Here is a 72,089-nt window from a genome sequence, read left to right as displayed (position 1 = left end):
GAGGACAAGCATTTGCATAGTGGGGGTAGATTATGGGGCATATTAATGTCTCAAATTTGATATAGTTTTTATATAGTTTGAACTCACTCTTTGACCCTTGTGAAAAACATTTCCAACACATTTGTTTTAAATATTATGTGAACTTATGTCGGGTGTGGCTAGAACTTATTGAACCAATGGATAGTGGCCATGACATACTATGCTTAATATTATATATAGAATGCAGTATTTCATATAAATATTTTTAAGCTATGTTCTAATATTTGAGTAAGAGTAGGAATTTTTTCATGCATATGTGTTTTGGATGTTTCTAATTTTCAATAAATGGAGAAGTGATGCAAAGAGTGGTGATTACCGTATTAAAGGAAGAAGTGATGAAAACTGTCCATGGAAAAAGAAGTGTAGATTAGTTTTGAATGATAAGCCGCATCTTCGAGGAGAGTTATTGTTCTAGAAAAACTAGGAAGACCCGACTTACTATATTACTTGCAAGCTATTATTCTGTTGCTTAATCAATGTTTTATGTCATGATTGACTTTTTGCCTTCTTTTTTGTTGATGTTTGTTCATAGTTTTTATGTTATGTTTGTAATAAGTATCCAATCCTCTGTATATAATGAAGAAGGGATCATCTTGGAGAGGGGAGAAAAACATAAAAAATGAATTACTAGTTTGAGATTCGAAAGTTTCTCTTTTCTGTTCTTCATGAATTATTCAGTCATGTAATCAAAGAAGAATTTTAATGAGTAATTTTGGAATACCTGTTGTGTTCTTAGTTAGTTGAAGCTAACCAAGGGGGCCTACTTGGGAGGTGGAATAGATTTAAGTAGAGTAGATTCATTCCTTGCAATTTCCTATTTTAAGGTAGATTTACTATATTAGTCCTACAACATTGTTACTATGAAAGTTCCTAAACACTTGTGGAAAATGATCATGGTGGATGTCTGAATTGTTAACTAGTTTAGAATTCCATTTTTGAAGTTTTCTGCAGTTATTTATTGTTAGTCCAAGCGTGTTTACTATTTTGTATTAGTAGTATAGATTCCTTTCATGCATTTTACTTTCCTGCAACATGGGTATTAAGACTCTTAAAGGAACTTAGTACACATACTGTGCTGACCCATTTCAAGTCCTACATCCCTGGGTTGACAATTCAAGTGTATTTCTTGATGGAATGGATAATTTTCAAAATAGACATAGTATCCTTGAGAGGAATAATAGTGTGATTATCCTCATCTATTATGGAACCTATACAACCTCCATAAATGGGATGAAATCACCTTCCTTCAGCATGTACCACACTAGCAGGTTCCTAGCATTCTCCTCTATCATGGAAGGCTCAATTCACAAAAGGTCTCCTCCCATCTCTACAATTTTCCCTAAAACTCTCTTCTTCTTCCAAACCCAGAGGCAATTCCTAAGAATGAAGTCACACTTAAGCATAAAAATAATAGCCCTTAAGCGGACATAAAGGCCTTTATTATTAATAATAGTAGCATCCCTTCTAGACATAAATGTCAAATGTCGACCGCCTCTATCTCTTGTCCATTCTTTTCCATCATTCCCAATACAAAAAACCATTTAAAATTTGAACTTTTACTTATCCCAGTGTATGAGGACACACATAGATAAATCATTAAAAAACCTTTCATCTCAAACTTCAAAATTCTTTCTTTTTCAGGGCATGCAAATTTATTATCACAAGTACCTTTTCCACAACTCCTTGCCATCTGTCCATCATGACTCTGTCCTATCTTCCTACTCAACAACAGGTCAGTAAAATTTAAAATGATCCTCCAGCTAGATTTCATCATGCTTGATCTCTTTATTCACTAAATCTCTTACCAAATTTGGCAAGGCATTAAATTCCCTCCAATATGTTAGTCCCTTCACATTTAGGCTTGAATCCACCATTCTATCAGCCACCTCATTTCCCTCCTGAAAAATATGACTCAATTCAAATCTATTTAAAATATGTCTAGAGCACATGTTATTTGAAAGAAAGTCGACACAATGTTTCTCAAAATAAAATTTCCTATTGACCATTTTTTTTTCTAAAAGCTTTAATCATCAATTTGTTTTCTATTTTTTCACTATAGATTTCTTTTAAGTAGCTTTTTTTATTGCATATTATTAGTTCCTGCCTGTGGTAGGATACATACGCATTCATTAAGCTCCAAATTTCACAATTTGACTATTCAACCAACCAATCAACTCAAAGTATTAAAATTTATAATACAAAAACATTATAGTTAAATATTAATTCTTATTTTTGATAATTTTTAAATATGAATTTTTTGAATTCTTATTGGCTGAGGTAAGCAAAAAATTCAATTTTCATTAAAGAAATCTATTAAAAAATTAGATATCATTTGATAATCTCACTGCCATAATAAATTTAAAGTGTTCATTACTTTTATAGAAGGTTTGAGAGTTACTTTTCTAAAAACATTGTTTGGTTGCTTCTAGAAAGCTCTTAGCTTTCTCCCACCATAGCTCTTTCCCTCCCCCACCATAACTCTTTTCCCCAGCTAGCTTTCTACAATGGTCTTGGGAAAATGGTGTCAATTGGTGAGGATGATATTGGATAGAGCACATTAAGTCATATATTGTTGAACTTAAAGCCACCACACTTGGCATCAACTATGAAGGTTTTGTTTTAATTTGGTATGCTAGACACTTCTATTGAATCGATTCAGTAACCTTGACTATGAAAATTAACACTATTGCAGCCACTAATTATTAATCTCCTATCATAAACAATTATTAAACTGCTAAAAAAAAATTCATAGCTAATATTGAAAAATAACACTACTACAACTTCACCAATAAAATGCGCAAAGAAATTCACAACACAAAGAACACAATATTTTCAGAAAAATCGTCCCTGGAAAAACCCCTAAGGGAAAACTAGTTCTACAGATAGAAACTATATTAACTTCAGCAAATCAAGAGATACAAAATTCATTGCCTCTCATTGGCATAATTCAGACAACCTCCTGATTTCTCCTATTGATATTCCCCATTGCTATCCCCAACGCTATCACTGCACCCTTGCTAACATTGCAAGACTATTTGCTATCACTGCAAACTCATTTGCTAACACTGCAAATGTTTCTACAACTCTTGTTGTGTTCCTTGATTATGTTCTCCAAATATCTCCCTTGACCCCCTTTTATATTATCTAATCAAGAGGTTTCTAGTTGCTTCCTAACCAAGAAGTTTCTAGTTGCTTCTAGATTAAAACAACCTAACCAATAGGTTACTAGTGGCTTCTAGAAGGAGACAATCAATTAACAAATATTTGTCATAACTCTAACAATTATTTGCCAATTAATCACATATGGATGAACAACTATCCAAGCTAACTAAAACTAACATTGATGACATTCAATAAGCTTTGGGTTGAAATCCATTTCCAATTTGGAAGCACGAGTCAAAAGGTTTTTAGTTCTTAGGCTCAGAGATCCAATTCTCCAATTTTTGTTTTATTTGTAAACTATCTTTGTGCATTTCTTTCATTATAAAAAATCTTAGATTTTCAGCTAGAGCTTTATTTTAATAGTGTTTGCAAAGCCCAAAAACATTGGGTTCTTTAATTTCTAGTAAAAGTGATATAGTGAATGTATAATCTTTAATATATTATTTCCTTAAAGCATATGTTTTCCACCAAAAAAAATTACATCCTTCTTCTAATATTTCCATTCATTGCACTTTTCAATAACATAAGACAACATCTAGTTCCTCAACAAAATGCTTCAGTTTGATAAGCTTGTGTTCCTAGCATGAATCCACAACCTCTTCCCCTGGTGAATTATAGCACTCCACGAGGGTTTTAACAACACTAGATGAAAAATATCATCATTGTGACAATTTGTCAAATCTTTTGGAATTATAAGTAGTTGGGATTTATAAGGGTTTCTGCATCAAAAGCTCTGCAGGAAAGGAAAGGTTTATTTGAAACACCAAATCAAACAAGAGGCAAAGCCCTCACATTAGGCATATTTTCTCACACAAAGCAAACCAAACAAGGGATCTTGGAGATTCATTTATGTGGAAGAGTTGTTGTTGCCTTCGATTGGCCGAGTCTCGAACCCTTGACCTCGACCTCCTCCTCCTCCTCCCCTGCAACACAATAATAAGCAAAGCCCCCAATGGTGCTTAAATGTACTTAATTATTGTGGGGAATTGTTAAACCTAGGTAGCCTCTGTAGAGATAAGAAACTTACAGTAATTATGACTTGTAAAATGTCAAAAAAATATTATGAAAAACACCAGCTATTTTCCTTTTCTCAAATCTTATAAAAGATTTTCCTTAGACTATGCACAGATTTTGTAGTGATGACCTCGATGTAGCGATGATTGATGTACAAGCCTGTTTATCTTCACATTTTGGCAACCTCTACAAAAAAAATGGCAGCTACATCATTTCAAAAGCCTTTGTTTGGACAAAGAGAAAACCTTCCACTTGCTATAGAGAGGACGTGGAATTGAACTTATGAAGTAACAACAACAACATAAATGTATGTCGCAAGCATCCAACATGGTATCTCATCTACCATACCTTCCTCTATTCTAATTTTAATTTCCCATTCATTTTCCAGTGCCTAAATTTGCTTTAAATTTTCCAACTATTTAGGTGGTTTCTTCCTATAAATTCCTGCCAAATTCTGGACTAATTAAATTAGGCTTCCATGCCATTCTATTGCTATAAGAATTCTAGATTCATAGGCCTATGGCTTCTAGAGTGACTATGCCAGTTGTGCCATAAAAATATTCTCTTAGGGAGACAAATTCTTGCCAAAAGTTACATTCAAAAGATTTGTGATTCTCTTTTCATTTGCTTCTCTCCTAAATCAAAGTTTTAGCATTAATAAAATCACTAAATCAAGGTTTCTCATTCATATAAGGCTGAGGATAGAAGACCTTTATAGCCTAAGAGATGTTCATGTTGAAGAGAGCCTTAAGTGTAGAAAATTAATATGGAATTGCAAAATTAGAATCTTTATCATTTAGCTCCTTAAAACAAAGATGCATACACCAACCTTTAGAGACTTGCATCTACTTTGAGCACCATGCATCTTCTTCTTGTATTGCTAATCTACACTTCAGTTGTATGAACAAAATAAAATTGATTCAACAATATGAGAAATATACATGCATAAAGCCTTTGCTAAAGTATAAGCTACTATGTTGTAAAGACTCCACCTATGTAAAGATTACACAAATAGGGAAGTGAAAGGAAGTACGTCACATATTATTTGGTGCATGCAAGACACACAGAAACAAACATATCCGATTTGGTGCCATATATGTTTAATGTATAAATAACTTGATTTTCTTTATATTGTTAATTTTTCTATGCAAATGGAGTCTTTAGAGCTCACAAATTCTTTTAGACACAATTAACTACATTTCATTTTTTTTTAGACTCCATTGCAAATCAAGTAATCTAAAAAAAATGCATATAATGTTGGGCATTGTAAAGTTTATCTTAATAGAACATATCTGTCATACTATCAATTGAAGGAATCAAAAACTTTTATTTTGCACTATCTTATTGGCACCATAAGTGCTCATTTAAAACTCTAAGTCTATATTTTTAATTTCTTTTTATGACATTAATTTATTTTAAATTATTCAAACATATTATTTATCTGATTTTCTATTAGTATAGTAAGTACAAAAGTCAAAATTTCACCAAAATTTTACTAAAACTCCACAGATTTAGGTACTCAAATTATATCGATATTTTGAATTGATAAATGACCATAAGTTGTATAAGCTCTGCTAATCATATCAATTTATAATGGTTGGACAATCTAAAGGCAAAACTATTGTTTGTCTACCTAAACTTTCATTCCATTGTTTTATGAGAATTGAAATAATAATTAGAAAATTAATCAGCATCTACTAAACATTAACCACAATACTTTAGTTTATAAATTATAACTTTTATTAATTATCATTCTTAATTGATTTTAATATTGCCTAATTTATTAATTTTGTTTTTAATTTGTATCTAAATAACAAATTAACTAAATCTAATAATGAGATTTATATTCGCCTATTAATTCTTATATTTAGATATCACATTTAACAAATTTAACAATTAGATTTAAATTCACTTAATTTATTTTTATTTAATAAACTTTTTATTTTATTACTAATTATTTTAAACTACTTTTCTTTTTACTATTTAAATTTTATATATGTTTACTTTCCACTTATCTACTTTGTTAAATATAAATATAAATAATTAATAATTTTCATATAATTTATTTTAATCTTAAATATTTTATTGGAACTAAAATTAAAATTGTAATAACTTTTAATCTATTTGTTTTTTAATATAAAAAACTTTACTAACTATTTTACTTATGCTTGAAATGCAATTAAAATATTGATTCATATAAATTAATCTATTCTTAAATTAATTTGTCAAATATAAATATTTATTTATTTTCTATAAATTTTAAAAGCTTAACAATTTTTTTTTTCATTTATAAGAGATTCAACTTTCTCTTAATTTTATTGTCTTGCCTGTATAGATAATCAAACTTTAACTTGTGTTGTGGCTATGGTCATTGTAGTTGAATTACAATGCAAACTATAGTTTATCAATTGACAAGACAAATATGTGATGTTCAATTATTAATAGATGCATAAGATTCATTAAGGTTATGACTGGGCTAATGCTTTATTTTCTAATTGTGCAGTCTTACTGACTGGATTCTAATCACTTATTTAGACATGTACCACTATGCACAAATATTGGTGAATGAGTAAGATTAAAGATTACTATGCACAAATATTGGAAAACATCTTACTCATTCACCAATATTTGTGCAAAGATTAAAGATTACTATTGGAACACATTCACAATACAAACAATGGTAATTTACAAGCATTTTTAAAAATATTATTTCTTATTCACCTCATCTTAACTTTGTATTTATCCACTCTATCACAACCTTACAACAATTATGCCTTAACCGCAATATTTTAATATCCAAAAAGAGTAAAAAATATTTAATGTTTCTGTAAATTAACTCATAGGGTAAATCGAATATTATTTTTAAAACCAATATGATAATAAATGACCTTTAATTTAGCCTTATTAAAATCAATAAAATATTAACAACCTTTAATTTTAGCCTTATTGATACATTGACTTCTAAAGTTGCCTTCATACTTTGCCTTTTATTTATTGTTTTCTCACATTGAGGATTTGTTGAAAGGTGACTTGATTTTATAGTTTTTGTAATTATTTAGGTCATTTGGTTTATAGATACAATGAGAATAATTAAAATTCCTATCAAATAACTCTAATATAATTTTTAATTATTATTTCATCTAATAAAATTTATTAAAACTATTTATTTAATATATCATTTTTATGTACTTTTTTACTATTTAAATAATTATATTTTTCATAAAGTAATAGAACTATGAAGTCTAATTCAAACTTCACTATAACAATTAGAAAAAAATAAAATTGAAAAACTAAGATTGTTATGTTGAATTAACTTTGGACCAACTTTGAGAGTTTTAGATGGTTTGTGCAAGTATGTCGCTTGTATCCACATCTGTGCCCTTGTCCATAACTATGCCTACTCATGCATCTACTTCTGCCTCTACGACGGCCTTTGCTCTGCAGGTTGGGGGCGGTGTTGTTGTTGGGTCTGGCTCGGTTTCCCCCTCGGATGCCCCAATCTCTAACTTCCGCAACTTTTCCCTAGTTGGGATTCATTTCGCCCTCCCTCACTCGTCCAATGGGGTTGGTTTTCGGCCAGTTGGTGGCCTCTCTACGGTTGTTCCTACTGGAGTGGCTTCTCCACCTCATGGTGCTGCTGGCAGATCCACAATCTCTTACGTTGATATTGCCACTTATGAGGCCAACATTGGAGGTCAGACTGTGTGCATTTGGGGCTCCAAGATGCTGCACCAAATGTTGTTAGTAACCTGATAATGATTGATTTAGAGCCCGATATTGTTGATGAGATCTCTACTTATGTGGATGATTTCTCCTCCACTGCTACTATCTTTTGTTTTAAGGATTTCTGGCCCTCTGTCAGAGCTACACGCTTGGATCACCCGTGTTTGGGAGCCCTTCATTTCGGATACAACTTAGATATACCCTATGGAAAGGGGTTTTTTCATTGCAAATTTTGAAACTATTGAAGATAGAAATGTCATCCTATGCCATGGTTTCTCATGGGGAGAGAAGTTTCCCTTGATGGCTAAACCTTGGTATAAGGATTTTGACCCATTGACAAAATCTTTTAATAAGATTCCTCTGTGGGTCAGGTTGCCAAATCTCCCCCTTCACCTTTGGGTGGATACTGTCTTAGAGGCGGTGGGGGATGCCCTCGGGGACTTCTTGCTAGTTGATACGACATCTTCCAATGTGTTTAGGACAATGTATGCTCGCATCCTGGTTGAGATCGATGTCTCCAAGGGACTTCCTAAAATGATTAAGTTGAACTCTCTGCTTGGTTCTTGGATCTAGCTTCTTTATTATGAGGGCATCCCCTTCCAATGCAGGAAATGCCACAAGACTAGCTACCTTGCTGCCTACTGCTCCTCTAAAAAATCTAGACCGAAGAAGTCTCCTTCTTGGTGGAAGGGGGTTTTAGATGATCACTACACAGTTTAGAAAGCCCCCTCTATTGGGAATGGTGACTCTTCTCAGGACACTTTGGTGGTGGACTCAACTATTGTTTCTGATGGTACGATTGTCCCTATGGTGGTGACCTCTTCTGTTCACCCTCTTTCAGATTTTGTCTCTAACGATTCAACTATTGCCCCTCCTGTGGCTCTATCTTTGGATATTGTTGCCCCATCTTTGGATGATGTTGTCCCTTCTTTTGTTGCGGTTCATTCCCAGGCTACGAGGGTTTTAGAAGCTGGTTGTGATGTTGCTAACTTTGCATGGTAGAAGGCTACTAGTATGGTGGAGGAAGGATGGATCACAGTAAAAGGTAAAAAGATCAAGCCCTCCACTCCTTTTGATATGGCATTATGTTCTCAAAAGATGGGACATAAAGGGAAAGCTTGAGTTGTGGTTGTCCCTTTTTTGGTTCTCTTGGATCTTTTGGCATGTTGTTCTTTGTAGTTTGACATGGTAAAGGACTTATTGTCTATTCCTCTTTTTACCATGAGGTTTTAGGTGCCTGTTCAAAACCTGTTTGTGTGGCTGATGAGTACTGTGTTATCTATGATGCCACCTTGGTCACTTTGTCTTGGTTGGTGACCTGTTTCACCTTTGGGATGTTGTTTTGTTTGGTTTGGGCTCCATTGAAATTTTTATGATTTGTAAAGAGTTTTAGGCTCCCTTCAAAACTTATTTTCCTTAATCAAAAACTTTGGACCAACTTAAAAGAAGTCATCCTTCTCACATACGCTATATTGTTCTTTGAAAATAGGACAAATAAATTTCATATATTTTAGTTGAAAAGATATTAAATATTTTTAAATGTAAAATACAAGTTGGGGCTTCTTCGCTCAATATCTTAGTGTTTTAAAAGAAAGTGCATTAACATGAGAGATAAATTAAAGCATAAAACAAATAATCTCATTCTTAATCATGTTTAATCTTATTTGAGATGTCCAACTAAAAAAAAAAAAAAGTGATAAACTTTGAATTACTCAATGCTTACCTAATCTAGAGGTGGCTTGAAAATGTACCCAACAACTACGTGCATGTGCTATTTGCCACCCTTCTCTACTGCACTTGAAATTGACTCCTCTATTTTGCAATGCTCTTAGAAACAAGTGGAGAGGGACCAATAGTTGAGAGGCATCATATTGTTTGTCTTAATCATGTTCAATCATATTTGAGATGTCCAACTAAAATAAAAAAAAGTAATAAACTTTGAACTACTCAATGCTTCCCTAATCTAGATGTGGCTTGAAAATGTACCAACAACTACGTGCATGTGATATTGGTCACCCTTCTCTACCACACTTGAAATTGACTCCTCTATTTTGCAATGGTCTTAGAAACTAGTGGAGAGGGGTCAATAATTGAGAGGCATCATATTGTTCAAATAGTACTTGCGATTATATGATTTAGTCTTTGTTATATCTATATTATATATTATCAATAATTAGTCTACATATAGATGAACAAATTACCTAATGTTTGATGGACATTGTTTCTAGCTTCAATTGTGTATTAATTATTGCCTCAACATCTCATATCATACACTATGATCTATCATCAAAATGAAAGAAAAGAGTGAAAATGCATAGATAGATCATAGAATATGATCAAAAGGACTATAAAATTAGTGCACAATTGAAGTTACAAACAATCTCCATCCTTCGTGGATTGTGGAAAAACTAATGCATTTACTAATATTTGTCAAGGTGGACTCTTTCATGAAACACATTCATTAAAAAGTTCAGTAAAAATATTTTCTTCATATAAATTTGCAAAGCTACCCAATAAAAGTGTGTCATTTATAAAAGAAGACACTTAACTAAGTAAGCATCATTGTATTTTGTAAAAAAACACAATGTTAAGTGATTAATTTTTTGATTAACAAAAGGTATTGAAGTCATTTGGCTTTCTGAAAATTTATATTTTAATTAAAAATATGATATTATTCAAACGTTAAGTGATTAATTTTGTTCAACTATTAGGTATTTCACGGTTGCACGATAAATACCTTGTGTTTTATCATGAAATATAAAAGGTTATAAGTAGGAGATAAATTAAATATTCACAAGGTTGATACCACCTAAATTTTGACATATAAGTCTTATAGTATTTTTTTGTTGGGTAGAATAGTTGATGGTTGTAGTTAAATTAGTGGAGATATAGAATATTCATGTACATAGTTAGTCATCTAGTTGATTGCTCTTTACAATGTTATATCACATGGCTTATAAGTACCTGTTGTTGATGATATAGTAAATGACTTTCTCTATATGTTCCACTTCCATTTTTTAAATATATCTTAGAAAGAAAAATGTGTGCTGCAATAAGGAACAATATTTCTTTCAATATTATTTTCAATTAATTTAGTCTACTTGAATACATTTCTTTAAATATTTTTGGATAGGTTATGAGTTGCAATCAAGTTGGGTTTAGAAAATGGATGGTCAAAGATTATTTGTATGTTCTTGTACTCTTCTTAAAAATTCAAAATCATGAATTTCAAGAAGTAGCTCACTCATCTTATATATGAAACATCTGTAACATAAAAAAAAAATCACTAAAGTAAACACAATATTTTGTAAATTACATAATCTGAAATATTTTTAAAGTTTTGTATATAGATAGATATGAAGTTAAAATCAATAACATGAACATTTACTATTATGATAATCCTGACCATCTCAAAACCAGATCACAAGGACAACATAAATTACAAAAACTTAACATTTATAGTTTTTTCGAAGCAAAAATTGACATTGAAGCCCACAAACCCGCTCAAGTTACACCATGCTCATTCATTCCTAATTGTATTTAAAATTCTCCATTTAACAAGATTTTCCACAATTAGACTTCCAGTCTACCCTAGCCTGACCTTTGAACAAACCATTTTGTATCAAAGCTTCAACAAAATTGGCATTTTCTACCATGAAGACAAGTCTCTCAAAAAATATACCTTCTTACTACTAACTTGAAGAGTGGCACTAACATTGCCAGAAGTAAACAAGAGAAGTAGAGATATACACAACTTTTTCCAAGGTCTATTGTAACAAAAATGTAAACAAATTGACCTCATTCTTCCTATTCTATTAGTCCTCACCTCACAATTTGCATTATTAAAATAAATAGGAGTTTTTACTAATTAGTTCTTGATCATTGGGGTGTTCAGTTGCCCCAATTTCCCAATTACAAAGCAAAAATGGTAGTTCCAACTACTTCCCTAAGAGTGAAAATTCACAAAAGTAACCAAAATAAACATTCTTTCCCTCTCAAACAACCTAGACTTTAAAAGTTTGTGTAAAAAGAAGATAACAAACATCATAGAGAAACTAACAACCCACCTAAAATCAACACAAAGCGAAAGGGGAGAAGTGAAGAAAAACATTGCTTCATCTGAGAACACATCTGGTTTGGCTTATGGCCAATCTTCCTCCTCCTTATTTGATTCTTGTCAAGCTCTCCACAATTCAACCACTCATATCTCATTAATAGTTGTCCACCTAGCCCAAGAATTCATTTGATTTATGTTCTTATCAATAATTTGTTGCATGACAAATAGCTTGAGTTTGTACTAGACCTTTCTTGCTTCTTCAAAACTTTTGTGTTTCATATTTTCACCAAATCTCCACACAAAGGGGGTGCATTTTGTACTTGGAATTATTTCAAATCATGTTTTCTTCTCACCCAAATTTATTCCAATTATAGGGATTGATGTCGCTAAAATATCCTCTAAACAAAAGCATCCTTAAGAATCAATTGGAGCATCATGAACCTAATGATGTCCTTACCTTCTCCAAGTTGCAATGCCCATACCATAATCATTTAGTAGATATATGTGTTGATGTAGCGTCTATTTTTCTAGCTGGTAGAACATTTCACCAAGTAACCAATCTACAAAATCCACCAATATGGGGTGAGTGGAATTGATCATTTGTGTCCACCTTCATTTTCCTATAAAGACCTTCAAATGGGTTCTGCTACTTTTGATATTAGAGGGTGAAGATTGATTGTATTTTCTTAGCACCAAAAAAAATCTATGTTGAATCTCTACAAATGAAGAAACTTGTGATCAAGAGGGCATACACTAAATTTTTTTAGGGTGGTGTATGATGACATACAATCAAAGCATGTCACATCCAATGGTTTACTTAGAGGGAATAAAATCCTCTAAGTACCCCCCAATTACATGCCACATTTATGAGTTTGAGAGGTGCCTTGATGAGGGAAAGAGAGTAATTTTTAAGTTGGTCTAATCTTCTCACTTAACACTAGAATAATTTTCCATGACAATTTCAAAAATGTTGAAATTTAAAGCCTAGTTTAACATTGTGTCTTTTTCTTTATTCCTTAATCTTTTAATGTGTGTGATCTTGGAATCCTCCTTTGACGATAACTCATTTTGTTATTTTGAAGATGTAATTTTGAAGGTTCCAAGCCTCCATGTCACCTTTGATTATAGAATTAATAATAATTAGTGAATCGCCTTCAACATGAAGCTTTGTCACCCCTAATTTCTTTGAAGCTCTAATACCCAAAAGAGTCACTTCAGCTTAAGCAACAATGTTTATTCCATCTCAAAGATGCTTACCACCACAAGAAATGACGTCTCCACTAGCATATTTGATTATGAATAATGCCCCATAGGGTCTCAAATTCCCTTTAAAAGCACCATCAAAGTTGCATTTCCACTACCCTTCTTGGGGTCTTTCTCATTGGATTGGCTTCGAAGTTGAGAGGGGAGAAGGATGAACCCCTAAAAGCCCATGTATGGATGTTTCTCTATATTAATTCATATGTAGAATAATTATTGAAAAAATAAAATAGTTCTTTATCTTTTTAATAAAAAATTATCAACTTAAAAATGATTATTATACAATATTATCATAATAATAAATGTTCATGTTATTGATTTTAACTTCATATCTATCTATATACAAAATTTTAAAAATATTAGAGTTTATGTAATTTAAAAAATATTGTGTTTACTTTAGTGATTTTTTTAATGTTAAAAATGTTTCATTGGGGCATTACTAAATGCCCAATTCTATGAGCATTGTATGAGTTTACTTTGTAAAACTCTTTGTAATGGTAGTGGTAGATCTCAATGGAACAAGACTAAACTATAAGTTCAGGGGTTGGATTTTTGTGATGGACGATTCATGGTCGTGACTCCAAGTTCAAAGCCAATATAGATAAGTTTTTCTACTTTATGTAATGCTACTCTATCATTTAATAAAATAGAAATTATTACTAATAAAAAAATTGGTATAGAGAAAGATAAATGACATTTTTAAATTAATAAATAAAATATAAATCATAAAAATAGATATATTAAAAATATTTTTTAATAAAAATTATCTATAATTTTAATATGGATATTTTGTATAGCACAATGTCTCTTTTGCTAAATAAGGGACTAGATCTGAAAGCTTTGTATTAAAGCATGTTAGAAACAACATAGTTTGTATAGCCATAATATTTGAAAGTAGTCCAAGAAGAAATATTGTCATGCCCAATCTTATAGGGCCAAAAACACAACTAATTTTTTTTTTTGACAACATTTAAATTATACATCAGAGTTTTCAAATGACATGATGATCAATTTAGAAAGTTATACTAGAATTAGGTTAAGATCATCTTAAAGGTATAAATGATATGACTTAGTGTGCAAGTATCAAATTTACTATTTTCCACTTATAACTACAACCTAGTAATGATAGGTTAATCATTTGCTCTCCCATGCTTGTTAGTTGGTGCTTGTATCCACAATTGTACCTTATAGTTGGAATTGGGAAACATTATAGGTGACTTAAAATCTATAACTTATGGCAAGATATATCTAGTTACATATTTAAACCTTATCAAGTCTATTAATCACATAGTTAATGTATATGTGCAAACCCGACATCCTTGGCTTATATACATTTTTCATTATATGATGTGAAATGTTATGCCTATTCACAAAAGCTTCATTCATAATATCTCAATATGAAGAGCCTAAGTACGATTCCTACATAGAAATGACTAGACACCACTAGTATTTGGACTTATTGCAAGTGTCATGGTAGACTTTATACTGTCTATTTCTAAGATTTCTCATGATAACCTTCACTCGACACTTCACAGAACACCTGACGTATCTTCTAGTCTATCGACCAATAACAATAGTAACTTAAATTAGTGAATCCTTTGGTTAATTAACTAAATGATAAAACTATAACACATTTCTTGCATAATTTTATTAACTACATAATACCTCTACCCTTTATATACAATCTTAAATATGAGCACTTCCTAACAAACTTGTAATCCCTTAACCATATCTAATACTACCTCTCTACTTGAAGTCGATTACCAATAATCCTTTACTAACTTATGAAATTTGTATAATTCAACTTATAATATAATTAAATTCCATTCCACAAATCTCCCTACTCAATCAGGTTCTTCTACTATTATAAACTATGATGAAATTAGTATTATCTTTCCCTAAGCACTACTCGACAACTCCAAAACAATCTACCCTTATTTCCATTAATCATAACCTAGCATTTTAATTACAATTAATTCTTAATCCAAACTATCACTTCCATTTATCACTAACCTTACCCGATAATAACTAGGCTCTTATAATATCCTTACCCTTTCTTTATCCCCTATCACTTAACAACTTATTAATACCTCTAAACCCTATGTCCTCACCCCAACAATATCCACTAAACCCATTCCTAACACTCCAATAATTACTAGCCCTTGATTAACTAATAGTCCTAATACATAATATTTTTGTCAATTTAAGTTTGTTATTACTCCCTTTATTATCCTAAACTCTAATGCATCTTAAACTAGCTACTAACATTAACTAACCTACACCCTAACTAACTAAAGTAATACTTACAAATATTAAATCTACCCCATTTAAAATTTCCTCTAAGTCCCTTCTTAAACCATGCTCAACTTTTTACCCATTTTCTACTTACTTTTTAAACAACCTATTAACATCTACAATGCTAACATCCAACTAGCTAATATCTACTAACCTATACTTAACTCCCTTAGCCCCTACCCCTTGGCATACATTCAAATACATGTCTTTGACCTTTATTTTAAAATCCCCTTACCAAGTGCTCATAACCTTGTCATGACCTTTTTAAAACACTTTTCTTACCTTTATGTACGTGCCCCCCCCCCCCCCCCCCCACAAGATATGGCCACCGCTTTATTCCAACTGACCAAGGCCCTTTCCTAAGGTGGGTGGCTTTTAAAGTGCAATGGAGGAAAAGTACTACTGACTTATGTCAGGTTTGGGCAGCACTAAAAGCGCTCATGAGCTTGGAAAGGCATGGGAGGGGGAGATGGGAAGGTGGGACCCCTACCCTCCCTCTTCCCCATACAAATTTTCTTGTGTTTTGCACAAGTAATGGTCACATAGACTTTACAGGTCAGCAAACTTCTTTATTTTTTTATTTTTGTTTTAATATTTTATTGTTTTATGTCTCATTCAACTACCTGGTCGACCCTTACTTGGGGATTGCCTCCTTAATCTTTTCTAACTACCTGTTTAAAGTGATAGTGAATTGTGCTTAAGGTGATTTTCTTGGAGCATTTTATTATGCTATGTCATCCTTGTTACCTAAATATTCTATTATTTCTTTTTCATTTAGAAGATACCTTGGCATATTCCCTTATTATTATATTGGTCTATATTGCCTGGGTATTATTTCCACTTTCTCCATATAAATTCCAGTGAATAAAATGTGCACCTACAACAAGTTTACATATTAAATCTTATATATTCTATGTCATCTATTTGTTGTTCTATTTCTATAGTCCAAGGTATTCATAATATGTTATTGCAATGATATATTAGGAGTTACTCATTATGTTATGTATAGTCTAGATTGATGAATTCATTCAACATTTGAACATTAGACTCAATGCAAATATATATACATTTAATGACAAGATTATATATAATATTATTTGATTGCTCTTATCTATGACTTATGAAGTTTGGAACCATTTACTCGAGAACTAATAATGCATTCTCTTGAGAAGGATTAAATTTGAATATGTATATACAACTATTATACAATAGAACTAAAATGATAATAAAGTTCAATGAGGATAATCTTCCTACCATTTCAGTTCTTCATGATATTAAATCCTTTTGGCAAACCTACATAAACATGGAGAAGATCAAGAACTTTAAAATAAGACATCATATCTAACAACAACATCGCACACTTCTTACAATAACTTCCAAGATACATAGAAAGGTGGTGAATCACCATAATAGAATTACACAAATGGGTAGACCTTATACAACACACAGATGTTTCACAATCCCTCTATTGTCAACTAAATAAGAACAACACAATACTCTTACACAACACAAATAGAAACACATAACAAAATGAAGTTTGTATCTCCATCATCAACTCATTTGCAACAATATTTTCTCCCCTTATGCAATGAAATCTTCATGACTTCCAAGTATCCAAGAGCATCAAATAACCTGCAATTTCAAAGAAAAATAGAGAACCATGGAGGCTTACCTCCCAACATAGGCCTCAAGGAGCCCACCCACTAAGCTAGGGGAAACAAGGCTCAAATAGGATACATTCAATCAAGCATCACAACAAGAACCAACATGAATACAATATTTTCACAACTCATTTATAACCCCAACCAAGGATTGCACAATGCTTCACCAATGGAATCATAAATATTGGGTGAAGATGGGCTCTCCAAAGAGGAGAATGCCATATCCTTATGCATTAACTATCTTGCAATTGCAATATACCCAACAAAGCTTCCAAGAAACACATGTCATCCAAGACTATCAATAATCACATGCCTCAACAAGGCTATCCATACATGCTCCTTTCACATATCCTCACTTATACCTCCCATAGAACAATAGAAAGGCATATGGCTTTCAATGAAGCCCATACTCCATGAAAACTATCCCCTCACCAAGAGAGGGATTTCTCAACTTCAATGCAAAGCCCAACTAACCCCTACACCCCAAGGCTTATCTTCCCTCCCAAGGGTGAGTGAAGCCTTCACACCCAACACAACATTCAATCCACCACAAAATTCAAGAAACAAAACCAAAGGCAAAAAGATTCAACAAACACACTCACATACACTAACATGTAGAACATGCACCATAAACAACACATAAATCCTACAAGAACACTCTTACAATTTCCATCCTTCAACTTTCATGAGATGAGAGAAAACATGGCATGAAGCACTAACCTCCTTCCAAGCTAATGGTTATGAAAATGGTGATGAAGAGCTTTCCTTCCTTGGCTTCCAAGTTTCTTCCTCCAACCCTAAGTGTCTCTACCATTAGAGAGTGGGTGAACAACCACTAATTTGGCACAAACTCCCTAAAAAGACCTCCACTTCATCCCCGCCTACCCCTTTTACACCCTTGTACCTTTCTACCAATAGGAACTTAGCCAAGTGGAGGGATGAGGAAAGAAGTCATGTAACATTCTAATTTTCGAATGGGCTTGAAAATGACTAATTTAGAGGATCTCCTAAGTCCCCTAGACCAACTTATGGTTATATTTAGACCCCCAACCTATACTATTACCATGTGGGTGACTTATTTTCACAAAAATGACACTTGGGAATTACTTTTAGGCTCTCTAAAGTTCCTACCAAGTTGAATTAGGATTCCGAAAGATGGTGACTCCTCCTAACACTCTCCAAGGTGGGTTGACTTAATTTCATAATAGGATTAAGTTTAGGTTAAGTGACTTCATGCCCAAAAACCCTATATGACATGTCATTTACACATAGACAACACAAGTGTCAAATGAAACACCCATTAAAATACTTTACACATCACAATGACATATCTCTAATTGATCATGGTCTTTAAATTTATTACACCCATACACAAACACATTACGAAATAAACACAATACAACGAGGTTTTGAATCTTCCAAAGATTCACCTTGGCTTTACCGTGTTCACATAGGTTTGAACCTTGTTTCCCTGAATAATTCCCATGGTTCAACTTTCCTGCATGCTCAACTTAATGTCAGAAGCCCAATGAAATAATATAGAAATACATGCAGATAAGTGCAGAATAATCCAATATCACTTAATTCACATTAACATATTCAGTTAAATCCATCTAATTATTTCCATAAAATATTCAAAATATTGCAATATCAAAATATGTGTATCAACATTTATCTTTCTTGTCATAACGAAATTACCATTCTAAACACTATCACAATACTTGTCTATCATAACCATGAAACACTGAAGTCATATCTATTAAATCATTTAAGCAATTAAATGGATCCTACTATATGTCTTAAGTGGAAATCACTAATATGTGAACATGTAACTAGTATCCTTTCAATCAAGTTAAACATAATGACATTCCTAGCAATACCCTTTTAATACATTACGAGGGGTGTGTGTGTTTTCATAATTATGTCGTCATAATTTAAAACCAATCTATGAATGCAACCATTTATGTTTTTCCTCAAGCCATTGGAATGTTTTCATAATTATGTCGTCATGATTTAAAACCAATCTATGAATGCAACCATTTATGTTTTTCTTTCATTATAATGTATAATCGTTGTTATTTCTCACGAGAGTAAATGTTACTTCATCTTTCCTAATTGCTTTGTAGATCATATCTTGAATTCCTTGACCAAATTCCCAGCTAGAACATCTTGAGTTTTGTTTTCATGTGATCTTATCTAGTCAACCTAATGTTATTGAATGGATATTAAACTTATAATAACCAAAATCTGCATCAGTCTCTAATAGGATCTCATAAATCATTATTAGTAACGAAAATGTCAATCATGACCTAATTTAACCCCTAATCACATTCATTCCTTATGATTTATAATAGGGTACGAGTGTGGGCCTTACAAATATAAAGGAAACATACTCTAACTGGAAAAATATCGCTTAAGTTTCAAATTGATTCCACTAGCTTGAAATTTGATCTTGATCCATTACTAGATCAAACAATAGAAGCTACAAAATTACTTTTTCAAAAAACTAGACAAACGAGAGTATGAAGATTTTAATTTGTTACTCCTTAGTTTGAGGAAGTCAAAGATCCTTTTTTTTCCTCGTCCTATTGTGTGTTTAGCCCCTGAGAGTCATCTCGCTCTTCCTCTACTTCCTTATCACCGTTTAACTTCACCTTTGTATCCTCCTCATATGCCACTATTTACTTCTTCCTATTTGACTCTTCCTTCTCGTTGTTTTTCCCCACCTCTTCTAGCAGTTTGTCTTCTTCCTCATTTTCCTTTAGAGATTCCTTGCTTTCCAGACCCTCAATGTCTCATCATATTTACATTGATAATTCCAACCCAAACTCTCTTGAGTTTTTGTTGTCTAAACCTTTATTTAGCAATAGAGTACTATGAGGAAATGTGTTCTTTTGACCATCTCAATCTTGTTGAACTTTCAAAACTTCTAACCTTCCTTTCTTCCTTCAAATGTTTGTTTTAGAGGATTGCCCACTGCACTCATCTTGGATAAATCATCTACTAAACAATTCCCTTCTTTGTAGATGTGGTTAATTATAACATGCTCAAATTTGTTAATCAAAGATAACATAACTTTCAAAAGAGAATGTAATCTCCAAATTGGGGCAGCCTTGGATCTTGCCACATTTATCTCATATAACATTATGTAATTCCAAATTTTTAATTCTACACATAGGCGAAGTGCACCAATATCCACCCAACCTAGCTTTATGCTCTTATATCTACTCAATGGTCTATCAAAACTTCAACAATTTTTTCCTATTTGTCTTTGTATGCAACTTAACTACTTAAAGCTAAGGTTTCAACTTCTTATTATTAACGCAACTCCTTGCAGAGATCATCACGCATCGAAGGGTAAAAATTGGTCATTTCAAAGTGTCACATGGTACCCACTTAAAGATGCATCAATAGTTATTTACTTGAAAAAAGAGTCGTGCACTAAAAAATGCCAGTACTTGTGAACAAATCTCCAAATAATTATACACAAATGCCCCAACAATGGTGCATAAATGAGCCAATTACTAACCAAAAAAGCTAAAAATGATCAGTTATTGTAAATGTTTGATAATTTTGGGGTAGTCATTAGACCACTTATTTTTCTTCCCCTATTTGATTGAACAATTAAAATAGTTATATACAATGAATACAATAATATTCCACTACAAACAACAACTAATTAGCTAAGGGAAGAGTACCAACGATCGAATTTATTCCAAAAATCACACACTTGACCCTCCAATTACTAATTTTAAAGGAGCCTAAGAAATGCTAGCATATGTACCAATGGGGGACGATCATTTTTCAACTTTTTTAATTGGTAATTGGCCCAATTGTGCACCACTAATGAGACATTTGTGTATCACAACCAATACATTTGTTCGCCAAATACTACATTTTTTGTGGACAACTATTAATGAGGTGATACTATCAAATGACCACTCTTTGACAATTGACATCTATATAAGGAGTTTCAAGATAGCAATTATTCAAAGCCACTACGTAATTGTCGAATTTTAATATATAGTCTTAAGGCTCTACAGTAAGATGTGGAAATAAGCTACACATCTTAACTCGTTTCCCAATAAAAAGCCGCACAACTATAGACCCTCTCTGAGAAAGGTGAGGTCCTATGATCCATAGAACCACGCGAACCACCAAAGAGTATATGCACAAGGAGTGTCAAGCCTCCTCTCTACCATTCAGCGACTTCAGGACGACATATCTGGATAAGAGATAGGCAAACGGAGGGAACAGAAACACTCCAATATGGCCACTGCAATGGCAATACACCTTCCTCCTGGATTTAGTGGTGTTAGCAGAGGAAAGGACACCAGCATTCGCATGCCGCAGAAATTCTCTTTCACTCCCAAGGTACTACACACTAATTCACGAGCACTCTATATCGTAGCAAATTTTGAATGCCCTTTTCATACCTTGACGACGAGCTGTTTATACGGAATTACGAAGACAGTTATCTTTTGGGGATGCTGCTTGTGTTTATTTTTAAAAGCACCCATTTTATATCATATCGAATTCTTAATACCCTTTTCATACTTCCACGATGCACTTTTATATGGATATACGACTGCATTTTCCTTTGGTGGATGGTGTCTGTGTTTTGGGAGTTTCTCAGGGTTATTTGTTAACAGTTTACAGGGTTGAACATACGGTGTGCTCGTATTGGAGGAGTGGAAATCCCCAACCACAAAAGAATAGAGTATTCTCTGCAGTACATTCATGGTATAGGCCGTACCACAGCCAGGCAGGTACTGCATGATTTGGGTATGGAGAACAAGATCACTCGTGAGCTGGCTGAGGAGGAGCTGACTAAAATTCGAGGCGAGATCAGCAAATACATGATTGAAGGAGACCTGGTAATCATTTCAATAATCTATTTTGAACTTTAAATGTCCAAATTGTTGCTTTTATGTCTTGAATTCAGTAAATTGCCTCCTGGGGTAATTTTAGGTAGAGTTGCTTTTAGGGTAGACTCCTCCACAAATTTGCCAATTGGGTATGGTACTTCATTCAATTTCGAGATTTTTAATGTTGTCTTAAGATGATTTCAAATCTCACGTCCATCACAAAATTTGATTATTTTTCGTGCAACATGAAATTTGGTAGTATTTACCAACACTTTTCTTGATAAAATAGAAGGTTGTGATAATGCTATCAAGATTCAACTGTGTAGTTTTTTTGAGTCAAACTCATTGATCCATGTTTCATGAATAGTGGTTCACGTGAACTCGTCTCTCATAAGAATGAATGGAACACTTAGCACTCATTGCATCTAGGTGATGCTCACACATCGGGACTTTCTAGGAGATCACCCATCTTAGTACTACTCTAGATTGAGCACGCTTAACTACAAATAGGTTATTAATTGAGTCATTGTTGTCGCCTCTAACAGGCACATACTAGTTTCCGCTAAAAAGAACTTCATACGGAACCGAGGCTTTGACTCTGATATTGCTAGTGATTAAGCGTTTATGTATCCTCTCTAATTGTCTCCACCCACACTTTGTCATGCTGACCCCCCCAAACCTCACACTCGTAAAGGACAATAGGTGTCACCAACAGGCTAAAGAGAGTTTCCATGGTCTTTCAATCCCAAAGCTTAGCATTTCTACATCTGTTTCACAGAAGATAGGATGCTTTCTACCCTCCTTGAATCCTTTTCGCTCTACAAGTCTCCCAATTGAGCATATATTGGAAGTCAATACCCAAATATTAGTATTCCTTCACAATTTCTTATGGGCTGCCTTTGGAAAGAAATTCCAAATGCTTCTCCATCCTTTTCAAAGGAAAAATCATGATCTTTGTCTTGGTAATAGTCACACGCATCCCCACTTCCTAAAAAATGTGCTCCAAAGCCTTTAATTGATCTTTTAATCCCTCAGTTCTTTTTCATATTAAGATTAGATCATCAACATAAAGAAGAAGTTTCACCACATATTCAGCTAATTCATCACCCTCACCATTGATTTCGTCTAGCCACAATTCTAGTTTATCAACATACAAGCCAAACAACATGAGGGACAATTGACACCCTTGCTTCGCACCAATGTCATTGCCAAAACACTCTGACATTCCCTCTTTGTTTCATATTTTGGCTCTAACCTGTTCGCAAAGTCTATGCACTGCTGCCCTATACACATTCGGAATGCCTAATTCTTCCATTCTTTTCCAAATCTTATCTCTGGGCATTGTATCAAATGCTTTCTTGAAGTCCACAAAACAACAATAAGCTACTCCCCCTTGGTTGTCCCAAATTTTCTCTATCAAATGGTTAAGAGTGACACAGTGATCAATAGTAGAGCGTCTAGGTCTAGAAGCGGCTTGCCCTTTTACTCTTTTTCCTTCCCCTTCCACCCAATTGTTGATTCTATGTTCAACCATGCTTCCAAGAAGTTTGCCAAAAAGGGGGTTAATCATAAAAGTGTGATAATTAGATGGGTTGTTAATATCTCCACTCTTAAATAAAGGTATAACCACATTGGTAGTCCAGCCCTATGGAAAACCATTTTGAATGACCTTGTTAAAGACCCCTTTTATTTGAGGAGCAAGGAGATCCACTCGTCACTTCAGAAATTCAGTTGAGGCTCAAAGATATTAACTCCTCCTGCGTCGCATTCACATACTCCCTTTTTGTTATTGAACCAACTTTGTATATTTCTATGTTACCCCAAGTTTCCAGAATGGGGGGATAGGGGGACGGGGAAACGGGTTTCCGAGACGGTTATTTTTCGGCTGAAATAGGAGACGGCAGGGGACAGCTATATATATATATATATATATTCATGAATTTCAAAATTACATAACATTGTCACATTCATCATAGCAACATTGTTTAGAATTATCAATTTCATTCATCATATCAGCATAGAACATAGCATCAAATCGAATCATCATCTAAGAATTGCAACATAGGATGACATCAAATGAGAGAATCAATTTGCCATAGATTAGAGTTTAGAGCCCTTTCTTGTGGGTTTTGGAGGAAAACCGATTTTTTTGTGCCAGATCTTCCTAAACGGGTAGCAGCCATCTTGTTTGGGCAGTAATCAGCTACAACAATTTATTTCTGGGCAATTATTGCTGCTATCAGAGCATTATCAAAGCTGAAAACAATTTGAGTATTCCTCAACCCAGCAGCAATCATTTCCAGGTTTGTAATATGAATATCAAATAGAAGTCTAATTTACAATCATTTTCAGGTCTGGTTTGTTGAACAAAAGTTGAAGTTTTAATTTTCAGTCATAGTTAGATGCTAAGTTTGTAATGGCTTCCAAAAAAAAAATTCTTTCAACATGGCTTATATTAACATATTTTATTATTTTAATGTGGGGCCAGCGAATGGGCAAAAAATCACCATTTATTAATGTTTTTTTTAAAGTTGAATTTTATTTTAAAATCGAAAACTTCAAGCAGTCCCTAGGACGGATGGGAAACAGCTACGGAGTCCCCGGAACGGTCAACACCATTTGGAAACACGTTGAGCATTTCTAAAGTTTCGGGGACGGGTATCCAATTTTCTTGCTTGGGTGGGGACGGCTTGGAAACGTTTCCGACCTTCCCCAAGTCCCCAAAACAGGGACGGTTTCCGAAACTCGAGGCTTAGGGCTGGAAACGCGTCCCCGAGTAACATAGGTATATTTCTTTTTGTCTTCTATACTTGTATTTTTCCCTTTTTTAAGTCTCTTGACCGCCTTGCACTCTTCATCATGCCAAGGATTAAAGGTATTTGCAATGCTCTTTTTACTGCGAGATCTTTTACATATCTTTAATGCCTTATGCATAATAGGGATGAGCAAGCTTCTGTGAGCGAGCCCAATATCATTATTGGTCCAGTTTGCAACTCCGTTATTGTTTATCTTAAGGAGTTACTGTTTGAGAGCAGCACTGAAAATTTCCCCGTTTTCCTGGCTTATAAGTATTATTCCATTGCCAATTGCTTTCCTTCCCTGTAAAGATCACATTTGTCATGCTGATTAGTTGGGACCGAGTTCAACCTGATATAGAGAGGCGTGTGATCCAACTTCATCTCAATAGGAGCTTCTCCGATGTTTAACTCTAATACTCTAAAAGTCAGATTTTGAGAGCAAATCATATAATCTACCACACTTTGCCCATTGTAAGTTTTGCATGTGATATCCCTAGAAGTTGACTAGCTGTCCATACCCTTGCAAATAACCATGCCAAATAGACTACACATCTCCAATAGCTCTGCTCCAAAATAAGAAATGCCTCTTTGCTTTCCTAAGAGGTTCTTTTCCAAGAATGGTCTTCATTTTCTTTGACCCATAAGGGATTATCCTCCCCTTCTTCCATGTTGTTCAATTGCTTCTAGTGATTATTGGCAGTTCTAGTATTAAAGACTCTAACAAGCATAATTGCCCTTGAATTGTTGAATAAAGATATATCATTTTTTAATGAAGCAATTGGGTATCCGTTGTCTAAGTTTTGCCTCCTGTAGAATTTACAGTTTTTTGGAGCAAAGTAGCAAGCAACCAAACTGAAAATTGTTTCACTTACTGTGACCTGCAGCCATATGTATTGTTTGTTTGGGTCTTCTTTTACCACTTTTACAAATCCGTACCACTTCTCCTTGATAAATAGTGTGATTCATCCTCAACCTTTGCCAAATTCATTCCATTTGTTCCAAATTGAAAATTCTTGTAACCATCAAAGTGTTAATGTTGTAGCTTCAGTCGGATTGAATTGATGTAGATTTAAACATTATTGCAATTGATTAACCATAAATTAGACATATATATATTGCTGTTAAAAATGTATAATGGAAATTACCTTGCAATAACCAATATGATTTTAGAGACATGTTTTATGATTTTAGAGACATGTTTCTTTTACTCATATATATGCATTTGGATCTGCACTTGGAACACACATAAAAACATATAGTGCCACTACATTTGCAGAGATCCTTTTCCTCCAACACAAAACTTGGAACCATGCATCCTTCATGCTCATGTGTTTCCACAAGGATAATAATATCCTCCCCCTCTGCTATGGGCTCCAACCCAAGACCTCTTCTCCATGGATAACCTTTGCAATTCCAGATTACAAGACTGAAGTGATCCCGTGGGGCCCCTATTTACTATTTCTTATTTGAGAGATGATCAGGTGAAAGAGTACAACTATAAGAAACTCGGGAATTGCTATTGGAGTCATCCTCTATAAAGTTGGGATTGTTCATACCTTAAGCATTGCTCAAGAGAATGATGTTGAGCACTATTTGTTGTGCCAGAATTCTAGCATCCAAAGATAATGCATCTTCTCTTCAAGGTATTCTTCATTGGTAATAGTCCATTCAAACTGTTCATCTGATCATTCATTCTATTTGAGATTTCTCTACAGTCCCCTTCGATCTATAGATTTAGGTTGTCAATTTGCATTCTCCAAGAGGTTTGTAATCACAGGGAAGTGCTAAAGATACATCCTCTCAATATGTATTTGTTTAAGTTCTTAGACATATCTGTAAACAAAGGTCAACAAGTTCTTAAGAATTGGCACAATAGCATTGAGAGAAATTCGGGACAACTTATTTTGGGTCCTCAAAGATGTGGAGAAGGGAGAATGAATTATAATCTCTCAAGAAAAATTCTTTGAAGTTCACTTTTTTGCTTAGCACAACCTCATCATTAGTAACCTTTTGTTTCCCCTTTGAGGATGAGTATATTGCCTAGTTATTGGATTCGTACCATGGAGGCCAGATTCAGATCCGTGCCCGAATTGATCAAGTTTTTTTTTTTTTTTTTTGTAATTTTATTTTCTTTATAATCGTAGTGACTTTGATTCATAGATTCATACTATGAAATGATGTAGTTTTAGAATTGTGTATATTTCTCTTTGTTTTATATATATATATATATATATATATATATATATATATTCACATACACAAATCCTTACAAATCATAATAGAAAAAAAAAATCAGGAATCCACGGATCAGATATGCATGCCCGAATCAGATTCGTATCCCAAATTGACAACTAAGGTATATTGGCTTGTTCGTAGCTTCATCCTCCAAGTTATCACCATGAATTGTTTTTTCTCTAAAAGTAGAATGCCTTAGATGAACCATCTGATTCGATCCATAATCCTTAGTTTCTTGCTCCCATCCATTGGCATTGGAGTAAGAAGGAATATCACTAATCATATGAAACTATAAACTTGACAAGGGTTGTGATCAATTAGCTAGGCCTGTAGAAATTTCTACTATCTCAATGCCTTCTTGAAGTCTATGGGACAAGAAGTCTATAGAGATTACAATGAGTAAAGGAAGGTATGCCCACAAGAGGTGCCAAAAACATAAAGAAGTTCCACCATTTTCCACTGAATAACCAAAAAGACAAACCACAACAAATACGAAGGGACAAGACAGTCCAAAAGGAAATGCAAAAAACATACTACATGTCACCAAAGCCAGGCATGGATGCTAAAAACAGTTAAGTAGCTAGTAAGAAAGATAAAGCTAGTGAACACAAAGGAATGAAATAGATTTGGAGGAATGGGCAAGACAGCAAGACACCAAGAAAGAAGGATGGCCTAATGGAGAAAACAAAATGAGAAAGTTGCAAATCCAAAAAATAGTCCCTCTCCAAGAAACAAACATCCATGTAAAGATTTAGAAGATTAGTCAAAAACAATCCCAAACAGTGCCTCCAAGGATAACTTTTGAGGCAATTTTAAAAACTCTGTAAGAATCATTATCGTTCTTAATGTCCACATTAATGATAACAGATCAAAGGCTTTTTGAGACCATGCTATCATATCTAGCAAGTAAAACGGAAATAAAGTGATCCTTTAGATTGAGATTAGCCAACTAGTCTGCCACTTCATCCCTTCCTTGAAGAGATTGCATAATTGGGAACCATCAAACACTTCTTAGAAGTCTTTTAGCCTGCCCTTATGGTCCATCCTTTAGGAACATCATTATTCTTAATAAAGAGGATTGGATTATTACCAACAAGTATTTGTCTTTCAAGATAGTTATCTATGAAGTCTCTATATCAGAAATAAAGTGCCAAACAAGTTTTTATAGAAAGGCTTGATTGAACATAAGTGTATCCTTGATACCTAGACCACCATCATTTTTGGCTTTACAAACCTCCTTCCAAACGACTATTACAAAGTAATTGGTAAATATTTACTTGATAGAAATAGAGACCAAGAGGTCAATATATACAAAAAAATGAAACGATGTTTCCTTAGGAAATGATTGTAAAGAATAAAAATTTTCTATTCTAGCTTATAGAAAATAAATAGTTATCTATAGCCTAACTAAATATTAGGAACATTCTAATATTTACAGTAGATTACAAATAGATAATTGTTAACTAATAATAGAAGCTAGCTATTATCCTAATACCCTCCCTTAATGGTTAAGTTATCCACAACACCAAGATGTCCTTTGAATTTGACAAACTTATCAAGACCAAGAGGCTTGATGAGAATGTCTGCAGTCTAATCCGTTGTAGGAACATACTGCAAGTCTATTGTCTCGTCTTCAACTAGTTGTCGTTACTGTTCGTATGTAGTGACAATGAACATCCACATGCTTGGTTCGTTCATGAAAGACTGAACTCCATGCTAATTTAATAACGCCTTTGTTATCAACAAACAAAATGGTCAGTCCTGCTGGTTACATCTGCATATCCCCAAGTATCTGACAAAGTCAAACATCTTCACAATCCGCCTTAACTGTCCCTTTGGATTCTTGCTTTGTAGAGGAGAGAGAAACTGTTTGTTGCTTCTTACTGCTCCATGTGACGACTCCAATTCCAAAACTGAACACATCCAAAAGTTGACTTTTTATCGTCAACAGAGCCTGCCCAATTTGAATCCGTGAACCTACTAAGTCGAGGATTTGAACTCCGAGAGTAAAGAAGTCCATAATCTGAAGTGCCCTTCACATAATGAAGCACGCACTTTGTTGCCATCCAATGATCAGCCTTTGGAGCTGTCATAAAGTGGGAGATGTAGCTGATTGTGAAGCTGATATCAGGCTTAGTAGCAGAGAGGTAGATGAGGATGTCTACAAGTTGCCTGTATGTAGTATCATCAACAAGAGGAGAATCAGATTTTGCTGATAACTTGAGATTTTTCTCCATGGGTGTAGATACAGGCTTGTAATCCTACATACAGAATTTGTCTAACAAAGCCTTGGCATATTTGGACTGAGAAATAAATATACCAAAAGATTGTTGCCAAACCTCAACACCTAGGCAATAATGCATGAGCTCAAGGTTGGTCATATCAAAAGACTGGCATAAATTCTGTTTGATTCTCTGACTCAAAGATGTCTTACTGTTAGTAATGATCAAATCATCCACATAAATAACTAGAAGGATGATGTCACTATTAGTAGTCTTGATGTAAAAATTTGAGTCTAAAAAACTCTTGAAGCCTTGATTATTGAAGTACTTATCAATTTTCATGCACCATGCCCGAGGGGCCTGCCTCAAGTCATAGAGAGCTTTCACTAATCTAAGAACCTGGTGTTCTTTACCAGCAACTCTGAAACCAAGAGGTTGCATCATGTAGACCTCTTCTTGTAGGTCGCCATTTAGGAAAGCACTTTTGACGTCCATCTAATGGAACTTCCAATCAAATTGGGCTGCCATGGCTAGGACTAATATGATTGTGCTCATCTTTACAGTAGGAGCAAAGGTCTCCTCATAATCAATGCCCTAATACTAAGAAAAGCTCTTTGCAACTAGATGAGCTTTGTACTTATCCAAAGTACCATTAGATTTGTATTTGATTTTGTAAGCTCATTTGCAGCTAGTGGGTTTCTTCCCTGGTGGAAGATTAGAAAGGACCCGAGTATTATTCTTTAGCAGGCTCTAGTGTTTAGATCTCATGGCATGTTCCCACTCTGGAATTCCTTTAGCCTCATAATATGTTTGAGGTTCAAACACACTGTGAATGTTGGCCATAAGAGCAAAATTAACTGACTCTGTAGGTTCTCTTTTTCTGAGTTGTTCTCCCATCAATGAGCTCATCATCATCACGGAGATCAACAAGTGTCGTAGTCCACCACTTAGGTTGGAGAGGAGAATGACCAACATTACTATTAGGAGATGCTCTATTATCATGTACCTCATCAGAAGAATATGGATCAAACTCAAGTAAAGCATCTACAAATTTGGGTGATCCTGCAGGAGAAGCTGGAGGTGTTTGTACAGGGATCATTGATATAACTGGGACCTAATGAAAGCCTAACTCCCAAATCATGAGCTCTCATAGGTTGCTCTACTGGATCAGGAACAGGAGAAACATGCATGAATGGCCCTCACTGCTCATCAAAGACTACATCATGATTGTACAGGAGACGAGATGTCTCAGTGTCAATCAAGCGGTAGGCTTTGTGAAGACTACTGTATCCAGTAAGCATAAGTTTTTGACTCTTGGCATCCAACTTGGTTTGTGATGCATTAGGGATCCAAACAAAAACAAGAGAGACAAAAACCTTGAGGGGATTGATTCTGAGCTTGTGACTCGACCAGGGCTCTTTCAGAGTCTTACCTTTGACTGCCACTATGGGTGACCGGTTCAAAAGATAGTCTACAGTGTCAACTGCTTATGCCCAAACTTCTTTGGAACATGTCTGTGTTCGAGCATGGATTGAGCCATCTTGGTGATTATCTAACCTAAGAGTAATAATAGATTTCTTGGACTCTTTTTAAACTAAAGGTTTAAGCTTTTGAAATATAGGAAATGTATCTGATTTCTTTTTAAGAAACTATACCCACATTTTTCTACTAAAATCATCAACAAACAACAGAAAATACCTAGACCCAAGAACATAAGGAGTGGCCATAACAAGCTGAAGTACCTGAGAAGCTCCCCACGAATCGCTACTTGTGAAAGGTGTTGGATGTTGCTTCCCAACCTGGCATGCATCACAAACTCCAAGTTGTTGAGTTTGAATCTCTGGCAATTCTAGGACAAGTTCTTCTTAAGCATGCTAAGAGAGATAATGCACATTTAAGTGCCTATACTGTTGATGCTAAAGTGTGCTGACAGAAGACCGTCGAGCAGGCATAGCTAAGTCCCAAGAATCACCAGAATCAGTAACTTTTAAAAGACCATGATTCTCAAGACCCACTGCAACGATAGACTGAGTCGCCCTATCAGTGATGGTACACTGATGTGAATTGAAGGTGACATCCAACTGTGGAGAATGTTGCAGCAACTGACTCACTGACTAAGAGTAGATTAAGTTCCATCCCTAAAATGTAGTACACATCGAGGAAAATGAGATTCCTTGCAGCATACTGAATGTAAATGTTGCCTTTACTGACAACAGTGTACTCTTCTTTGCCACCAAAAATAACAGAATTTGAATAAGACTGGTAGTCAATGAACCAGTCTTTGTAGTGGGTGAAATAATGAGAAACACCTGAATCAATGTACCAAGCAGACGACTTCACATGATTTGCAAGTCTTTTAGCCATGAAGGCATAAAAGGTAGATTCGTTCTGCTCAGTGTGCCCTGCACTATTCACTTTGGGCTATGAACCAAATTGCTTAGATTGTGCAGCTAAGCGTTTTTTACATTCAACCTTCATGTGGTCAAACTTGTGGCAATAATTGCATTGAATATTCTTTTTCCTAGAGCCTTCTAAAGCTGGAACAGAGGACTTCTACTGAGAAGACTTCTGAGACTTGCCTTTATCCTTCTAAAAGGATTTAGCAGCAAAGGCTTGCTCTGTGGAGGTGGAGCCGGAATTGCTACCGAACTTTTGTTTCCACCAATCTTGCTGAAGCAGAAAAAGTGTGTAAAGATCCCTGAACTTCAAATCAACACTAGTAGAAGTGATGTTGAGAGTCTCGATAAAATGCTCGTAGGACTTAAGCAAACTTTTGAGGGTTATGATCACAATGCCCTCTTCCTCCATCTTGCGTCCAATGGCAAGTAACTGATCACGAATTTTCTGAATCCTATTTACTTGTTTGTGGAGCGATTTCCGCTCATTCATGACAATAGAAAACATAGTATTCTTGAGAAAGAAGGCTTTGCTTTTGTCTAATGTCTCATGAAGTTTCTTCAAATGCTCCCATATTTTGGCAAATGTTTTGCTGGATGGAATCTAAGGGAGTTGATCATCAGCTACAGATAATTTGAAAAGCATCACTGCCTCCCAATTTTTTAGATCACATGTATCTTGATCAGTACCAACTGCAATCGGACGTGTGTAACACACAAAATAATCTGATCGGTATTCCAATATTCAAAGATTGCTAGTATCCGCTGCTTCGATGTGCTATAATTCTGACTGTTGAATTGAATTACCTTCAAGCAGAATATTTGTCAATGATATCATAGCATGTTTTAAGCACGTACTTCAAGGCAAAAAATTGAAAGACTTAGAAAAATTGAAGGGGTACCCAGAAGAGAGCTTGAAAAATTCACAAAGAATATGTTGGTTTCTACATCTGTTGGCTCAAAAATCGAGGCACCCAAAAAAAATCTAACGACAACCTAGTTGAGCTCTAAAAAAATTCACTAAGAATATGTAAAATTATTTTGAATTTGGTACAGAAAATTAGGGTTTTGATCAAAACCCTAGCTGGCTGCAAAAAAGCTCCAAATATTGGCAGATTTGGGCAAAATAGTTATAGAACTGGAGTAGAAGTTGGTGGATTGTAGAGGCATCAAGGGTTGTGTGGAGGTTGCGACAATTTTGGTAGAGAAAACATAGAAAAAATCTGGTAGTATTGCTTTAAATCTAAGAAAAAAAGAAGCCTGACACGAGCTCATACACAAGAAATACAACACGATTAGAGGTTATGCAAATTGAGGGAAAAAATAAGTAGATTGTGGTGGTCAGTCAAGCCCAAAACAATAGAGAAAAGCCATGATTTTGCAAAGAGACGGTGGGATTTTTGCCAGTCGCAAGCAAAAAAAACGACCATGGAAAAAACGACCTTTGTTTGTACATGGGCGTGATTTTTTTTCCAAAAAAACATGAATATTAATGGGGCAGTATTTTTCAGACAAACCCTAGTTCGAAGCAAATGTCTTAGGAAAATTATTTCAAAAATAGGGTCTGATAACTTCAAAAAAGAAATTATGATTTTCGAAAAAATAGAAAAATTGCTTTGATACCATATGACGAAGTAATTGTTAAATATTTGCTTGATATAAAAAGAGACTGAGAGGTCAATGTATACAAAAGAATGAAACAATGTTTCCCTAGGAAACAATCATAAATAATAGGAACTTTCTATTCTAGCTGATAGAAAACAAACAGTTGTCTACAGCCTAACTGAATATTAGAAACATTCTAATGTTTGCAATAGATTACAAATAGATAACCATTAACTAATAATAGAAGCTGTGTATTATCATAATAGCAACAAGGGGGTATTAGAAATGAAATCCAGTGCCTTTCTTAAAGAAGTTACCTCATGGTAGTGGTAATATTACAGATGATGCTTTTCGGAGCTAACAAAGATGAAGCACTTCTAAATAAGAATGATCTAGATAACTGCTTTGAGAAGCACTACCCTTATAGAAGATAGCCATCTTCCTTTCAATCTCACAATTATCTGACTATGCCCATCCAAGATCAGAGTACAAAAATGCTTCCTTTGCCAACCTCTAACTTGAGGAAATCTAAGGTAGGCATCAAGAAGGGTTCCTCTCTTGAAAACCAAATTTCTACATATAAATTCTTGTTCCTGATCCTTAAAATTCATATAAAAGACTTCAGATTTCTCCTTATTAATTTTCTGACCTGAAGACAGTTCATAATTTCTGAGGGGGTCTTCAATAATTTTGCATTTGATTATTGACAGAGAGAAAAGAGCATTATGTTACCCACAATTAAGAATGAGAGGTCTTTTCCCATTAAGAAGGCCTGCGATCCTTTAAGAAGTCCTTTTTCTTGAGGACACCAATTCACCGACTTAATGATTCCACCATGATTATGAACAGAGAAAAGGATTCTCCTTGTGGAGGTCTCCATGAAGCTTGGTACTGAAATTTGACAAAGTCATTGGTAGGATGAAAAGCTTGGTAAAGAGTAGCAACTTTTGAAACAAGTTCTCCAATCATTGTTAGCCCAAATTCCTTTAAATTCTATCCAAGAAAATTCCAATTAACTTTGTCATAAGCCATCAAGACATCCAATTAAAGGAAAGTGCTCTTTCCTAATGCTAAGAAAATTCTGCTCTTCTTCACATTCCAGCTCACAATTTGGCTTTATCTCATGCACAAGTGCAGTCAACAAATTTAAACTTGCATTTGAAAAATTAGGTATGGATTTTTCTTTTTAGTTTATAAAAAAATATTTTTGAAATTTCCCTCTTTAAAGATTAAGATTAATTTTCTCAAGCACAGGTGCACTGCAAAGATTTGTGATTGTATTCGAAAAGTTGGGCATGATTTTGAGAAGTAGATTAACAATAGTTACTGTCCCTATGGTCTCAATGCCCAAATCTTTGAAGGGTTTGAAGCATGGTTAAGAGCTATTAACTTATAAAAAAATAGGATGTGCCACAAAGGTCCCTGTTGTTGATGTTTTAGCATCAGTAGAAGTAAAACATTAATTGTTTGATATACTAATCTGTGTTTATGTATTTCAGATAAATTGTTATTGGTGATTCTTATATATATAATATATATTATATATGTAATATATATATATGATATATGTAATATAATATGTATTATATATATTATGCATTATATATTATTATCTATATGTTAAAGATAAGTTATGCATATAGTTATTTATAAACTAAATGGTGATTAACTATAGAGACATGTCTCCTCTCATATTATACATAAATGAGATCTAGATCTGCATTTGGAAATCATCAATTACAATGGCAATGAAAATAGATTTGCAGATACGATCTAAGTTATTTCAACACCTGTTATCTTGGAGCCTTCAATAATGGGTTTGGTGGCAGGGTAGTACCCTCTATTAAGCATGCAGATTAAGATTTATTTTCTCAAGCACAGGTGCACTCCATAGATTTGTGATTGTATTCGAAAAGTTGGGCATGATTTTAAGGAAATTAACAATAGTTACTGTCCCTATGGTCTCAATGCCGACATCTTTGAAGGGCTTGAAGCATGGTTAAAAGCTATTGACTTATAAAAAAAAATTCATGTGCCACAAAGGTCCCTGTTACCTTGGAGGCTTCAATTTGGGTTCCGTGACGGGTTAGTACCCCTCAACACTGCCCTATATCACAATAGAGAAGGTGCCTACAGTGCTGCTCCTCCACACTGTCAGGGGCTGCCACAGGCATATCCTTGCTTTACTTTTAATAAGTAAGAAAATAAAAGAATGTTTTAGGTTGGCACATAAGCAGCATTTTTTTCCTTCATTTGGTTTAAAATAACAAAACAACATTTGACCCCTATTTTTATTATGTTTCAGCATGTTAGAGTTGCTCAAAATTTTCCAGAGTAATTGAATTCTATCTATATTTTTGGTTTTACAAGTCTACAGCGATTCCGAATAATGCTACTATGCTCCATATAATTACAGAGGTTAATCACTTTGACCAAATCTGATGCAGTTAGGGAAAATTACAAGAACTCGAACTCTGAAACCACATTCATCTTATACTCACTGATCACTATCATATATGTAAAGACAAGAGGTACTATACTACTATTAGATTTTTCAAGTGTTTTCATGGGTATGATTCCAGATTGTATATTTGGAAATATTTAGATTATGTGCTTTATCCATTTATATTCCAGAATATTACACTGTTGACATATGTAATTTGCAATAAATATTTCAATGTTTTCTCCTCTTACAACAGAGTCCATAAATTGGGAGAGTTAAATTTTGCATAATTGTGACATACAAACAGTCCAACACAAATGCAATCAAATGAGAACAAGGATGCACTCATCAGTTCCCCGAGAAACCATGTGAATTGTGACACTCCCTAAAGTAAATACTACATACACACAATTGGGTGACTTGGGGCTCACACAACTAATCACATAAAACTATTTGCCCAAACAACATAAGGGAGAGTGGGCCTCACCATGCTACTTCAGTGAAAATTGGTCTCACTGAACCAGTACAAAAGTGTGACCATCAATGGAAGCTAAGCCTCATTTAAAACAACACTTTGTTAGCTCTATTAGGAAAAATCTATGAATTCAACAAACATGTGCATCCTCACCATGCTCATGGGAAAGGTATTCATCACGTCAAAATAACCATATTCTTCATTGTTGTTATCACCGATGAGCGAAGCCACGATCTTTTAACTATCCATCTATCTAGTCATTGCTCTGTGTAGAGAGTTGATCAATATATTACCCTGTTGCTTGCAGTAGAATCACATAAACTGATTCTTTGATGTCAATCTTGTACTTCGAGAGCGAAGAGATCTGACCTGAAATTTCAGGCTTGTTTGTTACAACCAACACAATTTATCGTTTAAATGAGTCATCATTACTCTTAGGTCAAGTCTCTTCATGAATCAAGGATGAGATTTTGTTTTTAAACTTCCTCTAGTTTTTCTTTAACACATACAAGAAAGAAATAGCTGGCAGGAATTCTATTTAACCAGATGACTTTTGCATAAACATCTATTTTAACTTTTATTCAAGTAATTTTGTAAGAACAAAAATTACTTATATGTTGAACAATGTTGTCTTTATCTTCAACACAAATCTGCTTCGAAGTCATCTTTGCAAGAGTAGCTTGTGATCTGAACATACAACTAAAGTCTAAGACCATCCCAGCCTCCCTTGGAAGACTTCTAGAGCTCCATGTGATGGAATTTATCTTGAAAAATCTTGGGGGATCTATTAGATGCAAATATGCATCAGACATAGCCAAACCTATTTCAATCATATCATTTTGTTATTTTATGTTCTAGAATCTACTTTGTAGTCTCATCAGCACTCTGCACTTTCAGTGTCTTTCAATAAACAAATCTCATTTGAATTTTTTTATTATGCAAGTTGTACCTCAACTTTCCAAATGTGGAAACTCTGGCCTTCAAACTTGTTAATGGCACTTGTCTTCTCCACATACGAATTACCTCTTTCAACCTAAAGGTTCACAAGGATGTTGGATACTTTGAAAATGTATCCCTTTTACGATGAATTCAGAAAGATGACCTCTAGAAAAGCACATTAGTGAACAACAAAATAATAATTAAACCTAACCTTTTATACAGGTTGGTTTTGGATGCTTTACAACATTGTTTTGCCCATACTGAATTTTTTTTTCGAGAATATGCACAATTGATCAAATGTTAATTAACTTAATCTACAGCCAAATATCCAGAAAATATTAAATTCAGCGAAACATTTTCTGTTATCAAAAGCAAGGTTTACTTCTATAAGAAAAAGAAAAGAAAAAATTGTGCCCCTGCTGTTCAATTTCTTCCCATGCCATTTGCCACACACTTAACTTTAAACAGCTTTCTCATTCACTAAGGGCTTCACTTTCTTCTCAGACTGCTGCAATTTTTTTAGGTGCTGTTTTAAGCAACTCAAAGTAGTGTCTTAAGTCCCTTCCAACACTGCCTTTCTTTATGTATATTTTATCATGTTCTTATACAAACTCGATATTGTTTTTTTTGTTCTCGGACTGCACTATTCTCTATGCAAGATAACTTCAATGTTGCAGTGAATCAGGGTTTGCTCTAATAGCATATGTTGTCAAATCAAGATCCATGTCAATTATGCAAAGTTCAGGAATATTATATGGGGGAGTGGGGGTGCTGTAATATACTATACATATAGCACTTGAAATGCTAGTTATGAAATGATGTATTATAATATAAGAACTAATAAATTATAATATCAAATACTTGAACATAGTAAAAATGCAACATGAATATCATAAAGATGATAACAATGAGTAGCATGACATAAAAACAAGTACAAAATCATGTGCCCTCATTTATAAGTGCACATATGTGTGTGTAAAAGTGACCTTTATGGTAGCCACTAAATCCCCTTTCTATCACAAGGGTTGTAGCTGCAACTTTTTCTTGCAAAACCCACTTTCAGCGAGATGGTGACGTGAAGGTGGTGGTGGGAGGACTTGGAAATGCCAATTCCAAAACGATCGGACATCACCGAACCATGTGCATGGGGTTTTTGGGTGGACAGGACAAGTCTTTGTGTGACACATAACACCATTAACCTATACGGTTATAAAAACTCGAGCATTTCCAATGTTTCCAGTGAGCTGTCTCACTGAGTTCACTCAAAACATAGGACAAAAACTTCAAACACTTGCTGAAGGTTTTGCAGCTAGGGTTGCAAGCAGAGTGGGTTAAACCATGGAGAAAACTGCTAAAGAAACTTGAAAACATGAATAGCCAACATTGGCCCAAAATCAATGAAATAGGGCTTGGCAAGTAGGAAGAAGACTTGGATGAAACATTACATAAAGTGGTTGAGTGCAATGTAGAAATAAAGAAGTTTGTCATGGGAAAATTTCAAACTACCATGTGGTCTCATAACATGGGGCAGAAAAGACACATTATATTGAAGTGTTCAACCTTACTAGAGAGCATGGGGATCAAGCTTATCTTGGGTCTTCTATTAATGGTAAGGCTAGGGTGTTAGCAGCTCAACTGAGGACATGTTCACATCACCTTAGATGCAAGATGGGTAGATGGAAAAGACCTAAAGAGGAATGGGAGGAGAGGATCTGCAGGTATTGTGAAAAAGAAGTTGTTGAAACTGAACAACACCTCTCATTGAATGTACGGCATATGCGGACATCCGGGCCCACTATGGGTTCATCTTGGAGGCAGGCATAAGCATGCATAGTTTATTTGATGAAGATAAGATGAGGCAGACTGCCAGTTTGATTATCAGAAGTCATAGCAGGAGATCGGATCTGGAAAGTAATATGGAGTTACTTAAGGAGCTTTTCGTGCGTGGTCGTCATAGCAGGAGATCGGATCTCATATATGGACGTCATTAAAATCCTTCATTCTTTCATCTGATAACTTTGTATCTATCCTCTAGCCTCTTTCCAATATGAATTTTTTTTTAATTCATCAAAAAAATTATAAATATGAAAAAGAGCAAAAATCGAAAAAAGATGTCTTGAACAAAGAATAAATATGTTTTATTTGCTTGCAATCTTTGAACAAGAGCTCTGAAAGAGCGAGAGTCCCTGCCTTTTGGGAGAAGATTACATAAAAGCTTTAAAGTCATTTATGAATATATCAATGCATTCGATTGTGTAATAGTGAGGTTAACATATTTTTTATATGAATAGGAGCTTTCATTGGTAGGTATTATTGCGGATAATATAAATATGAATTGGATGAAAAGATTATTCATATTCTAATTAGAGAAACACATTTAGGAAGACTGCATCTCACAAATTTGTGAGTATAATTTTATAATAAAAGTATAGTTTTTACTTAGTATGAAAACATTTTAAGTTAAACATTTTATTTGTAAAAGTTTAATACTAATTGAAATCTTGTAATGATTTCCATAAAAAATAGAATATAAAAAGATTATTAAATTAAATAATACTTAAAATAAAAGACAAAAATATAATATTGACAACATTACTTTTAGTATCATGAATAAGTATTACTTTATTTTTCATATCCCATTTCAATGTTGAATTTTTTTACTAGTGCTATGAGGCGTAGATGCTTCTCAAACAAGTAAAACTTAGTTAAGTGTTAATTATTTTATTGTCATATCCCACAAAATGTTATATTATATTTTTTTTAATTTTAATTTCAGAATGTTTTTTTGATAAAATACTCAATGATGCAGGACCCCATTAAAAATCTCTCCAATAATTACAAGTGACAATAATTTTTTTAAACAATGAAACTTGCTGAAAATAAATAGGTAGCAATGATATTAAAAATATGTCTGGTACAATAGGTAGCAATGATATTAAAAATATGTCTGGTACTGTAGGTAGCAGATAGAATGGAGACATAAGTCTATCTATTAACCTAGTCTCATGGAAGATTGTAGCTTGTGAATTACGAAACAGAAAAGGAGCATTTAATTATTTTTTGGAACTGAAAGGTTGCTCGTACCTCCCAGATACAGCAGACGACACAAAAATAGTCCCTGCATTTACAATATTTTGGGCAGCAGCTGGTGAGGGAGATTTGAAGGAAGGAGGAGTTGATGTATATGATGGATCCATTCCAATGGGTGCTTCTCCTTGTGCAGGATAAGTACCTACAGTCCCTGATGCTATACCATGCCACACTCTTTTTGTCAATTTGCCACTAGTCTCAAAATAGTATTATAATTATGGTAGTAAAAAGTCTCTACACGACCACTAAGTTTTTTGAACAAAGGCAAAATGATTCTATAAGACAACTAATATACTCGAGCATCTAAGGCGTTAAAGTGAAGTTAATGGTGATGCAGCGACAGAAGTAGCCAGTGACACAAGTGTTGATGTGGCCACAGATAAAACTGGAGACATTGCTATTGGTTTTGCAAATTTTCTGGAGACATATAAGTCGGTGATTTTGTTGGACAATTGCCGCAAAACAAAATTCAAAAAGCATCATACTAAATTTATATATCTCAAATTGGATGACAGCATCGAATTCCGCTGCCGACACTCATATATCATATAATAAATTGCCATATAACTATCACAGTAAATTTTCCTGGCCAGAGGACCAGTAACAGCCCTAAGTAGTCAGATTTGGAGACTTGCAATTACCGGATGACGCCTGCACCAACAGAACTGGAGAACCGGGGGGTTTAGCATTTTAGCGTAAGAAGCCTGGGTTCTTCAATGCAAAAAAAGAATGTGGGGAAATTTCCAGAAACTAATATATTGTATTTTTGGTGTTAATAAATTGATATTATCCCCTGCCTATATATAGGCAGGGACTAATAAATCCCAATTTACTAATTTATTGGCAACGTGAAACATTTCCATTAACATTAAATATTAAAATGTGAACCCAAGGTCATCCTGATCCCAACTGAATCTAAAAATCGGCAATCGATCGTATTGCCATCCAGATTTATTTGCGAATTTTTATAAACTGTGATTTTCTTATTGATTAAATTACCAATCTACTGGGCATTAGGAAATATTGCCATGAAGATGGAAAAATGTTGGTGACCCAGTTCAGATTAGATTTTCAACTTTCCCTGGTTAACTGCAGAATCTTTATCTTGCATCTGTATCTCCAATCAAAGTAGTTTTTTGATCCTCGAAACATGCATCATAATCTGAAAATAGTATATCTCCTAGTCCAATATGTCCAGACTCAAGATCATATTGTTTGTATATGCAAAGACACTTTTTATCTCTTCCAAACATGTTTGTTATATCCTTGCCCAAAAAGGGTTCTGCTCTATTTGACATAATCTTTCTTATTAATTTACTAAAATCAATTATCAATGCCTTTTGGTACTAACATGGGTGTTTTTATGTTGTGATTGTGATCAAATTCATGAACTTGCAGCGTCGATTCAACATGCTTGCCATCAGGAGATTAATTGAAATTCGATGCTATAGAGGACGGCGGCATCAAGCTGGTTTGCCTTGCAGAGGGCAACGAACTAAAAACAATTGCCGGACATTGAAAGGGAAGAGATTTGCAGTAGCAGGAAAGAAAAAGGCTCCAGGCCCCAAATAAGCCTTGATGAATTACCACCTATGGTGGAGTTTGTCAATTGGAGATTTCCTCGAGTTCATTTCAACTATTATAGTAGAGCAATCTCGTTTAAATGACAACTATTTTCACTGGTTTTGCTTGAAACCCTGAATTTTTCTGAATGTTACCTGATAATGGAGCGGAGATATGAGCTATGATATGAAATTCTTCGTCTGAATGTGTGAGATTGAGAAAAAGCTGTAGAATTTGGTGAGTATAATTAGTTTACATATCTTAAATACAGGTCAAACAAAAATACAAATTTATATTTTATTTTACTATATAACGTGAATACAAATTTCTATTTTATTTAACAATTATTTTATTTTATAGAGTAAATCATATCGAAACACCAAGAAGGTAAGATAGTAAGTAGGCCTGGAAATTGATGGCCGTATTGGCCGTTTTTCTATTTTTAAGTGAATATGATAGGCTAAATTTTTTTAAAACCCCTAAAATTTTATAAAATTGTAAGTTTGACAATTAAATATTCTAATAAACTGTCAAAATATATAATATAATACTTTACTTAGTAATGTATGTATCATTATATAAAATGTATGCAATATGTATTATAAAATATAGGATATTTCAATACTTATAAAAATATATAACATATGTTTATACATATATATTTATATTTTATTAATATTAATATATGTTTGTGTATATTAGTAATAAATAAAAAAATTTAGGGAAACATTATATCTATACTAATAATAAATTAAAATATAATATGTATGAATTTTGGAAACTTAATTTACTAATAAATAATATTATTATGTAATCGTTAATACTTATTTTATATTATTTATTATTTATTTATATTTATTTTTTTATCATTATTCATTGTAATTTAGTTGATAGGCTATTTGTGGGAACTTTGTTTCGAGGAATTGATTTTTTGATGGAAAAATTGTCAGTTGTTTGGTAAAGTTGTCAGTTGACTGGAAGAGTTTGTCAGTTTGGCCGGAAAATTGTAAATCCTTCTTGTTATCTCAACTTTTAACTATTGTTTTTTTTTTTTTAAATTACTTTGATTTCCACATTAGCTCATATTGTGATCTTTATTTATTTAATTTTTTATTTTTAAAATTGATTTAGATTTTAGTTTTTAAATTATTTTTATGTTAGTTTAATTTTTTCTTTAAATATTATTTTTTAGTTTCTATAAATTATTTAATCAATAGAATATATATTTGTTAGAGACGTTGCTATTTTTTCATATTATTATTTTATGTATTTTTTATATATATTTTTTTCTTTTTGATCAGTAAACGACCGAAGCTTTTATAATATATAAAAATAGAAAAAGTTACATTGTTCTCCGTGCAAATGGGCACAGGTAAGAAAGAATGGAGAAATAAAACTTCTAGTCTTGCTTGAGACCGAAGTCTTATATTATATTGACTTAAAAGGGGCATACCCTAGTATGCATGAATCTCTTGCATTCATAGTTTTACATAATTAGATGATACATCTACAAAGATACTTATGTTGTAAAGAAAACTAGGTACTAAAATGGCAAGATTCCAACTTTTAATCTTCGAGGGTCCTACTAAGCATTTGCACGACAAAATACAACTTCCTACGAATTGGAGGTTAGTAATCAAAATGAAAGTGGTAAGAAGAAAAATGTTAGGATAAAGTCTGAACAACCTACTAATAGTCTTTGTGAAACAAAGTTATAGGAGGTAGTTCCATTTCATTCCTACTCAAGATTACCCAACTTCAAATTTTAATATTCATAAATTCATTAATTCATAAATTTACTCTAGCTAATGTTGGACATTAATCATATGTGTATTAAACATTGATACATTAACAGTATCCTAATTTGTACTAATGAGATTTATAAATAGAATTATGTAATACTTATGATTGTCTACTAAATATGAACCTCAATCTGCACTCTGTTCAGTTTACCATTAATTCTTAGAGTGACATGTATTTTCATAATCCCCTCTAAGCTAAACAAAAGGCATTCTACTACTAACATTTAACTAATACAAAAGCTAATGTTAATAAGAAAATACTAGCTTCCTACTGGAAAATTTTCAACATGATGAACTCCTTTACTAAACAGAAGCATAGTCAAGAAATAAACAAAGAAGGGAAACATAGTTCTCAGATTTGCTATCCAAACATTGGTATGAAACCCAAATAAGTATATAAAACATTATTTCTTTAAGACCAAAATTATTGGTGCTAAATAGGTCTGATTTTTATATCAAGAACTAAATTATATATTCATTAGTGAATCCTTTATACATAATATATCATTTGTTCAAAAAACTATCTATATTATCCCTACTAGCAGGTTCTGGGTTGTGCCCAAAATTCCATATAATGTTACTAAATCCATACCAGTTTCAAACAAACATTATATTAACTATAAAACTTAGCCAACAATAGCTATAAAAACAAATACAATAGAGTCTATAACTAGGCAAGGAGTCGAAGAACAAACCAAAAGAGGCCACACCTAGGGCCATATCTAACATATATTACTAAACTGAAAGAACCTAAACTTGCAAGGATTATCCTTAACATATCAAACCCCATAAAAACTAGACCATCACATAGCTTTTAATGATGAACCTCCTCTTTCTTCCAACATACCATGACTATGTCCCTAGCCTTTTCCACATCATCAGCAGTCGACCCTGGTGGGAATACATACGTCATTAATTCTCTGTTGGACTTGATAAAATTTGGTAGTGAAAATTCCAATCTAGCTAGGTCATTAAAATTGATATTCGGCTTGACATAGGCTTCAAATGCTTGAAGATAATTGATCAACCAATCCTTGCTAGGGTCTTCATGCACTCCCCTCCATCTAAGCAAAAAATTAATGTTGGCCTCCATTTTCAGCCATGCATTGAAGAATTTAATGTTGCCTCTGATGATCATGGATGGTCTCCTAGCGACATTGACAAGCTGCAACTCCTCTAGTTCATATGCCATGTATACCTCAAGAGTCGGAATACACAATTTTTCATCCATGCTAAAGACAACATTTTTCAAACCTACTAGCCAGGTGATATCAAAGATGTTATAACATAACCTGACAATTTCCCCTTTCTCGACACTAGCCCTAGCTAGACATCCTATGAAGGTACCTATTACAGAGTTGTTGGTTTGCTAAGTAAAATCCTAATTGAATGCCCTCTCCCCAATAGCCCAAGTGATAGCGAACCTAGTAATATCATCTACTGGATTAAGAATTCTATTCCACCTTTTCTGCTTCACTGACCCTCTAAATGCCATTGTCGTTACTTCCAGAGCATGAAAGAGGGCGATAGAATACTCCAAGCTTAACCTATCTTCTACAAGGATGGCTAAAAAAATCGTGAAAAGTTTTAGAAAGTCGTGCTATAAATAATAGATGGCGGTCACTTGTATAAAATTCGACACATGTATGAAATAAATCATTGAAGGACACTACTAAACTTGAGCCTAATATTAATGATAATTTCCTAGATGCCTCATGAGTGTCAGTCTTGCTTATCGCTATATATGTATTTTAATAATTACTACTTGAAGTGATGCAAGTATGGTCCTTTAAACTTATGTTTTATTCTAAACCTAATTATCTAAACACAATTTATCCTACTTTATGTATAAAGTCTTCTCCCTCTACTCCTTAATTTGCCAATTTATCTGCGTCGGTGTTGCCTTCACAGAAAATATGTTGAATTCTAACCTCCTCAAATTGATCTATAAGACTTAATACATTTTCCAATTTAGCGTTTAAAATCCAATTTGGTGTCTATTGCTTTCTGACTGCATTTAATATTATTTGGGAATCTCCTTCAATGATTAAATTTTTTAATTTTCATTTTAATACTTAATTTTAAGCCTTATTTTAATGCTTCTAGTTCAGCTATGTTACTAGTAGTACTACCTAAAGGTTTAGCTCGTTTGAACAACCATTCTCCATTTTCTGATCTTATTATGCATCCCAATCTTGCTTTCCTAAGGTTCCCTCTAGATGTTCCATCAAAATTTAGTTTCTTCCACCCTATCGAAGGTGCTTCCCATGTGAATGCTTTTTTGGCTACAGAATCCTTTTTTGGATACACTAAGGGAGGATTAATCAGATGTGTCCAATTTTTCCTTATATTCCCATCCCATTCTGAGAATGTCCCTTCTTTTTTAGTTGTATTCCTAAGGTGACAATTCATAACTTCTATGATAGTTGCCTCAACTTTATTGAGAAATGAGATCTTACTAAGCTCTATATTATGAAATATTCGTCTATTTTTTCCTTCCATGTTTCCCACATAATGATAGATGGTATTATATTCTGAAGTTTGTTATAAATACTTATCATGTTTTTGATTGGCCATCCCCTTAGAAGACCCTAAATATTTTGTGGGAGAGGAGCAATCCACAACAACTTATTTTTAACCCAATACCAACAATCTTGAGCAAAGGGACACTCAAATAGTATATGATTTGAGTTTTCATAGTTGCATTTGCATAGAGTGCATCTAGAAGGTCCTTCGAATCCCATTTTAGTAAATATGTTAGTTGTTAGAATCCTATTTTGAATTGTTGCCCAAAGGAAGATGCTTGCCTTAAGTAAACAAGTTGTATCCCAACATAGATTTGGGGGGTCTCAATATTATCTCACCTTTGCGAATTAATTATAAGATTGTAGCCTAGCTTGACTTTGTATATTCCATCTTGAGATGCTCCCCATGTAAGTTTTTCTTCACTATTATTATGGATCACCATTCTTTCCTTGAAGATGTTCTCAAGGATGGTTTTATCTATTAGTGGTATATTGACATCATCTAAAGATTTCCAAGCCCAAATCTTTGAATCATCAATGTTTACCAAAGTTTTGGCATCTAAAACCTTGGGTCCCCATAGTTTAGTTAATTCAATAATGTTGTTTCTAGATATTCCCGAGTTAATGATCGGAGGCAGACCATCCCAGGAGTCTTCCCAAAACAATGCCTCTTCTCCTCTGCCTAAATCCTAGGTTAGATATTTGTTGACCAAAGGCCTACATTTCATCATAAAATTTCAATTTTCTAATCCACCTGGAGGTTCCCTAATTCTGAAGAGCGGTGAGGGATCTAGTAGATTAAGATATTTGTTATATAGAATTTTTGCCCATTTTTTATCTCTTTCCTTGTATAAACGCCATACTAGTTTAGCTCCTAAAGCCTTATTTTGCCAACATAGGTTTTTTATGCCCAAACCTCCTTGGTTCTTTGGTCATCATATATTATCCCATTTAATCAATGCTTGTTTCTTTTTCTCATATGTTCCACTCCAGAAGAAACTTCTAAGCTTCCCTTCCATTTTTTATTGACAGAGGCAGGTAGAGGGAGACAAGATAAAGGGTAAGTAGGGATAGTCGATAAGATGGATTTAATTTTAGTTACTCTACCTGCCTTAGTCAACCATTTTCCTTTCCATGATTCAGTCTGTTTTTCAATTTTTTCTAGGATGTTATCCCATCCTATTTTGTCCCCGACTCCTTTTTCCAGATATATCCCTAGATATTTACATGGAAAGTTACTCTTTTTATAGCCCATTTGTCTGCATATATATTCTTCCATGTCTCTTAGGGTATTTAAAAAGTAAATTTCTGATTTTTTTGTATTCACCTTTTGTCTGATGCAGCCGTATAATCCATTATAAATTTTTTTAAAGCTTTGGTTTCTTCCTTGGTACTAATTCCTGGAAAAATGGTATCATCAACAAACTGCTGATGGGTAGTATTTGGAACATTTTATGTTACAGTGACACCCTTTATTAGACCATCACTTTGTGCTTTTTGGATTGCTCTACCAAAGGCTTATGTCATAGTTATAAAAAGAAAAGGTGATAAGGGATCTCCTTGCCAAATGCCCTTAGAAGTCTTGAAAAATCCTTCAGGAGTGCCATTAATTAGTAATGATATTTTTGGAGTAGATATGCAGTTAATGATTACATTTATTCATTGTTTGGAGAAACCAAACTTTTCTAGGCATTTACATAGAAACCTCCAATCTACTACATCATAAGCTTTTTGTATATCTAACTTCATAAACATACAAGTTTCTTTGTTTTTAATAGCCGAATGTATGGTTTCCTATATGGTGGATATTCCATCAATGATTGATCTTCCTGGTACAAATCCAATTTGCTCCTCTGAGATAATCCTTGGAAGCAATGCTTTAATCCTATTTGCTATTGCTTTAGAGTAGATTTTATATATAGTATTGCAAAGAGCTATGAGACAAAATTTTGACGGTAACATAGCTGTAGATTTTTTGGGTATTAGTGCTAGGAAGGTATGGTTAATTTTAGCAAGAATTGATCCTCCATTCCTGGCTGCCTCAATAGCTTTCCATAATTCTTCTCCTAAAATTTTCCAACACTTTTGAAAGAAAAAAGCTTGGAAACCATCTGGCCCGAGGATTTATCAGGACTAAGATTGAAGAGAGCTATTTTAATTTCTTCTTTTGTAAAAGGTTTGCTAAGTTTCCTATTATCCTCCTCTATTATTACTTTGGGTATATTTTTTAACATTATTTCTTGTTTGGTCAAATTAGATGAATCATGGTTGTTTAATAGATTCTCATATATGTTACAAAAGTACTTGCTATTTCTACTAGATTATCAATTATACTACCATTGTTGTCTTGAATTTGATTAATAGTTTTAGTAGCTCTATTATGTATGGTACTATTATGAAAGAATTTTGTATTTCTATCCCTTTCTACAAGCCATTTTCCCTTCTTTTTTTTTTTTTGTCTCAAGAGGACTTCTTTTGCTTGAATGTCATCTTGTTTAGTTGGTAGTTCTTTTTCTTTAGTGAATTTTTCGTTATCCATACCATTTTTAATAATTTCATTATTAAGTTTTTTAAGATCTTCTCTATTCTTTAATTTATCTTGGAAAATATTATTGAATAGTGTTTTGTTTCACTTTTGTATGTTTTATTTGAGCATTTTAAGTTTTGATACAAAGCAGTACATTTTTTTATCCGATAAAGTTACATTCATTCCACCATTGTGTAATGTCTTCCATGAATGTTTTGTCTAAGAACCACATTTTTTCACATTTGAATGGGTTCCTATTGGGTTTCTTAGGTTATGTTAATTCAATTTTAACTGGATAATGATCTGATCCTGCTATTGCCTGTATAGATGTTGTTGTGGAAAAATCCAATTCTGCTAATTCTCCTTTGAAAAAGAATCTATCTAATTTTTCTACAATATAACTGAAATCTTTTCTTTTATTGTTCCATGTGAATACTCCATTGCTGGTAGGTATTTCTAATAGATTATTAGTTCTAACCCATTCTCTAAAGTTTATGGTGGCTCTTGACACATTCTGAGTGCTACGAAATTTCTCTTTGAGGTCAAGGATGGCATTGAAGTCACCTCCTATAACCATGTTTATATCAGGGTTAAGTTTTATGAATGCAATTATTTCGTCCCATACTTTTCGCTTATCTGTATTCTAAATAGGTCCATATACATTGATGAGAATGAACTGGAGATTATTCTTATTACTCGCTACCTCACTCATCCAGTTATTGTTTGATACTGTAATCTTAATATTAACTGCTCTATTATTCCAAATGATTCTCATTCCCCCTAATGCTCCATCTGATTCCTTCATTTATGTATTCCATCTTCTTAATTTTTTCTTTAGTTTCTCCCTTTCTTCTTTGTTGAGCTTAGTTTCTTAATTCATAATTATATTTGATTCAAATAATGCTATATTTCATTTTAACATTCTTTGTTTACTAGGGGCATTTAGGCCCCTAGCATTCCATGTAATAATCCTCATTGTTCTTCGAGAAGGCTCTTCCCCTTCCTAGACTTCAGTACCTCAAATATCTTTTTTTGCTCTTTGGCCTAGCCATCTACTTCTCTTAGCTCTTTTAGTGATTTTCTGCCTCTTTTTGTTTTAGATTTGCCACATTTAGGAATACCGAATCCTTCCTGATTAATTAAGATACCCAAGTCTTCTTTTTTTATTCTTCCATATCTACATCCTTGTCTATTAAATCTCTTATTATTTGTTCTGTTGTATTCTTCCCATTTTTGTAGCTCACCGTTTTGACCTGTCTCTGTATTATCATCTTCTATAGTATTATCTTCGTTGTCCTTTAAAAAGGCTTCTATTTCTATAGGGATCAAACATTCCTATGCTTTTTCTGTATCCTTTGGAGATTTTATACCAAAGATATCTTTTCCAGCTACTAGTGTCTGCCAAAATTTGTAGGTTTTTTTCTTTGCTTTCTTTTTTATCGTTATGTTGCTCCATTGTTCTAAATTTGTTGTTGGAATTGTGTATTCTTCTTCCCTGCCTTCTACATTTGTCTCTTTACTATTTTCCATTGTCAAATTGACTTATTGATTCATATTTTTATTATTTACTATGCTATTTTCATCCTCATTTTTCTAACTGTTGTTTTCCTATATTTTGTCTTCCTTTGATTTATTTGCTCTACCGTTGTCCGTGTTGATTTATGTCTTTGTATTGTTCCTTTCCTTCTCTTTATCAAATTCTATATATTATTCTCTTGACTCATGTTCCTAGTGATATTGTTCCCCTACCATAGTATGATCTTCTATATCCGCCTGTAATAGCTTAATCTCATGATTCATTTTATACCATTCTTTAATGCTTTCTTTATGTTTCTTGCATGATGAATTAACTAGAAAAAATTAGAAATTTGTTGTAAATATGAGATTTTTTCATTTCTTACTAATTTATACTTATTTCAATTTGTATCTATATAAACAATCATATCACCAAAAAAATTATTTATTATCAAACAATTGCTTTTATTTTTTGTGTATTTTAAATATTTAATATATTTCAAATTATATTGTCAAGTTATTTAAATTTTAAAAATAATTATTAAATTATTCATATAAAAAAAAATTGACAATCAATATTTTTTAAAGACGTAAAATATAAAGGCACTAAAATGATCCAACCGTCATAAAAAATTCATGACAAACAAAGGTGACAGTCAAATTCCAGGCTTAATAGTAAATATATTTTTATGAGCTAAACAAAAATCTAGCTGATTTCAAATGATTTATATTCTTTTTAGAAGACTAGTTGTTTTGGATTATAATAAATAAGTATATATAGTTAAAAATCTATCATGAGATAATAAAACAAAATTCACTTAACAAGTCGATACCCTCAAAGATATAATATATTAATTAAAGATAGGAAGATGGTATGATATTGTTGTTCAAGTTATAAAGAGAAAAGCATTTTTTATTAATGAAATGTTTAAAAATATATATGCTTAATCTTAATGTAAGAGGCATCTTACTTAAATCTTGATTTTTTGAACACTTGTATTTTGCATCTAAAATATATATATTGAAATTGAAATAGGAGTGTTAAAATATTATGTGCAAATCAATCATCAAGATTATTTTTGTTGGACAATAATTGGAGGGTTCATGAATATATTGATTTTGTGCAAATTGCAAAGATCATTTTTTGTTAGGCAATAATAGGAAGGTTCATCAATACTATAATTATGTGTAAATTGTTGAGATTATTTTTGTTGGACAATGATTTGATCTTCTAAAGCTATAATAAATGTCATGTTATTACATTTATTTACTTTTAAAATATAAATAGGTGGAGTGTGTTATTATTTCACATTAATATGGTTGTTGTCTAATACTTTTTTTGGGTACAACTTGTCATAAGAAACATTATTGTTTTTAATCATTCACTAAGAACAACTATAATATGTGATAGCAAGGCCTCTTTTATTTACTCTTTGATAGCAAGGCCTCTCTTGGAATATGTGATTGTTACTTATGGCTCACATAAATTTTTATTTGATCAAGTAATGAATATCCAAATATAATTATCGGCTATATGAAGATTAGAGTACTAGTTGTATATTAAAATTTTCCTATAGCAAAAAGATAACTATTTGATGCAAACAAATTCTTAAGTGATCTCAGACAAAGAAATATCTACTTATAATTGAAATAAGAGATTTGCATGATAGAAATGAAGAAAATATTAAAAACTAAAATTAAAACTTGGTTTGAGCTAGACCTATAAAACAAATTAAGAAAATCTTAACCTACCAAAATACAAGACATGGTTGAAGTTTAAGTAAATTTTGAAACAAAACTACAATTGTAGAAAAAACTAAGAGTAGACTTTGGAGCTCTTTACTGGGACGTCCTCAAGTAACATTGTCATTCTTTACCAATCATTTCAAAACTTCCCAATTTGCTCGACGTAAGTGCTAGAATCTTTTAAACATGCACACATAGAGATGGAAAAATTGTTGGGATTGTTTAGGGGTTTACCTCATTCAAACCTTTGGTTTGGTCTTTTAACCTCCAACTTTTAAATACCATTTACATTAAGGATTAAAAATAACTAATAAATAATATATTAGATTATAGTGTTAATTATGGTTTGTGAGAAGAACAACCATTACATATAAATAAAATTGAAAATAATGATAAATTAAATAAGTTTTTCATAAATTATATCATGCAATAAGTTTCAAGTTAGGAGAGCACAATAAGAGTGTTACCAACAACTAAGATTTATCCCAATAAATGTGATCAATATAGAAGTGAAAACCCTTATTTGAGGAGCTCTAGTTGTTGTGGAAGTGGAAGTAAATGGTAGTAAAATACTTTGATAGATTGTTGTGATAGATTAAAAAAATTGGAGAAGAGAGAAGAATAGACAAGTCTTGAAAACTCTGTTCTAAAAGTTCCTCAAAAATGGTAAAAAAATGTTTGCTAGACATTGATAGGGAAGAGGTTTGTAGTAGCAGGAAAGAAAAAGGCTCCAGGCCCCAAATAAACCTTGATGAATTACCACCTTTGGTGAAGTTCATAAATTTAAGATTTCCCAGAGTTATTTCAAATATAATAGTAGAGCAATCTCATTTAAATAACAACTATTTTCACTAGAACCTTGATATGTGAGACTTGCATATCATTGCTTACGAGTTGAACATGCAACTTTTTATATGAAGTTGGAAAGATAGTCTTCTGAATTGTTCTGAATATTACCTGATAATGGAGCGGAGTTATGAGCTATGATATGAAATTCTTTGTTTGAATGTGTGAGGTTGAGAAAAACTTTAGAATTTGGTGAGTATAATTAGTTTAGATATCTTAAATACTTGTCAAATAAAAATACAAATTTTTATTTTATTTTACTACATATAATATAAACACAAATTTCTATTTTTTTAACAATTATTTTTATACAGTAAATCATATCGAAACACCAAGAAGGTAATATAGTAAATATATTTTAATGGGAACAGAAAAATCTAGTCGATTTCAAATGAATTTTTTAGAATACATGATTGTTTTAAATTATAATAAATAAGTATATATAATTAAAAATAATAACATCCATCATCATCTAGGCAAGAGCTTACAACACAACAGTAACTTGTGAGCCTCCTATATGGGAGGTCTTGGGTTTGAATTCACATAACACATAAAAATGATTAATTACAATAAATAACAATAATTAATCTAGGCTTTGACCGTTTACTAAATGCATCTAAACTTAACAAAACATGTTTGATTATTTTTTGTCATATTTGTAAGCATAACCTTAATGTTATATTTAATAACATTTTTTGAGCATGCATCTAAACTTAAGCTACTTGTGTTGGCACAACTTTATAAGATGTCTCTTCTTGCTTTGAGATCATCTTTGTTTAAGGGTCCCAAGCTTTGTACATCACCTCTCTTTTAAGATTCTTGTGGCTATCAAACAAGTTAGCAAATTTGCGATTTTGTTGATCATAACTTTTTATTTGATAAAAAATGAATATCCAAATATTATTATCGTAAACTAGGTTGGCCATATGAAGATTAGAATGCTAGTTGAATTATTCAAATTTTGTTATAGAAAAAAGATAACTATTTGATGCAAACAAATTCTAATGCAACCTCAAACAAACAAATATCTACTTACTTATCATAGAAATAAAATAAGAGATCTACATGATAGAAATAACAAAAAATGTTTAAAATTAAAATTAAAACTTGATTTGAGCTAGACTTATAAAACAAATTAAGAAAATATTAACCTACAAAAAATACAAGGAATGGTTGAAGTTTAATTTAATTTTGAAACAACACTACAATTGTAGAAAAATCTAATGCTAGACTTTGGAGCTCTTTACTCTGACGTCCTCATGTAACATTGTCATTCTTAACCAAACACTTCAAAATTTCCCAATTTGCTAGACATAAGTGCTAGAATCCTTTAAACATGCACGCATAGAGATGGAAAATTTATTAGGGTTGTTTAGGGGTTTGCCACAATCAAACCTTTGGTTTGGTCTTTTAACCTAAAGCTTTTAAATACCATCTACATTAAGGATTAAAAGTAACTAATACATAATATTAGATAATAGTGTTAATTATGGTTTGTGAGAAGAACAACCATTGCATATAAATAAAATTTAAAGCAATCATAAATTGAAGAAGTTTCTCATAAATTATATCATGCAATAAGTAGAGAGTTAGGAGAGCACAATAAGAGTGTTACCAACAACTAAGATTTATCCCAATAAATGTGGTCAATATAGAAGTGACAACCCTTATTTGAGGAGCTCTAGTTGTTGTGGAAGTAGAAGTAAACAATAGAAAAGTACTTTGAGAGATTGTTGTGATAGATACAAAAAAATTAGAGAAGGTTCCTTAAGAGAGGGGAATAGACAATTGTCTTGAAAACTTTGTTAATGTGTTTTGCCTATAAATTTGGGCATGATATTTTGGTATCAGAGCCAGGTTTTGCAATGTTGGGCATTAATGGGCCCATGAACAAATGTACAATTTGAACGTTACCTTAAGAAAAGTAGAACTTCAATGAACCTATCTTTCAAGCTAGTGACCTCTATGAGTGATTCAAGTGAAAACCTAACACCCTTATGGTAAACGGCTCAGGGCTAAGTGATCTTAAATAATTAATGATAATAAATGACCTTGTAATAATGACACAAAGATATAATAATATGGAAAAGAAAAATAATATACTATTGTGAAGGAGAGGATACTCTCCTAAGAGAATCAAGCCATAATAGCTATTGTCTTCTTAAAATGAGAAGTAAGTTGTAGACCTTAAACAGGTAATATTACTTAGTAATAATGCTAAATTTTGAAACTTTTGAGGGTTAAAGTACAAAGCGAGAGAAGTATTAATGTAGAAGGTGTTAAAAAAAAAAACCTTAAATAACATGAGAATGAGGAAACTTGCGTAACATCCCTGGATATTCTTAAAATCTAAGTGGACCACGATCATGTCACACATACATAAAGAAATTTTGGGACATACCAAGATTTGAGAGGACCCAGTGGATGTATGACTTACAAGATAGATTATACTTAAGTAAAATCCATGAATCTCTACAAAGCTATGTAGACACAATGCTCTTAATCAAAATTGATAAGAATGACAAATAGAAGAAAACCATAAGAACACAGATAGCACAACATGGTTCACTGAAAACTTGGGCTATGTCCACCTACACAACCATCCAACCTTCTTATTATCTAGTGATTATAGTACAAACCCTTACAACTCAATACCACTGCAAGAACAACCTATCTCATTATATATTACATTTTCACACAACCCCTAACCCCAAGCTATCTTATGTAATATATATTCTCGCTTTAGGGTTACAATATGCCTATCTAAATAAGGCGCAATAAAATAAGAGTGAATTTTTTTAATACTTCTTTGATTAATCGCCACAAAACTAACATACCTATCACAAATTCTTAGTGAAACCTATTCCTCGGAGAATTCATCATTACATCTCGAATTGTGCTTGTTACGAAAATGTGCTAGATTAATATAGAGGCACCTCATGGGTCCTTCTAGTCAAGACCCTTTAGTATCATATTCTAGGTGGTGTGACACAAACCTTGATCCCTTTTTGTATAACCAATGGGCCATTTGTATAATTAGTGTAGAATCCCTGCCTCTGAACAACTTCATGTGGTTATTGATAATAATAGGTAGAAAGATAAGCAACCATAGTCAATTGAAGAACGAGCTCGTAGGCTCAAGAACCCCATCAACAATAAAAGTTGGATCACACTCCTATCTATTACGGGAAACAACTAAAAAATACAAGAGAGTTTTTATCGCATACCATTGATTTCTAATGTATCTATAAGACAACTTTTCTCTTCCTTTCATCAGGAAACCTTGGTATGACTACATCATCCTTGAAATTCCAATTTGATGTGAATTATTTTTTGTATGTTTGTCAACTATATGGGGTATTTATTTCATTGATTTCTTATTATGTTATCACTGCCTCGGGGACATCCCTTGTTTTAATTGAAGATTTATCATTATGGCCACACTTGTGTTTGTTTTCTTTTAATTGGTTTTTCCTTTTTAAATCTTGGATTTAAGTTATTTACAAGGTATTTTCTTGTTGATAAGTGTGTTTTACTATGCTTTATGAAATGGCCATACCAAGAGGTATTCCTGATTATCTGTGCAAGAAATTGGGATACCATAAGATCATCTTGTTATAAGATACAAAGCTTTTAGATAGGGTCCCCAGAACACCACCCCTTCTTATATCGTAGATATGAACCCATTCAAATCGTAGATAGCATAGAAATAGTTTGTTCATTGACCAGTTACGGTGTGAATAGACACCATGTTAAGGACCTTAAGTGAGGGTGTTAAAATTCATAAAAATGTGTAATGGGCACTTGAACAGTTAGACCTAGTCAAGGTTTTGTAATCATTACAATAATGGAAAAGATGAAATGATCCAAATAAGACTAGGGAATTTGGAGTAGAATCTACGTGATGTCAACATTGACCAAACATAGGTGAAACACATGTTCATTGTTTTGATCCTAAAATAATACAAGAAAGTGCCTTCCAAGTATAATTGTTCATATAAGGAGATTTCAGTATGTGTTGGGTTCAATAGGAAGATTCATCGAAAAGATTCATTCTACCTAGGAAAGGATTGACCTTATTGTTTTTGTAGTTGATCCTGTACAAAGATAATGCAAAACTCCAAATTTTTGTCTTGCAAAGGCTAATAGATTTGATTTCTCAAGTTTTAAGTCTCAAATGGATTGTAATAGTTTCAATAGAGTATTCAATTTGATGCATCAATCAGAACACCCGTATTAACACTAATACTCAACACTATAGTTAATTTCCATGTCACAAAACCTTCAGTAAGAGATAAGTAAATAAATAAAATGACAACCAAGTGTTGCATTTGATAAATCATAAGGAAATCTTGATATTAAGCTAAAAATATAATAATAATAATAATAATAATATAAATATAAATAAATTGAATTATTGTACTTCTGATGGAAGATAAACAACCCCATCAAGGAAAGATATCCTTCATCAATAAGCTAAATTTTGGACTACAATCACAAAATTTAGTCAGTACAAGGAGAGTGAATAACTCAGGCTAGTAAACAATAAAGTTAGCAAGTAAGAACTGAATAAAGAATATGATAACGTTGATAAGTGAATAGACAGTGTATATAGAAAACAAAGTTACCAAGAAAATGAACTATAAACATAGTATAACTAAGAAAGAGGAAGAATTTTGAGTAAATGATACCATAGACGAAATAAGTAGGTCGATAGTACTACTCATTGGTAATTGGAGATGACATCAATTAAATAAGAATGGGAAGCCATTAATAAGAGTTACTCAAACATGAATGACCTAACCTAACAATATGGGGCTACATTATGTTACATTGGACTTCAAAACACATTGTTAGCATTGTTGTATTCTTGAACCCCAAGAGGTTAGGTAGACATCAGGAAACCTTAAAACTTTGAGAAATTCTTCTTCCAAGTAAAGAGTTATGTAAGGGATACTTACGTCGAGCAGTTGAGGATTATGGTAGATACACTAATTTCAGGTGATACCTAATCAATAGAATTTTGTAGTAATCAATCTTAGGAAAAATTTTCCATTCCATGAACCTTGTTTATAGCCCTTAAATTAAATCAGGTATATACATAAAGTTGTTACAAATGTTATGTAAATGCCTCTAAAATTGGACCATTTATGCTATGGCTAGGTAAGCCCTCTATATGAAGGATATGTCCCTAATTTTGGATGACTTCTAGGAGGAAGTCAAAAGCAAGGGGAGGAAGATGTAAGTCCCCTTCCCCAATACCCTATTATAAATCCTAATAACACGAATATGATTAGATACAAGTCGAGTCGAAAGACGAAATGTCATATTCTGCCTCTTGTGTATAGAATGTGAATTTTTTTACTGTTATCATACAGCTTATGATAGAATGATGGTAACCTGAGATCTTATTGGGACTGATATAAATTTTAGTCTTTGTTATGTTAAGTATCATATTTAGAATTACATTAGGTTGATAAGCTAAGACCTATGGAATAAAGGATCGAGATGTCATAACCTAAATTATGTTGATGGTGTCATGATATAGGATGAGCTATTAGGATAATTGAAATTTGGAAAGATAAATCAGCATGCACTCTTGTGAACATTTCTAATAATCACAGATGAAATTTGATATTAAAATTAGATAAGGGTCTACATAGTAGAACTCAGTATAATATAATGCAATAATCCAATTATTCTGCAAGTAATATTACGTGGACATGTTGATATTCACCAGCACAAAATTTATGGTTCAGTAAAATGTAATAGATTTTTTCTATGATTGATTTTGAAAACTATGTGACCACGCAACCTCCTGATTTACCTGACATAATTGATACACCTTATTATGTGTTTTATCTCATAATGATAAAAGGATACTATTAGTAGTCAAACTATACTGAATCAATGGATACTAAGTCAAACTCGATGACTCATGTTTCACGAGTAGTGATTCAACATGAATCCATCTCTCATGAGAATAAATGGAACACTTAGCACTCATTGGATCTAGGTGATGCTCACAGGGGTGAAGCACCGGGACTTCCCGGGAGGTCACCCATCCCAGTACTACTCCAGCCTGAGCGCACTTAACTACAGAGTTTCCTCCATAGTTAAACCCAAAGCTTGCAACCCCATTTGCAAAACCTTCACCAAGTGTTGTGCCTTATGAACCATTCATTAGAAAGCCCCTTAAGCTCATCAATTGATAAGTAGGAGATAATTTCCACAGCTAGTCAAATTGTGATATGAATATCAGGATTTAATAGTGTGATTTTGAGTCAAACTCGATGACTCATGTTTCATGAGTAGTGATTCAACATGAATCCATCTCTCACATATCAATTGATGAGCTGTTATCATACACAATTTGACTAGCTGTGGAAATTATCTCCTACTTATCAATTGATGAGCTTAAGGGACTTTCTAATGAATGGTTCATAAGGCACAACACTTGGTGAAGGTTGGGGTTGCAAGCTTTGGGTTTAACTATGGAGGAAACTCCATAGTTAAGCGCGCTCAAGCTGGAGTAGTACTGGGATGGGTGACCTCCCGGGAAGTCCCGGTGCTTCACCCCTGTGAGCATCACCTAGATCCAATGAGTGCTAAGTGTTCCATTTATTCTAATGAGAGATGGATTCATGTTGAATCACTACTCATGAAACATGAGTCATCGAGTTTGACTCAAAATCACACTGTTAAATCCTGATATTCATATCACAATTTGACTAGCTGTGGAAATTATCTCCTACTTATCAATTGATGAGCTTAAGGGGCTTTCTAATGAATGGTTCATAAGGCACAACACTTGGTGAAGGTTTTGCAAATGGGGTTGCAAGCTTTGGGTTTAACTATGGAGGAAACTCTATAGTTAAGTGCGCTCAGGCTGGAGTAGTAATGGGATGGGTGACCTCCCGGGAAGTCTCGGTGCTTCACCCCTGTGAGCATCACCTAGATCCAATGAGTGCTAAGTGTTCCATTTATTCTCATGAGAGATGGATTCATGTTGAATCACTACTCATGAAACATGAGTCATCGAGTTTGACTCAAAATCACACTGTTAAATCCTGATATTCATATCACAATTTGACTAGCTGTGGAAATTATCTCCTACTTATCAAAGGATACTAGTCATGATGTTTACATTTTGGTGATTTTGACCTAAGATATGTATTCAGAACTAATTTGCATGTTGGTTGACTTAACAGTATAGATTCAACATTTTATCACCATAATAGAAAATGGAATATAATGTGATTCAAAATATTAATTTGGATTGTGATAGGGAAAGATTAATGTTGATATGCAAATTTTGATATATTATTGTTTGAATTCTTTTTTTAATATATGAAAATGATTAGAAAAAGAAAGGTTAATTATGAAAATTCGAATATGTTGATTTTGGAATGTTAAAATTGTCATGCATCTATACACATGTATTTTTATATGATTTCATTGGACTGTTGATGCTTGATCTAGTGTGCAGGCAATTGAACCATGGAATTAATCGGGGAAACAAGGTCCAAACTTATGTGGGCATAATTTAGCCAAGGCGAATCTTTGGAATATTCAAAAGCCTCGTTGTGATGTGTTTATTTCGTAAATGTTAGCTTGCATGTGTGTGATAAATTTAGTCTTATAAATACATTAGGGACATGTCATGGTGATGTGTAATATATTTTAAATGTGTCACTTGACACTTGAAATTGTTTATGTGTTGATGACATGTCACCTAGGGTTTTGGTCATGGAAATACTTAACCTTAAAATAATGCCCTTCAAAAGATTTAAGCAAATCCACTTGGAGAAAGGATAGGATGGGTCACCATGAAGGGAAACTCGAATTCAAAATTGATAGGGATTTTAGAGGGTCAATATGTGGTCCCAAAGTGCTATTTTTGTGAAAATAAGCTACCGATATGTTAGCATAACATGTTAGGGGTCTAAATATGACCATTTTATTGCTTAGCTAGCCTAGGGGACCACTTAACCATTGCATTCTCCCACCAATTCGAAAATTGAGTTGTCTCATCAGTTCATCCCCATCTTTCCTCTTAGTCAAAAGTAACAAATTATGTAGGGACAAAGTTGTAAGAGATAGTGGCTTGATGTTTTCTTCCAAAAAGAGATAGTGGGAGAGTCTTTTTAGTGGACTTGGACAAACTAGTGGGGTGTTCACCCACTCTCTAAGTTTAGAGACAATTAGGGTTTTTGATGAGGAGGGACTAAGGAGAAGGAAGCTCTACAACAACCTTCATTCTTGCCTTTAGCTTGGACCAAGGTTGGTGCCCATGCCATAACTCTCATTGCACTTGCGTAATGAAATTGTTCTTGTTCATTTTGTGTTAAAATCCATGTAGTGTGTTTGTGTTTTGGATTGTGGGTATGTGCTATTGTTTGTGATGGATTTCTCTTGGAATTTTTCTTTGTTTTTGTGTGTATGAATGTTAATGGGTGTAAAGGCTTCACTCACCCTTGGGAGGGAAGAGATGCCTTGGGTGAAGGGGTTAGTTGGGCTCAGCGTTGAAGTTGAGAGATAATCTTCTTGGAGAGGGTTTTTTTGTTCATGGAGTATGGGCTCCATTGAAGCCATATGCCTTGTTTGATAGCCTTGAAGAGACATTTGTATAGTGGAAGTTATAAGTGTATTGATGTGATGAGGAGAATGTATTTTGATAGCCTTGAAGAGGTGTTGTGCAATTGAAAATGTATATGTGTATATCAATATGACATTCTCCTCTTTGGAGAGCCCACCTTTACCCACTATATTCATGATTCCAATGGTGGATCACTGTGTTAAACCTTGAAGGGATTGTTTATGTATTGTGATGTCATGTTGTATGCATTGTTATCTGCATGAGTGTAACCCATTTGAGTCTTGTTTCCCCTACTCGGTGGGTGGCTTCTTAGAAGCCTAGGATGAGAGGTGAGCTTCCATGGTTCTTGTTGATCATTTTGCAAGTTTTCTTTGTGCTTTTGGAAACCCAAAGGAGGAACTAGTTTTGCTCTATTTATTGATATATCAAGGAAGGAATACTTGTGTAGTTCATTGTAGAGTTGAAACCCTTATTCATGTTGTTGTGTATTATGTTTGTAAAGATGAAATCTCCATCTTATGTACATTGTTGTGAAGTGTATTTTCTTGGAAAGGTGAAGAACTTAAGAGGTAACCATTTGTATTGCAGCTCAGTGTCATCAATATGCATTTAGATGTATTGGAATGAAATGATCAATATATCATTATAGTTTATAGTTGGCATATAAAAGAGATACATCTCAAATAGATAATCTATTGGCATTGACACTCTTGGGATGGTTATGCCTATATTGAATCATGTTTATTTTGAATCATAAATTATTGCAAGAAAAGTGCACTTCCAATATGATTGTTCATTTAGAGAAATTTCGTAATGTATTGGTTCAATAAGCAAATTCAAGGAAAGTATCAATGTAGGTAGTAGCAAATTGATCAATTAGTTTTCAATTTGATCTTGTTAAAGGTAGTACTTATGTCAAAACTATTAGTAATGAATACGAACACATCCTTAAGTTCAAGATAATTTTCAATGCTCTTTTCATGATCGAATTTTCATCTACTTAAATATCTTAATCAAAAAATTTACATCATGATGCAATAAAATGAGGAGAGTGAACTAGATAGGAACCATAGCTCAGGGATTTTTAAAAAAAAGAAAGGGTCTAGAAGTGAACATTCTGTTCTCTGGATTTTGTATGAGTAAGAAAATACCCCCTCTAATACAATCCAAAAAAGTACTAAGAAAGAATATTCCTACGAATATTTTAGATAAAGTCAATTAAATAATATCTCTACTTATTAAATAAAATTTAACCTAAGTACCTAACCTAGAGAAGCACAACTTGTACAAAGAGGTACTCATATAATTCCCATGGTCATAGCTTAGGTGATAGATCCACTTCATTATACAAAAAGACATATACATATAAAGCAGGCATTGGCTGCCCCAACTTCTGTCACTACCCCAACTTCTGCACCGGCTACCATGTACCTATGTGTCTGGCATCCCCGTACATCCCATTCATTCATTAGACTGTCTTCTTAGGTACTCAACGCGATTACGGCATACCGTTACAATTTAATATTTATATCCATATATTTATGCTTAAATGTTTATCTTTAATTTTTTATTTAAAGTGCCATTTATATTTTTTGAAATAATATATGTTACATTGTGTAATATATAAATATATAATATTATGCTATCTAACTTTTATATTATTTATATTTAATAGTGTATTAATGTTATAAATATTATTAAGTTTAATTTTATATTACATTACTAATTTATTTTAAAAAAATTCTTTAATTTTATAGTTAAATTTAATCAAATTCTAGATATGATATAGAAAATTTTGGATTTAGATTAATATAAGTATAGATTGAATTCAAAATTTTCAAGAAAATTGTAATACTTATTTTAAATTAAGATTTTATCATAGATTTAATTTTAATTATTAAAAATTTCTATTATCTATATTATGATTTTTTCTTTCCCCACTTTATATTTAGTAAATGGAGGTTTCAGTACGTATAATGACATTAAGTGTGATTACAGTGCCAAATCCATAAACCAATCATTGTAATACAATATAGATCTCTTTAGTGTGTCTTTTATATATACTTACTATAGAACAATAAATTTCCTTTTATTTTTTCTTAGTTTTAATCAAGTGTGTCTTTTATATATGCTTACTATAGAACAATAAATATTCTATTATTTTTTCTTAGGACAAAGAAATGTGGAGAACTAAGATAATCTTCCTATCTATTTTTAAAAAAAATTATGATGACATGCAACTGGAGAATTACAATTATTTATAGCTCAAAATGTCAAATTTATGCTTAGTGTCATTTAAAAAAATAAATTCTGAATTTTGAATTTATTATATTTCTATTTTTAAAACTATTTAAACTTTAAAAATGATATGTCTAGTTGTATTTTTATTAAATATAGGTTTAAATCAATTAACTTTGAACATAAAAATATTAACATCAAACTCAAGTCCTTTAACATCAAACAAAAGAAAATCTTAAAATATATAATCTAAATTTTAGATCAATTTTTTAAATTAAAAAATTAAATATATAAATATCGTCAAAATTTACTTATGTTTATTAAAAATTCAATCAACAAATAAAATTTATATTCAAAATTAAAATACTAAATGGTTGGAATCTAAAATAATAGATGATAAATGGTAATATTTAGATAATACTAAAAGGTTCAAACAAAATTTTTGTTAAAATAATCTTAATAAAACTTCAATTGTATACAATGTATAGAAATTGTAAAAATTTATAGTTTTGATTAAAAAATTTAAATCTTTATAATTGAAATAAAAACAGAACAAATTATTTCACTATTGTATTTAATATATTTTTCAAAATAAATTTAAAAAGATATAATTTTTTTTAAAAAAAATATTTGAGACAAATAAAAAATAATACAATCATATATATTGATTAGTGTAATATGTTTAATAATGATTAGTGTAATATACAACTAGACATATCATTTTTAAAGTTTAAACAATTTTAAAAATAGAAATATAATAAATTCAAAATTCAAAATTTACTTTTTCAAATGACACTAAGCATAAATTTGACATTTTGAGCTATAAATAATTGTAATTCTCTAGTTGCATGTCATCATAAATTTTTTTTTAAATAGATAGGAAGATTATCTTAGTTCTCCACATTTCTTTGTCCTAAAAATAATAATAGGATATTTATTGTTCTATAGTAAGCATATATAAAAGACACACTTAATTAAACCTAAGAAAAAATAAAAAGAGATTTATTGTTCTATAGTAAGTATACATAAAAGACACACTAAAGAGGTCTATATTGTATTACAATTATTGGTTTATGGATTTGGCACTGTAATCACACTTAATGTCATTATACGTACTGAAACCTCTATTTACTAAATATAAAGTGGGGAAAGAAAAAATCATAAGATAGATAATAGTAATTTTTAATTATAAAAAATAAATCTATGATAAAATCTTAATTTAAATAAGTATTACAATTTTTTTGAAAATTTTGAATTCAAACTGTACTTATATTAATCTAAACCCAAAATTTTCTATATCATATCTAGAATTTGATTAAATTCAATTATAAAATTAAAGATTTTTTTAAAAAATAAATTATTAATATTATATATTTATATATTACACAATGTAACATATATTATTTCAAAAAAAATAAATGGCACTTTAAATAAAAAATTAAATATACACATTCAAGCATAAATATATGGATATAAATATTAAATTGCAATGTTCACTGTAATCGCGTAGAGTACCTAAGCAGACAGTCTGACGAATGAATGGGATGTGTGAGGATGCTAGACACATAGGTACATGGTAGCCGGTGCAAAAGTTGGGGCAGCGGCAGAAGTTGGGGCAGCCGGACAGTGCAAATAAGTTGCACCATAGCTAGTGTCGGCATTGGGCATGTGTTGACCCCACCTCAAAAACCATGCACTCCTAGTCGCCGTCTACACCTAGGAAAGCCCTCCACTGGTCATGTGAACCTAAGAAAATGTGGGGGGGCGCATTAAATATGGGAAGCGATGCTTGGAAAGAGGCACTTGGAAGGAAGGGAGAGTTTGGCACATGGGTGGGGAGATGATTTAGGATTTGGGAGGTAAAGTAAAGATAAGGTTAGGGTAGTTAGATTGGAAGTGTGATAGGGTTAGTTGACAATATGATATTTTATTAAGGGTGGGTTAAATGGTTGTCGGGTTAGTTAATGTTTAGTTAGGGACTAGTAACATAATATGTAATAGGGTGTTAGTGTGCCCTAGTTTAAATATTTAATAGTTGGGTTGTATTTTTAAATATATTGAAGTATTAAATTTATCACAATAGTAGACAGTAGATAGTATAAGGAATGACATTAAATAATTTAGGATGTTTAATGATTAGAAGAGGAATATGTTATATAGGATCCTAGTAGATATTTGGTTATATACATATGAAGGTATATAAGTGTATATGTATACCATGTTACTAAGCCAATGTATTGTTTTTCTTTTATAATCGATATAAGAATGAAGTGCAATTAGTCACCTTATGTTTTGTGATATATATATATATATATATATATATATATATATATATATATATATATATATATATATATATATATATATATATATATATATATATATATGGGTGTGGGTGTGGGTGTTTTATATGTACCCATGTATATATTACTCATATATATTTTCTTTTATAAAAAGACAATGTTTTAATTGGGTGATTACTGGCAGTTACAAGTCATGTATAGTATCCTAGATCTATACTATTTATTTTATGTAATCATGTAGGAGTTTAAAATCGATATAGACTTGAAATGTCATGATATGCATGCCAATAGAAGTTGCATAGTATATATAATGCAAGGACTTGGTAAGTATAGGTCGTGAAACTAAACAATATTATAGGTATTAATGTCATCCTTACACGACTAAGTATCAACGATGAGCACATCTTTCCTACATTTAATATTTAATAAATAAATTTTTTTTTTTTTTTTGAACTTTGTTTTTCCTTAATTGAAAACCATTGGTAAGTAGGTTTCACAAGGAGGCTTTTCATTACATTACATATGTTATGTGAATCGTAATAAATCAGATAGTAAATAAAATGCTACCATTGACCTCGTTAACCATTAAAGTTATCCTCACAACCTTAATATATCTTATAGAAAATACTTATCATTTTGTGTGAATAGTACATGAAGTTCTATTGTATATGTTAATACAAGCATGGTATTGAATGTGGCTAGCCCTGGTAGATAAGGACATTAGGAAGTAATGATATTAATTTGTACACATTACAATAAGGTGATTTTAAGAATAGTACAAACATTTTGGAACATACCCAAGTATATCTTTCAAACACCATGTTTGGAAAGTTATTGAACCTCCATCTCCCTTACTTAGGTGTAACCATCAAGCCATCTCATATTCAACTTACCAACAACCTTGTGGAGGACTAGTATGTCTATATGTGTAACCTTGAGATGTGTCAAAAAAATAAATTAATAAATTAATTTTAAAAAAATTGTAGATGTGTTTTACCATATAAATTTGGGCATGACACTTAACCAATCACTTCAAAATTTCCCAAATTTCTAGATATAAGTGCTAGAATCCTTTAAACATGCACACATAGAGATGTAAATTTTTTTAGGGTTGTTTAAGGGTTTGCCTGAATCAAAACTTTGGTTTGGTCCTTTAACCTCAAGCTTTTAAATACCATCTACATTAAGGATTAAAAGTAACTAATAAATTAAATATTAGATAATAGTGTTAATTATGGTTTGTGAGAAGAAGAACCATTGCATATAAATAAAATTGAAAGCGATCATAAATTGAATAAGTTTCTCATAAATTATATCATGCAATAAGTAGAGAGTTAGGAGAGCACAATAAGAATGTTACCAACAACTAAGATTTATCCCAATAAATGTGGTCAATATAGAAGTGACAACCCTTATTTGAGGAGCTCTAGTTGTTGTGGAAGTGGAAGTAAATGATAGCAAAGTACTTTGATAGATTATTGTGATAGATACAAAAAAAATTGAAGGTTCCTTAAGAGAGGGGAATAGACAATTGTCTTGAAAACTTTGTTCTCAGGTTCCTCAAATATGATTAAAAAAAAAGTTTTATTTGGTCAAATGAAAGGAAGATGTGTTATTGTGTGTCATATTAAAGCCATGTGAAAAAATGTACTTTTTCAATTTTGAAAAATTCACCAAAAGCTAGCATGTCACACATATATTTGCATGTCATACTCTCATATAGTAGAATTATGTTGACAATAAACATGAAGGTTGGTAACATCTTTTGTTCTTTGATTGGATGAAAGATACAATCTTTATTTGATGTATAGCTCTCAACATTTATCAAAAAACCTAGATTGAGGAGGATTAAACGTAAAATTGCACAAGTATAAAATTTTCAACACTATATTAATATATATTAAGGAAGTAAATGCTTAAGCATCATATTGTTAATTTATTCTTATTTTTAAAAAATCAAGTTGCCCCCTTGAACTGGATTATAATTTCCAAATATTTGCATCTTATTTTCTTGTTGTATGTTATTTTGTGCAAGTCATTTTATTAGAAGTGACAATAGCTCGTGTCCTTGGCAACTAAAATGTAAGAAATAGAGTGAAATATGAAGTTTGGGTCATGTTATCAAGCAAATGTTTGCATTAGTATGCTTTCTATCCTAAAATTTGAGGTTTATTCAAGTGTGCATTTAAGCAACTTAGTCAAATTTAAGGCAATTGGAATATTTTTAAAGAAATAATAGAAAATGGGTTTTTCTATGCCACATTTGCTTCTAAGGCTAAAAATCATTGAATATCTTTAGTATTTTTTTTAAAAGTGAGGATTAGAGTTCAGTAAATTACAAGAAGTTTCACTTTTCTTATTTGTTTGAGTAAATTGTCGAAAAAAATAGATAAATTTATTGATGAAAGTTGGATCAAAGGTGGAATTATGCATTGTCAATCATCAACATGACATGACCTCTCATTTCTAATTTAGTCTATATTTTCCTTTGACTAGGGGTTTTTATGGCCAAGTTTGAGATGTTGTGAATAGATGAGTTATTCTTTGTAAACTTTTTTTTTTTACTTAGGAGAATTGTTTCCCCTTGATGATAAATCCTGACATGAGGACTTCAACCCTTCTTTTGAATCTTTCTACAAGATGCCAATTTGGGTTAGACTCCCCAACCTTCCTCTCCATTTTTGGGTGTGGATCTGTTAGTGTAGTTTTTTATTTTTTCCTATTTTGCTAGGTTTTTCCTACACTTTTAATAATCTCACTTAGGTTAATAAAGCATGTCTTATTAGGTGAATGGTTGTGAGGTGTCACCTTCCTACATGTGAGCATCCATTAGCTATCTTGGGAAGATACTTTGCTATCTTTAGTCCGATAGATGGTTGCTCCTCATTGGTTGGTGTTGCCACCTCCTCTCTCTTCCTTGCCTATATAAGCATGCTACCTGGCTTGTATTTGTATCTCTTGTTTTGCGTCCTCTTAATGCTATTTTGCTTCCAGCATTTGCATTACTCTCTTGGAGACTAACTCTATGATGCTATTTTGATTTTGTATCATTTGCATTCATAGTTTAGATATTTACTCTTTGCACTAGTTTTCTGGGTTATTAATCTTTTAAGATTCTAACATGGTATCAGAGCTTTTCTATGTGCAAGAGTAGATTTTAGTTTCCTTATTTGAGAGATTTGCGGGGGGCAAATAAATTTTATTGTAGTTTTTTGAAAAACGAAGTATGCTTTTCTCTTGCATCTTTGGATGATCTTGAGAATCAGAAAAGTTTTGACAAAAAACACTTTCTGGGTTTTGTTCGCAGCCCCGAAAAATCGTCTGGGTATCTTTTAGATTTTGCATGCAAGCTATATATTTTCGAGCATGCAAAGCTACGTCCATACCCCTCTCTGTTGGCGGTCGCAGATTTGAATGCAATTTTTCTTCAAATCAGGGGATCAGCAAATTTTCGAAGCACTTTGGGCCCGAACAGACATCACCATTGGATCCAAAAGGCCGTTTGCAGTCAGGATTCATATAAAGCTTGTCGTTTTTGGACACAGGGCAATTTTGGGAATTTTTTGAAGCCTCCAAGGTCTGCCGTACGGATCGTACGGACGCAGGGACGAAGAAAAAATAAAAATAAAAAATAAAATCGGAGCGCCGCCGCCGCGCCACCCGCACGCAGCCCGCAGCGGCCGCAGCAGGCAGCGCCGCCTGGTCTCCGCCGCGGCCCAGCCGCCGCCCGACTGCCACCTCCACTAGCGGTACAACCTCCTTCCGCCGCCCTACGACCGCCTCCGCTCAGCTCTAGCTTCGCCCGTGACAGCTCAGCGCCCGCTGCTCCGCTGGGCACAGTCAGCAGGTGCCACGTCAGCGCCAGTCTGCGCGTGACACGTGGCAAGCGTGCCACGTGGCCCCTGCCACGTCATCTTCCATACCTGCCACGTCATCTGACCGCCACGTGGCGTCCACGTGGCACTGCCACGTTGCTGCCACATGGCCTCTTTTTTTTGCTGCAACGGCTGACGGGCCGTCAAATTTTTTCCCTTCAAATGCTGACGTCAGCGGTGTGTCATCATCCTTGCTTGCACTCTCCTTCTATTTGGTTTTGGACCTACTTGTGGTTTTTTGGCCATAACTTTTGCATACGGAGGTATTTTTACGATCCGAAAGAAGCGTCGGAAAGCTGGTTCCGAGACGGAGATGCTAGTATAGGTTTTTTTGAGTTTTGATTCAGTTTGGTTGCTTGTTATGGCAGTCAAAGCCGAATGTTCTATTTTGCACTCCAGGAGGCGTATCTTGAGCTTCCGATCTCCAATTTTGGACTTCTTTATACCGTTGGAAAGCTCTTTCTGTGCTCTTTCTAGTGATGCTGGTTTTTGTTCCAGATTCTGTTCCAGACACATCTTATTCAGTCTTTTGCATTTTAGCATTCTGGTGGATATTCTGTTTGTTTCAGCTCCGGAGATCGATTTTGTTGCTTCAGTTGCTTCGTTTTGGGCTTTACCTTCTATTGTTTCAGCCTTATGTTTTTTCTGATCATTGTTGATATTCACTGTAAGCATCTTTATGTACTCGCACTATTATATAAAGTGCCGTGGGGGGGATAGTTGTTTGCCGCTTATAGGCTCTCTTTCTCTAATTCCTCATGCAGTGTCGACGACACATGCCTTTATTTGTGTTTGTACCTCACTCTCGATGAGTTTGGCTCCTGTGTTGTAGGAGATTTTTGGCCCATCTTTTCAGCTGCCTCTCACCTCACCTACCTTAAGGGGAGGTTATATTGTTGTTCTATGTTCCTTTGGTTGATGGTTCGTGCCTTCTATTTCCATGGGGGTTCTACAGATCAGCATTTTGATAGAGTTTTGCGGTTCTTCATGCTTCAGTGATGCTGCTTCTTCATGATCACTCCTTGTTCCTATTTTAGGGGACAATTTCCCTAGCGGGAGACTTCTTCAGTTCTTCACTAGGTTCTTACCTCTTTTTGGGGGAGGGTTTTTCCCTTGTGGTTTTCTCTCTTTCCCCGCTTTCAGAGGTTCCATCTTCTTGCATTGTACTTGGGTACCTAACATGGCCTCGTTGCCGGGACCCATTTCTACATCCACCTAAGCTTCGCTTATGGGGGGGTGTTAGTGTAGTTTTTTATTTTTTCCTATTTTGCTAGGTTTTTCCTACACTTTTAATAATCTCGCTTAGGTTAATAAAGCATGTCTTATTAGGTGAATGGTTGTGAGGTGTCACCTTCCTACATGTGAGCATCCATTAGCTATCTTGGGAAGATACTTTGCTATCTTTAGTCCGATAGATGGTTGCTCCTCATTGGTTGGTGTTGCCACCTCCTCTCTCTTCCTTGCCTATATAAGCATGCTACCTGGCTTGTATTTGTATCTATTGTTTTGCGTCCTCTTAATGCTATTTTGCTTCCAGCATTTGCATTACTCTCTTGGAGACTAACTCTATGATGCTATTTTGATTTTGTAGCATTTGCATTCATAGTTTAGATATTTACTCTTTGCACTAGTTTTTTGGGTTATTAATCTTTTCAGATTCTAACAGGATCCACTTCTTGAGGAAGTGAGGAATGCTTTAGGATATTTCCTTTTGGTGGATGTGGAGTCCCCTGATATTCTCAACTCTACCTATGCTCATATTTTGGTTGATATTGATGCTTCCAAGGGCCTTCCTACAGAAATTAAGCTCAAGACTCCTAAAGGCTTTTTGATTCAATCTTTGGACTATAAAGGGATCCCTTTAAGATGTAGAAGGTGTTTCAAAACTAGGTATTTTCAAGAAAAATGTGGGTTAGACAACGATAAATCAAAGAAGTCCTCTTCATGGTGGAAGGGTGCATCTTCTCAACATTATACTATTTTTAAGAGCACTTCTTAAGTGGAGGGGTAGGAAATTCTAAGGAATTGAATGGTACTACCCTAGGTTCTAGTAATTCTTTTGATTCACCTTATATGGAAGTTATTGATAGTGTTGTCCCTTGTCATGTTGTTTCGGATAGTGTCCATGCTAATGGTAACCCTATTGGTTTCTCACCTTTTGTTGTCTTTGCTTCACCTCATGTCCCTTAGGAGCTTGTTGTCCATGTTTCCACTGGATATGATGGTTCATCTGCTACTATTAGCTCTTCTTCGTCCCCTTGTCCTTAA

At 33.2% G+C, this 72,089-nt stretch overlaps 1 protein-coding gene across 1 annotated transcript; it reads left to right on the top strand.

Annotated features, from left to right (window-relative positions):
* Positions 1-21,408: 21,408 nt before the first annotated feature.
* LOC149575818 (small ribosomal subunit protein uS13c-like) lies at positions 21,409-42,189 on the top strand. The gene is made up of 3 exons (XM_089815618.1): positions 21,409-21,585; positions 21,864-22,088; positions 41,681-42,189. The coding sequence occupies exons 1-3, from the start codon at positions 21,481-21,483 to the stop codon at positions 41,852-41,854; spliced, it is 504 nt and encodes a 167-aa protein (XP_089671744.1). The 5' UTR covers positions 21,409-21,480; the 3' UTR covers positions 41,855-42,189.
* Positions 42,190-72,089: the final 29,900 nt, after the last annotated feature.

This window comes from Cupressus sempervirens, chromosome 2 (assembly GCF_028749045.1).
Source record: "Cupressus sempervirens isolate cs-2001-9-10 chromosome 2, ASM2874904v1, whole genome shotgun sequence".
Lineage (NCBI taxonomy): Eukaryota > Viridiplantae > Streptophyta > Pinopsida > Cupressales > Cupressaceae > Cupressus > Cupressus sempervirens.
This window is presented reverse-complemented; position numbering and strand designations above follow the sequence as displayed.

Coding starts and splice junctions, on each gene's coding strand:
- LOC149575818 (XM_089815618.1), top strand. CDS start 21,481: ATGGCCACTGCAATGGCAATACACCTTCCTCCTGGATTTAGTGGTGTT. Junction 21,586..21,863: donor AATTCTCTTTCACTCCCAAG/GTACTACACACT, acceptor ATTTGTTAACAG/TTTACAGGGTTGAACATACG. Junction 22,089..41,680: donor ACATGATTGAAGGAGACCTG/GTAATCATTTCA, acceptor ATGAACTTGCAG/CGTCGATTCAACATGCTTGC.